Source organism: Xiphias gladius, chromosome 15 (assembly GCF_016859285.1).
Source record: "Xiphias gladius isolate SHS-SW01 ecotype Sanya breed wild chromosome 15, ASM1685928v1, whole genome shotgun sequence".
Lineage (NCBI taxonomy): Eukaryota > Metazoa > Chordata > Actinopteri > Istiophoriformes > Xiphiidae > Xiphias > Xiphias gladius.
Genome location: NC_053414.1, coordinates 898257 through 970345, shown reverse-complemented (window position 1 = coordinate 970345; position 72089 = coordinate 898257). Strand labels below are relative to the sequence as shown.

At 40.6% G+C, this 72089-nt stretch overlaps 5 gene segments (V, D, J or C); all 5 read left to right on the top strand.

Annotated features, from left to right (window-relative positions):
- Nucleotides 1-11580: 11580 nt before the first annotated feature.
- LOC120800107 lies at nucleotides 11581-30246 on the top strand (the record flags this gene model as incomplete). The annotated part of the segment is given in 2 exon segments: nucleotides 11581-11765; nucleotides 29951-30246. Coding segments are annotated over 2 exon segments (468 nt in total), but the record flags the coding sequence as incomplete, so codon positions are not given.
- A 2235-nt stretch (nucleotides 30247-32481) lies between these two features.
- Nucleotides 32482-46489, top strand: LOC120800220. The segment is given in 3 exon segments: nucleotides 32482-32678; nucleotides 32769-33082; nucleotides 46466-46489. Coding segments are annotated over 3 exon segments (456 nt in total).
- Nucleotides 46490-47898: 1409 nt separating this feature from the next.
- On the top strand, nucleotides 47899-49707 carry LOC120799711. The segment is given in 2 exon segments: nucleotides 47899-49160; nucleotides 49251-49707. Coding segments are annotated over 2 exon segments (507 nt in total).
- A 5673-nt stretch (nucleotides 49708-55380) lies between these two features.
- LOC120800219 lies at nucleotides 55381-66493 on the top strand. The segment is given in 3 exon segments: nucleotides 55381-55459; nucleotides 61832-62140; nucleotides 66291-66493. Coding segments are annotated over 3 exon segments (567 nt in total).
- Nucleotides 57896-58889, top strand: LOC120799596. The segment is given in 2 exon segments: nucleotides 57896-58301; nucleotides 58392-58889. Coding segments are annotated over 2 exon segments (507 nt in total).
- Nucleotides 66494-72089: the final 5596 nt, after the last annotated feature.

Sequence of the window (72089 nt, the reverse complement as noted above, 5' to 3'; positions counted from 1 at the left end):
AATTGTATTCATTTGTTTTCTTCTAGGAAAAATGTTGTGGAAACCTTGACCACAATAATCGAAGACAAAATACTTTTGGAACTTTGTTTGTTTCCTTTATGGGATAAAGCTTACAGCCCTTACTAATACCATCAAGACATTTCCAAGAATGGTGATAATGGCAGCCATTAAATGTGTTGCACTGTGTTGGACAGATCGTAATGCCCCAACTGCATCAATGTGGTTTAATGAGACGTTCTCCTGTGTTCCTTATGAAAACATCAGGTATAGTGTGTATGTTGAACACACTGTATTAAATCATTTCATTGTTTGGTTGGTTGTTTTTGTCCTTGTTTTTTCCTTCTGTGTTCTGGGAGTTTGTTTACTGCTATTGATTTATTTATCTTCATGTTTTATCGGATACAATACATTGTTTTTTTTGGAGGGGGGTGGTGTTGGTGTTGAGTTTTTATGTTTTTTTGTATGTGTGTTTGCTGTTCATTTGATGGGCAGCGAGTACATTTTTGGAACAAAAAGAAAAGGGAAGGGAGAACAGAGAGACATCCACTGAGAACAGTTTAGTTAATGACTAATCTACTTATTTATGTACAGACGCTGATAACTGCTGAGGAGTATCCACTAAGGAAACCTTATGTCTCCACTCAACAAGCACAGCAACGACAACAGCCTTTGTGAATGTTAATGACCTAAGGATGACTACTGAGACTAAAAGTCTTTCTGGGCTGGATCGGCTGGAGCAGATGTTGGATATTGATTGACTTTATTCCTCATTCATTGGGGATTGTTTTTGACTGACTGCACATGAATTCAATCTTCTGTATAGTGGATGGTATCATAGACTCAGCTCTTGGTTGCTGTTATTTAATCTTTGTGATACAAGTTTCTCTGTGGCTTTTTGTCAGGGGAGGAACTTTCTTGTGGTGTACCACAGGGATCAGTCCTAGGTCCTCTTATTAAGCTCCATGATGCTCTTCGATGATATTACTGAAAGACAATATCCATTTTCACTGTTTTGTTACGCAACAAACCTTAAGATGTTTGATTGAAAAGTGCTGGTGTTTCAAAAGCTTGTACAGCTGATGGAGTCAAAACCTGTTTTCCTTTTATTTGATCCCAAAATTCTTTCAGTTAGTTCAAATGAAGTGTTGTATACTGTCCATCAAACTGAAGAACTCTGCTTTTCAACTGGATAAGACCTGTGACATTGAGCTTTCATTGATTATCAGCAGACTAATGTTGTACAGTGACATCTCTGCTTTAGAAGAATGAGGTTGGTTCTTCTTGTGGTTGCAAACCCTGAAAAGGTGATCCATCCTTTAAATTTCCTTTCTGTAAGTTCCTGTCTGAAAAGATGACTGAAAAACATGTCCCGTCTCCAGCTGAAACAAACTGCTGCTACCAGTCTGTTAAAAGGAAAATACAGATCTATGAGAGACATGAAGATTCAGGGAGGAGCTGAGCTGTTACTGACCTATAGAAGAGAGAGGAACTTCCAGATTCAGCAGAGTTCAATACACAAACCAGAAACATTACCTGTGTTCAACATGCTTTCATTGCATTATTCTGGATTTTCTCTACTGGTTCTCTCCACTCCAACAGGTATGTTAGATTATGCAGCACAAGAAAAGTTTACAACATCTGAATGTGAACTGTTCACTGAGACTTTTACATCATCAAATAACAGTTATTTTTCCTTTAGGCATCAACTGTCAGGATCTGACTCCAGTCAACAATGAAGAGTTCAGTTCAGAAGGCAGCACTGTTACTCTGTCCTACACATACTCCAAAGCTGCAACTGCCAGTGATTATTTCTTCTGGTATCGACAATATTCAGGAAAACCACCAGAGTTCCTCATCTCTCACTCTGCTTGAGGAACAGTGCGAACTGCTTCAGTCCCTGGACTGAAGATTAAAGTGGAGAAAAACCAAATCAACATGAACATCTCCTCTGCTGCAGTGACTGACTCTGCTGTGAAGCCCACAGTGACAGCAAACCCACAGTCTCTGTACAAAAACACAAGCTGACACACTGACAAGCTGCTGGAAGCCTTTTTTCCACGGTGGAACGCAGCTTTTTACCTCCACTAGAGGGCGACATTATCCAGGAGGCGGTGCACTACTGCTGCACTGCGTTCAACCATTCTGTCAATAATAACTGCTGCTGTGAAGAGAACAATTCTCAGACTGAATGTTGAACATCAGCTAGTTTCTCCTGCTGATTTAAACCTTGTTGTAGAGATGGAACTTTGGCTGTGGATTATTCTCGCTGCTCTTTTCTTTGGTAAGATGGAAAGAACAAAACGTTTCCTCTGAAAACACTTCAACATGTTACTGAGCTGTAGAGTCAGTGCTTTTAATGTTTATTATACAGAAAATCAGAGCAGATCATTTCTGCCGACATTTGTAACCTTGTAAAAGCACTTTGTGTGTCTGACTCTCTGGGCAGGTAACTGTTTAAACCACTGATTGTTCTCCTTTAATCAATCATCTTCATTGATTCGTCTCTTCCTCTGCATGTTCTGTTCTTCCCCAGAGTGTAAAGGAGAAGACAGAGTGATCCAGCCAACAGGAGATGTCATTGCTGCTGAAGGAGAGACAGTTACACTCGGTTGTACATTTGAGACCAGTGACACGGGACCTAATCTGTTCTGGTACAAACAAGAAGCAAATGACTTCCCAAAGTTCATGTTGAAATGTTTCTCAAAAACAGTACAAAATGCTGAAGAGTTCCCAAAAGACAGATTTAATGCTGAACTCAACAAGACATCAGTTCCTCTGAAGATCCAGAAGCTTCAGGTGACTGACTCTGCTGTGTACTACTGTGCTCTGCAGCCCACAGTGACAGGAAACACCAGAACTCTGTACAAAAACCTTTGGAGCAAAGACAACAGAATACTCCACAACATCCACTAGAGGGAGTCACACACTGTTAAACTTCAGTGGTTTCTTATGATCCAGTCTAGATTCTATGTACTGGTGATAAAAACAACAGAAAATGAAGAATTAAAGATAAAAAACTTGTTTCATACGATATAAACTCTGATGATAATAATGTTTTGTGGCTTATTATTAATAACTGAGTGTAACAGTTAATACTCTGATATCTAATAGAGCTCAAATTCATCTGTGTAGGGAGAATATTTTTGTGAATTTCTAACATATTCACAACTGCGGAAATGAAAAACAATTTTAAATATGAATAAACAATTGAAAAATACTAATATTTGACAATTGAAATAATCATATTTAGGTCATCTTTATATGTGTACGGTCACATTAAATATTTCATAGATCAAAGCTGCTGATAGATCACATCAGCAGCTTCCTCTTGTTTTGATGGATTTAACAAGTCCTCAAGCCAAAGCGACCATATAGGTTTTTGGTCCCCTTTTGAACCATAGCAGCGTCTCATTAAAGAGTGTTCCTGCAGCGGCAGGTGTACCGCACCTTTGTCATCATGGTCACAATAATAACCACGCAGTTAAGATTGTGGACCCATCCTTACACCTAAACCTCTTCCCTATGTGGACTTTGTCACTCTTTATGCAGCGTCAGCTGACTTCCTCTTCTGCTCCCATAATAATTAGTACCACCACAAGAGGTCGCCTATCGATAAAACACAACTATAGGTCATAATAAGCTGCTGCACAGACGACTTATATGGTTGTTTTTTATGGGAGGACTGTGTCAATGGATTTTATTCTCATCTTTCTAAAAGAAGTTTCTCTGTTATTTTCTCAGGATGTGATTTCTTGTGGGGTACCACAGGGTACAATCCTGGGTCCTCTCATTTTCTATTAACATGATTCCTTTGCATCATATTATTTTTAAAAACATCAGGAAACACCAGAACTCTGTACAAAAACCTTTGGAGCAAAGACAACAGAATACTCCACAACATCCACTAGAGGGAGTCACACACTGTTAAACTTCACTGGTTTCTTATGATCCAGTCTAGATTCTATGTACTGGTGATAAAAGCAAAAAACAGAAAATCAGGTACTAAAAATAAAAGTCAGGATGAGGGAACGCTTGTTTTATACAACACAGACTCTGATGATAATGAGGTGCTGTGGGATGTTATTGATATTAACAATAAGACGTCCCAACTAATTGCAACAGCAAATCCTCTCACATCTAACAGACTTCAAATTCATATTTGTACATTAATTATATTTGTGAGGCTGCCCAACTGACGAAATGTGATAAAAGGAATGAATTGATGAAAGCAATATATTTGCGTAAATTCGAGTGGTCATCACATGTAATAGTCTAATATGTTTAATGTTATACTTTTTATTCACAGTATTATAAATTAGAAAATTCAATTCAATTCAATTTTATTTATATAGGAGCCAAATCATAACAGAGGTTATCTCAGGTCACTTTCATGTAGAACAGGTCTAGACCGGACTCCTTGTTACAGAGATCCATCACTTGGCGACATGGGTGAGAAAAACCTCCCTTTCAACATGTAGAAACCTTGAACAGAACCCAGCTCATAATGGGGGGGGGGCATAGCACAGTAGACGTATAACATTAAGACGTGTAACAATAATGAGACTAATAATAAAACTAAATAATAGATATTATTATAATTAATGATAATAGATGATAATCATAATATTTGAAGCAGGGGGCAGTAGGTGGTTTGCAATCACAGATCCAGACTCTGCAGAACCAGGGGCAGAAATACCTGCAGAGAGCGACAGGAGGAGAGAGGAGAGAGACCAGAAAGGACAAAACTACGAGAGAGAGGAGAAGACAAGTTAGTAACGAGCACCGATGCCATATGAATGCGTGCAGATGGAGAGGAAAAGGAGGAGAGGGGAGCTTGGTGCATCATGGGAAGTCACCCGTCAGTCTAGGCCTACAGCAGCATAACTAGGGGATGGTTCAAGACCAGCCTGAGCCAGCCCTGACTATAAGCTTTATAAAAAAGGAAGGTTTTAAGCCTACTCTTAAGCGTTGAGAGAACGTCTGCCTCCTGGACCAAAACTGGAAGATGGTTCCACAGTAGAGGAGCCTGATCCTAATCTGGAATTTACAGCGAGCCAATGCAGAGAAGCTAACATGGGAGAAATGTGATCTCTTTTCCTATTTCCTGTTAGTACTCGTGCTGCAGCGTTCTGGATCAGCTGGAGCATATTTAAAGATTTGTTGGGACGGCCTGATAATTAGGAATTACTAAAAAGCAGCCAAGCGGTAGCAAAAGCATGGACTAGTTTTTCAGCGTCTTTTTGAGTAAGGATGTGCCTGATTTTTGCAATGATACGTAGGTGAAAAAAGGAAGTCCTTGAAGTGTGTTTTATGTGGGAGTTAAAGGACATATCCTGATCAAAGACATCTCTCCCAGAGTCCTAACAGTGGTGCCGGAGGCCAGAGCAAAGCTCTCCAGAGTAACTTTATCATTAGAGAAGGTGTTTCTGAGGTGTTGGGGGCCAAGCAGAATAACTTCAGTTTTGTCTGAGTTTAAGAGCAGAAAGTTGCTGGTCATCCAGGTCTTTATTTCCTTAAGGCATGTTTGAAGTTTTGTTAACTGATTGGTTTCACCGGGTTTCAGTGACAAGTACATTTGGTTATCATCAGCATAGCAATTAAAGTTTATGGAGTGTTTCCTAATAATACGGCCTAAAGGAAACATATATAAGGTGAATAGAACTGGTCCAAGCACAGAACCTTGTGGAACTCCGTGACTAACCTTTGAGTATACGGAGGATTAATCGTTAAAATGCACAAACTGAAATCGATCTGATAGACAGGACCTAAACCAGCTTAGAGCGGTTCCCTTAAAGCAAATTAAATGTTCCAGTCTCTGTAATAGGATATGATGGTAAATGGTATCAAATGCAGCACTAAGGTCTAACAAGACAAGTACAGAGACAAGTTCTTTGTCCGATGCAGTAAAAAGGTCATTTGTACCTTTCACCAGTGCTGTCTCTGTGCTATGATGCACTCTAAATCCTGACTGAAAATCCTCAAATAAACTATTATCATGTAAAAAGTCACACAACTGGTTGGCGACAGCTTTCTCAAGGATCTTAGAGAGACAGGGAAGGTTAGACATGGGTCTATAGTTGGCTAAGACATCTGGATCAAGAGTAGGCTTTTTAAGTAGAGGTTTAATTACAGCTGTTTTAAAGGACTGTGGTACATAGCCTGTTCATAAAGACATATTGATTATATCTAGTAAAGACGTGCTCACTAAGGGTATAACTTCCCTAAGCAGGCTAGTTGGGATGGGTTCTAAGAGACAGGTTGATGGTTTAGATGAAGACATTGTTGAGGTTATTGGTGAAGGTTGATGGGAGAGAAACTGTCTAATTATACATCAGGTTTTGCAGCTGTTTCTAAGGCTCCTGTGTTTGAAGATAAGTTGGTGCCAGAGGTGGTGAACTTTGTCTCCAATAGTTAGAATTTTATCATTAAAGAAGCTCATGAAATCGTCACTACTGAGAGCTATAGGAATACATGGATCAATGAAGCTATGACTCTCTGTCAGCCTGGCTACAGTGCTGAAAAGAAACCTAGGGTTGTTTTTGTTTTCCTCTAATAAATTGAGTTATAGGCTGTTCTGGCATTACAGAGGGCCTTCCTATATGTTTTAAGACTATCATGCCAGGCTAAGTGGGAAGCAAGTGGTAGAACGCCATATCCTTTCAAGTTTTCGCCTAGTTTGCTTTAATATACGGGTTTGGGAGTTAAACCATGGAGCTAACCTCCTTTGTTTTATTATCTTCTTTTTTAGAGGGGCAATGGAGTCGAGTGTCATTCTCATTGAACCTGCAGCAATATCAACAAGATGGTCAATTTGGGAGGGACTAAAGTTAGCATAGGAGTCCTCTGTTATATTGAAACACGGAAGTGAATTAAGTGCTGATGGAATCAGTTCCTTAAATTTAGCTACAGCACTGTCAGACAGACATCTAGAAAAGACATTTCTGCCTCATAGTGTGTAATTTAGGCATTTAGGCTAACTAAATCATCATGACACAGCCAGGTTTCAGTGAGACTAAATATATCAATATAATGATCTGATACTAGATCATTTACGAATACGGCTTTGGATTGGAGCGATCTAATGTTTAAGAGTCCACATTTAATTCTCCTTCTTTTGTTGTACTTCTGCAGAGGTGGTCTTAATTTGTATGAGGTTTCTGTGTACAACTCCTCTTCTGTTTCTTTTTGAGTTAATTAGTTTAGGTGGTCGGGGGCAGACACAGTCTCTATGGGGGTTTGGGTGGGTGACTGCTGTAATGGAAGCACAGAGAAGCCTGTAAGACTGCAACTCTGCCTCCCGATCTCAACTCTGGGTTGTCATGGTTTTGGTCTACTAATAAACTCGGTCAGATTTCTAGATATGAGAGCTTCTCCATCCAAAGTGGGATGTATGCCGTCTCTCCTGATCAGACCGGGTCTTCCCCCAAAAGTCCGCCAGTTATCTACAAAGCCCACGTTGTTTGGTGGACACCACCTCGACAGCCAGCAGTTATACATGTCATTGCTGGTCAGATTAGGCAGGGGCCCGGAGAAAACTACGGAGTCCGACATTGTCTTTGGAAATGTAAACACCGACTCTGCATTAATTTTTGTAACCTCCGATTGGCGTGATCAGGTATCATTACCACAGACGTGAATAACAATCTTACTATATTTACATTTATCCTTAGCCAGCAGTTTTAAGTAGGATTCAACGTCGCCCGCTCTGGCCCCGGGAATACATTTGACTATGGTCGTCGATGTCGCTAACTTCACGTTTCTCAAGATAGAGCTGCCAATAACCAGAATTGGTTTCTCAGCGAGAGTGTCGCTGAGTGGGGAGTATCTGTTTGAAACGTTAACTGGTTGGTGGTGAACCACGGGCTTCTGCTTAGGGCTACGCTTCTTGTTACGGACATTCACCCAGCCGCCCTGGCTTCCCGGCTGCTCGGGAGCTGCCGGGGGGAGAGAGGGAGCTAGACTGGGTTGGCTCGTACCGGCTAATGGGGGCTGGCTAACAGCAGCAGTTAACGATTTGGTTTCCATGGTGCGGAGCCATGGTTCCAATTGACTAAGCCTCGCCTCCATCACTGCAAATAAACTACGTTTATTACACGTACCATTATCGCTAAAGGAGGCAGAGGAATAACTAAACATGTGACACACCGAGCAAGACAGAGCAGGAGAGTGAGAAACCATCGCTAACTGCTAAGCTAAAGTAACTAGTGGATGTAGAAGCGTGTAAACAACTGTACAGTAGCGAGGAAGTCGCTAGAAGAAAGAGAGAGCTAAGAGGGCTTAAGCAGAACTAATGTACGTTTAAACGTAGAGCGGGTAATTGGCTGCTGTAATGAAGAAAAATAGCAAAATTAACTGGGTAGAGGCAGAGCAGTAAAACTCGCTACCAGTCACACGGAAGCTGGCAACTGGAAACGAGACAATACGCTTACCTCAGCACGTCAGCACGTCAGAAAACAATGGATCAAGAACCGAGAAAAGTGCATGTGTATAACAATACGCAACACAATCAGGACTTCCATTTGTAAAAACTGTCACTTGTTGGTCTGTATTAAGATGGTAGCTTTTTATTACCTGAACAAATTATGTAATTGTATGAAAATCAATATTAGAGCAGTAAAACCACACCGGTTCTTGGAGATGTGAGTAAAGGCAGGAAAGCAGTTAAATCACCCTTTATCTGTTTACTTCTGTCCTACTGTCTGTGCTCACATATACAGTAATTTAATGCAGCTGAATTCCCAATGAAGCCGTTCTCATTTACATGTTTTTCTGTTTCTGTTGTCAGACGACGGAACAAGTATGAAACAGTGACGGAAAGTGGCCCATTGAGACGACATGTTAACCAGCAGTCACTTCCAAGCTGCTGCTCTGCTGCTAAAATCCTGGTTTTGTAACCAGGACGTCGTCTGACAGAATCACCAGACACTTAAGTTAAAGACAACGACTGTGCTGTGATTTCAGATAAATTTACCTGTAAAATGATCAGTCAGAGAGAAAGTTAGAAGCTCATCCGCATTGTGAGCTTTTCTCGATAAAAGTGTCAGCTGAATAAAGATGTTTTTAGGGAATCAAAGTGCGACATTGAATAGTGGAAAGAAGCAGACGAACTGTAATTCAGAGAAAAACTGAAATTGGAATCATATAGAAGTATTTCATGATAATCTGATGTGTATGGACATTAAGCCATTTTTTTCCCGCAGTAATAGTGGATTGCGTCATGTTTCACATAATGAAAACACAAGGTTATGAATTTCCAAGGACTTAAATGAACATGTAATCTATCTGCTGCCGTGCAAACCTATGGACTTGGAATCACATCCCATGGTTAAAGTTTTCACTTGTGTCAGTGAATGTGGTCCTTCAACTGAACAGAAACTGTATGGTTATTTACATTGGCAAGAAAGAGCAAGCGAAGCCTTTGGAATTATCCGCATTTATGTATAAATTTGTCCTAAAACGTGTTCAAATCTTCATCTAGGTTACAACTGTGAACAAACACAATCTATTTCAACTAGTAACACACAAATCATTGTATTGTTCTTCTCCATATCGAAAACATCCTTCAAACACTCACAGTGTAGCTTGGAAAAAGTATGTGATACCCTCGTCTAATTACATCAACTAAAGTTAATTGGAAACCTGGAGTCCAGTCAGTGAGACCAGATTGGAGGTGTGGGTTAGAGCTACTGTGACTCATAAAAAGGACTCAAACATTTTGAGTTTGTTATTCAACCAGGCCTCATAAACAAGATCTCAGAAGACGCAGGATCAAGAATTGTTGGTTTGTTCAAAGCTGGAGACGTTTAAAGAGTCACCTCAAAGAGTTTAAACATTCATCAGTCCACAGTCAGACAAACTGTCTGTAAACAGAGACACTTTAGTTCTGTGACTACTCTCCCTAGGGGTTGGCGTCCAATCAAGATGACGCCAAAGTCTCAAAGCAGAATGATCAATCAATGAGGTAAAAAAAGAGGCCCAGAGTAACAGCTAAATGCTTACAGGAATCATGAAGTGGGTTGACATCTCTGTTCGTGAGTCTTTCATACGCAGATCATGGAGCACAGTGTCCAGGGCAGGGCACCACGGGCGAAGCTGCTCTCCCACAAAAACATCACTGCACACCTGAAGTTTACCAAACAGCAGCTCGACACTGCACAACACTGCTGGGAAAATGTTTTGGGGACTGAACCAAGGTTTAATTGTTTGGGAAGAACACCCAGCACTATGCATGGTGTAAGAAAGGCTCTGCATACCAACATGAAAACATCATCCCAGCGGTGAAGTACGGGGGAGGGATCATCGTGATTGGGGGCTTTCTCTGCCTCTGGACCTGGAAGACTCACCATCGTCGAGGGTAAAATGAATTCCCAGGTTTATCAAGGCATCTTACAGGATAATGCCAGGGTGGCTGTACGCTAGTTGAAGCTCAGTAGAAGTTGGGAGACGCAGCAGGAGAATGACTCTAAACATCAAATTAGATCTACTACAGAATGAATTCAAACGGTCCAACGTTCCTCCTGAACGCTCTGCAGATCTGATCCGCAGCTACTGGAAGAGCTTGTTGAGGTTCCAGCAGTTATTAAATCCAAGGGTTCACTGACTTTTTCCACCAGAACTAAATGTTTAATGGGACACGACATGAACGATTGTAACTGTTTGTGTATTATTAACTTAAGCATGTTGCATTTGTCAATACCCGTGACTTAGATGAAGCTCAGATCACATTTTATGACCAGTAATGCAGAAAACCAGGTCATTCCAAAGGTTTCACTTACTTTTTCTTGCCACTGTGGTTAAAGTCTCTGTAACGTAGATCAATAAAAATAATGTTACGTAATGGTCAGACTGTTAATTGGAAAAGAGTGTGGTGCGGTATTTCTTTACCATTACATAGTGACCAACTATTAAGGTATATAATGATTCATAAATGATCCTTCAGACACTGTCTGTTAAAGATGGTTGAACGATGATGATTAAACAGATTTAGAGAGGAACCAAACTATGACTAATGCAGGAAGAGACAAACTGTTTCTGTGTTAATACAAAACAGACGTTCAAGCTTCTCAGGAGCTGTTCTGGATAAGAATGTCAGCTGAATACCTGAAAATCGTTGTGGAATTTGTGGTTGTTTGAAGCAATAATATGTAAAATCAAGTGATCCTTCTCAGTTTGAACTCCACATTTGACAGATCACACAATTTAATCAAGCTTCTTCATAAACTGGTTGGAATCACAGCCTCACATCTTGATTGATTTAATTATCACCTGTTGAATAAGAGTTTCTCTGTCCGCTCTGGTTGTAACTTCTGGTGGTGTACCACACAGTTGAGTCCTAGATCCTCTCATTTTCTATTTGATGTTACTGTTGGGTGAAATTTCTCATAAAACATAAACATTATATGAAATATTTGTACCTTCCATTAAGAACCTGTTATGTTGGCAGCAGGACTTTTATTTTAGCCTCTTTATGAAAAGGTGAGAGCTGGTGTTGCCAAACTTCTCTCAGCTGAGTGAATCAGAATCTGACATCCTTTTATTTCTACAGCTGAAACAACCTGCTGCTACCAGTCTGTTAACAGGAAAATAAAGATCTATGAGAGACACGAAGATTCAGGGAGGAGCTGAGCTGTTACTGACCTATAGAAGAGAGAGGAACTTCCAGATTCAGCAGAGTTCTATACACAAACCAGAAACATTACCTGTGTTCAACATGCTGTCATTGCATTATTCTGGATTTTCTCTACTGGTTCTCTCCACTCTAACAGGTATGTTAGATTATGCAACACAACAAAAGTTCATAACATCTGAATGTGAACTGTTCACTGAGACTTTTACATCATCAAATAACAGTTATTTTAACTTCAGGCATCAACTGTGAAGATCTGACTCCAGTCAACAATGAAGAGTTCAGTTCAGAAGGCAGCACTGTTACTCTGTCCTACACATACTCCAAAGAAGCAACTTACAGTGATTATTTCTTCTGGTATCGACAATATCCAGGAAAACCACCAGAGTTCCTCATCTCTCACACAGGGACAGGAAACACATTAAAGGTTCAGGTCCCTGGACTGTCTGTTAAAGTGAGTGAGGATAAAAGACAAATGGATCTGCAGATCTCCTCTGCTGCAGTGACTGACTCTGCTGTGTACTACTGTGCTCTGCAGCCCACAGTGACAGGAAACACCAGAACTCTGTACAAAAACCTTTGGAGCAAAGACAACAGAATACTCCACAACATCCACTAGAGGGAGTCACACACCGTTAAACTTCACTGGTTTCTTATGATCCAGTCTAGATTCTATGTACTGAAGAAAAAAGCAGCAGAGAAATGAAGTGTTTGCTGTATCATGAAACAATGAAACTCTGATGATAATGAGTTTTTGTGAGATGATAACTCAGTGGATGAGGCAGCATTTATAGAAACAAGAACAGAGACATTATTTAAATACCTGGTACCTACTGGGTACAGTACTGGGTAATAAAACTTTCTTCATATCGTATAAATGAAGATCAAAAAGAGAACAGTCGCCTCTTGACATTACATGACACAGATTATATTCTTACATTGTAGTTACACTCATTAACAATCATTAGTACACAGGGATTTATTTTCATGTCTTCTACTTCACTGTACGATGTGGAATGAGGAAAAGTCAAGAGAGCTGCTCTGGATGCTGAAATAACCTGTCTGAACTGAACTTTGGGAGGAAGAGAATCTCTAAAAAGGTTTATCTCTGGCCCCGCCCACTGGAGTCCACCTCAACCAATGAGATCATTTCTGTCTCCAGAGCAGAAATGTTTGAGGAACTAGAAGCTCAATCAGCTTGATGTTGAGGAGAAGGGCTGTGCAGCAGAGAGGCTGTTTAGTTTTTTCATTCTACTGCAGTGGAAGAACATTGTTCATCTGTTTGGCTTCAACAACTCCAAAGACATGTTGCTTGACCTCTTTTTGATTTTATCTCACTTCATAGGTGAGTTTAGGAACAAATGAGTGTCTCATTTAACCTGATGTATTAACCTGATATCCTGTCGCCATTTTACAAAACTTCATGGTCGGAAACGCACCATAATCTGTCTTTGTCATGAAGTTTTGTATAATCCAGTTATGATCTCAGCTACAGTTGAGTTGTTTCTGTCCACAGAGTAAAACTGTACAGTGACATTTTCCACTGTCTTCTCCTCTCAGCCTCATGGACAATGTCAGTCTCATGGCTTCATTTTCTCTACTTTTTCCAGGACTAATAGCTGGAGACACAATCTCTCCTGAAGAAGATGAAGTCAGTGGAGGAGAAGGAGAATCTGTCAAACTCAGTTGTGTCTATGAGACAACCAGTGATTATGTTTATCTTCACTGGTACAGACATCATTCTGACCTTCAGGCACCTCAGTTTATACTCTGGAAAGAAGCAAAATCAGGGAGAGATCAGGAATATATTCCTAACAATCGATACGAATCCCAAACAACAGATACATCAACTGAACTGACCATAAACAGACTAACCCTGGCAGACACAGCCCTCTACTACTGTGCTCTAGAGACACAGTGATACAAAGTGTAGAAGAGGCTGTACAAAAACCTGAACACAGATATCTGACTACTCTTCAAAGAGGAGGGAAGTGGTATTCAACCCACAGCTTCATATCAGATGGACTCTGCTAATTCCTTTTTTCTCAGAGTCACTGTGGTGACAGCTGCTAGTGAAACACTGTGGTAGGATTCACATGAGCAGCAAATCAACATCAATGAAGAACCAACTGGATGGTGCTTCAAACACGAGACACCAGGAAAAACAACAAGAAAATAAACAAATAAATAACTTCAGATTGACAACACTGAGAAATCAACTCTGGGTTTATGATCGTTTATATGTTCAGGCATGAAAATCCAGAGCAAACACGCAGCAGAACCACAGTTCATCAGCTGAAGAGTAAAAGTGGCAGAATTTAAACAAATAGCAGCTTTCACAAAAACTCCACCGTCTTTTCTGTCGACCTGACGCTGCTGTGGAAAATGACAAGTTCCAGATTTCCCCTTTTAATCAAAGTACAGTCTTTCATTTCTGATCCAAAAGAAAAAAACTCAAATATGAAAAGTCTGATTGTGTCTGAATACTCAGTCTTTTCACTTCATGTGGTATTTTTACGTTGAGAAAAAAAAACAAGGGCAGTGGCAGGTTCAGAATCATCAGCACCTTTAATATTTTAGGTAAACGTTCCAGCTGTAAAACAGGACACGTGTCAGCTCAATCGACAGCGGCGACTACACTAAAGTTGTGGGGCCACTGTCTGAAGGAAAACACGGGTTCAAGACACTAAGAGCAGGTTTTGAAATTGTGCCTCTTCGCTGCCCCCAGTGGTAGTAAACATGCGAGGGACACTGAGATGAAAACACTGGCAGCAACAAAACAGGTCTTGGCTTTTTTCTGAAACTGGACGAAGGCACAAGTCCGATCTCCTGGCACACCTGGGTGAGACCAGCTATTTTTTACTGTGTTGGAGACCAGTGGAGGAAGCACAAACCTGGTGCAGTGCAGTGCTTTGAGAAGAGGTTGGAAGAAAGACTCATTCCAGTGTTTGTATGAGCAACACAGACTCAACAGGTGACCTGTCTTCTGCAAATTCCCTGATTGAAATCAGTGAAATATTGACAACACCACTGGTAAAACCCTGTGTTTGCATGAAGAAGTCGTCTGAGCCGGGGGAAATGTAGACGCGGTTTTAGACCAAAATGAGAACCAAAGTTGTTCTGCGCCGCCCGATCAACATAAACACGACATGAGCTGCACCACTGCACCAACCTCAGAACAAGTGGATTGGTTTTCAACCAGGACGTTACCAGGAATATTCACTAATGAAGTACTGCTAATGGAAAATTACATTGGGAGTGCATTGGAGAGACTGCTGGATTGGTATACCATAATACGGCTCATAGACTAAACCAGCTTTTTTTTTAAAATCAGACTCCACAGGTATTAATTACAGCCCCAAATACATGATGGGTTCGTCCAGCAATAATGAAGGAGCCTCACAGAAAACAATGGTGACACAGTTGATCTGAAGACCTCACACTAACGAGATTTAGTGGGAAAAACTTTTTTGAAATAAAGTTCATGTAACAAGATACACTAGACAGGATAGTTTAACACGAAAACCTTGTAGAACAACATCTGTAGAAAACGTAAAACCAACTGGTCAAATGGTTCAGGAATTTTGAAGGGAGTCACACACTGTTAAACTTCAATGGTTTCTTATGACCCAGTCGAGATTCACTTTACTCTCAGGCAGGATCGTGATGAAAAGCTTTAGAAATGGAGCAACTGCTTTGGTAACCATGCCAACACACTTAAATTCTGGTTCAAATGTTATATGTTTAAAATTTTTAAGAAGACAAGCCAAAATTAAAAGTAAGGAGTCCTTTAATAAATAACAGTTGAATGCAGAGAAAAATATCTTTGATGTGATGTTTTTCAAAGGAGGTCGTCTCATTTAAGAATAAAACTAAAAATATACCTTAAGTGTATAACTAGGTAATGACTTGGAAGATATTAGTAGCAGATCTGAAGTGTTTTCAAATCACGTCTCACAAAAGGTTGATAATGAAGTCCTGTTCGATGGCATCTGTATAAAATGAGGTGTTGTTTATAGAAATGAGAGACTATCACACAGCAAATCCTCTGACAACCAAGCTAACAGCTGAGACGCTTCTACCAAGGGTGTCCCCTTTCTCTCCACTGCTGTTTTATCCTTAAGGAATAAATGATTCAAATGTCCGTTCTGTAAAAAAGGCATGATGTCCAGGTCCTCACTTAGGATCTGTAGAATATATCGGATCCATTCTGGAAGTTGAAACTTTGCTAACGCAAGCCCGGCCCGTGAAATGATTTACAGAAGAAAAAATTCACAGCTGAGCGAGTGACAGTGAACCATGAAATTACAGGATGGAGAATCTGACGTGCAAATAATCTTCCTCTCTGGAGCTCAGATTCAACCTGGTAGGTGATTTATTTTTGTAAAGTCTTCTCATGATTTGATTAGTCCCCAGATGTGACACAAATGTAATGATGTGAATAATACTGTGTGACTTAAGATTTTCAGATGTAATTAATTTGGCTGCCATGTGTCAATGAATAGTGGCAAATTATCTGATTAAAGGTCTGACCCAGTAGGGACCTTCTTATGTAGTGTCATTTGTAAATCAGTGCTGCCTCATCAGCTACTTCTTACTTGATGTAAGTGATGTCATGTTGTCGATAAAGCCACCAGAACAGAGACAAACACCCTGTTTGTCAGAGTTGTGAGAGGAATGAACAATGGATTAAGAGAGGAGCAAAACTGGGACTCAAATAGAGAAAAGACACGAGTGTTTGATCCAAAACACAGACAGATTCTCTTCATCTTTAAGATGCTAAGAGTTAATATCAAAGCCCTCAAAGGATAGATGTGTTTGGTACACACATGATCCCTGGTTATGTTTCACAACACAAAAAAATATATCATTGATTGGATTGAGGAAACACTCAAGTTAGATAAACTCAACCACAACAGCTGTTCAATTTTGAAAGTTATATTACAGCAAAGGGAAGAAAGAAAAAGACCAGGTCAAAACCTAGTATATAGCTGGACACTCCTTTATCTGTTTACTTCTCTCCTACTGTCTGTGCTCAAATATACAGTCATTTAATGCAGCTGAATTCCCAATGAAGCCGTTCTCATTTACATGTTTTTCTGTTTCTGTTGTTAGACGACAGAACAAGTATGAAACAGTGACTGAAACGTGGCCCATTAAGACGACATGTTAACCAGCAGTCACTTCCAAGCTGCTGCTCTGCTGCTAAAATCCTGGTTTCATAACCACGACGTCTTCTACGGAAAGTAGCTAAGGTTTGTCCAGAAAGTTGTTAGATTTATCGCCTGGTGCTTTTGTGAAGAAAAGTCACTAAATGGGTGAGAAAAGTCTGTAAATCTAGCGACAAAGGTGCTCAGTTGGCAACGCTGCCTGTAACCCCCCCTGATTAGTCAACAGAAACTCTTTGTGCTAATTCATTTGAAAGAAATAGAAACAAGGGGAAAGATCCAACACTCGATGGCCGACCAGTGTTGTAACTTTATCACTCACTCAGTCGGTCACGGACATTTGCGTTTATACGGCTGGCCCCACTGTTGTGGTCCAGCCTAAAACACAAAATTCTTCATACTCAAGTCCAGTTCCAAATGTTCTGTTCAGTTCATTAAATAACACAAATATCCACTTCGGGATTTCCTGGCATCCCACAAACAAAAGTCAAAACAAGTAAGTTTTTCCAAAGACAGTTCAGTTCAGTTCACTCACAAAAAAATCCACAAAACCCCAAAGTCTCAGTCAAGAAGGACAAAAAAAAAGAACAAACAGTCACCAGGCTTCCATAGATTCACACTTATGGTGGTGAGTCTTTTATACGCCGTTGTCGGGTCTCCGGAGATGTTTAGTTGTCACATCCCTGGCAGTTCCCTGGAAATGGTGAGAGGAGCGAAGATACTTTGCCAGGGTCACGGGGATAAACACCCGCATGTGGTTCGAACGCAGGCTTAACACATCGCAAATGCCTGGGGCAGACTTACCAAGTGTTTCCTGTGCACAAATGACATCTGGTTTACTGGATAAATCATCTACATCCTCTTTTAATACCTGTCCGTGATCCGACAAACTTCTAGCATTCCATTGTAGCAGGAGGACCATTATTAGTACTCTCCAACCCGTGATTGCTGCTGGCTTGGTTGAATTCCGAGATCGTTCCTCACCTCCTTCCATCTCAGCCCGCTGATATCTAGACGATGACCTGCCGCCTTCACGACTAACTGTACTCTCTCCGTTTTGGCTTTAACTTCCATTGTAGCATTTACTACTCCTGCTATGAAAGTGACTGGCACTCTTCCCTCATTTGCCTGGTCAGAATCTTGTGTGGGTTGTTTTCCTGCTCTGTTTCTTTCTTCAGTTCCTCCTCTGACTCACCATCTTCACAGCCTCTGCATATGTGACCTTTCTGTGAGCTCTTACCTGCTGTATTCCCATTTCCCTTTTCATCACTTCACATCCCCTATAAGCCACACTGTGATTGCCACCACAATTACAACATTTTGGTTGTTCCAGATTACATTGCCCATACTCATGATCTTCACCACATCTGGTACATCCTCTTCTGCTTTTACATTTCATGGCTGTATGACGGAACCTTTGACATTTGTAACAGCTCATTGGCTTTGGTACGTACTCCCTTACGCTGTAACTCAAGAAGCTTAGAGTCACTTTCTTTGGGAGGACTTGCTCCTCAAAATCCAGCACAACAAACTCACTATCTTCCCTCACTCCTTCTAGAGTTACCTGCAACCCCCAAGGACCTTTCAGAATTCCTCCAAGTTTGATTTAACTTCCTCCGTCGTGACTCCGACTGGCCCCCACCAAATCACTCCCTTACTCCACTCACTCGCTCTTTCAATACAGCTTGCACTTGCCACTTTAAACAGCTCTATTTCTCTCATGCTGTCAGCCTGCTCTCTCTTCTCCACTTGTGCCAACAATCAACAAAGTTCCATCTTTCAAAAACGTAGCCATGTGTATATCCCCAATCTGGTTTCTTGATACAGTTGTCAATTTCACCCGACTCATGGAAGAAATTCCTCTCTCCTCACCAAACTTCCTCAGCTCTCTCCTCTATTCCTCTCCCATACCCTCCACTGCTCCTGATTTTCTTTGCACTGGCCCCAGCAAAGTTATTTACTCCTCACTACCTTGGCTTACCTCCATAATGTCATTACTATGAGCTCTATCAGAATCTCCCCACTCTGGTCCATTCACAGCACAGTTGTGCCGTCCCACCACAGCTTTCGTCAGCTCATTGGGTTTCTCCATTCTTGTTAGTTCTCCTAGTTTCGGACCTCCAGCTGAAAAACATGCCTTTGTCCCATGATCATCCGTCAGACTTCTCTGACGGTTTTGTTGAGAAGTTTCAACCGTATGATTCTGCACACCAAACTCCCGCTACTAGCCGAGGCCGACATCTGAGCCTGTCGCCACACTGATTTGTGTGTCTTATCATAAAGGAAGGTAACGGGGCTGGACACTCTGAAAGCAGGTAAATCAGAGCCATATCACTGGTTGACAGGACTGGTGGGGTGTGGAGGTGGGTGAATAAAAACCCATTATCAACGTGACTCAGGCCTTGGCCAAAATCCTCACACTGATTATTATGTTGACATAATAATGCAATCTATAATTTAGTCTTATAACTGTGCCAGACAAACACAAACAGCAAAAATTACAAGACTTTCAAGTCATCATTACAACTATTGTTTCCAGAATAGCATTTTTACATGGTGCAGTCATTAATATAAACCCATCAGTGGTTATAATTTGGCTGATCGCCACAACCTACAGTCTGTTTGTGACTTTGTTTCTGGTCACAATAAGATGTAGGTGAGATATTTAACATTGACAGAGTTCCACTGATTTAACTGTTTGATCATAAAGTTACAGAGTCATCTCTTCCTTTAGGCGTCAGCTGTGAAGATCTGACTCCAGTCAACAATGAAGAGTTCAGTTCAGAAGGCAGCACTGTTACTCTGTCCTACACATACTCCAAAGCTGCTGCTGCTTACTTCTTCTGGTATCGACAATATCTAGAAAAACCACCAGAGTTCCTCATCTCTCACTCTGCTTGAGGAACAGTGGGAACTGCTTCAGTCCCTGGACTGAAGATTAAAGTGGAGAAAAACCAAATCAACATGAACATCTCCTCTGCTGCAGTGACTGACTCTGCTGTGAAGCCCACAGTGACAGCAAACCCACAGTCTCTGTACAAAAACACAAGCTGACACACTGACAAGCTGCTGGAAGCCTTTTTTCCACGGTGGAACGCAGCTTTTTACCTCCACTAGAGGGCGACATTATCCAGGAGGCGGTGCACTACTGCTGCACTGCGTTCAACCATTCTGTCAATAATAACTGCTGCTGTGAAGAGAACAATTCTCAGACTGAATGTTGAACATCAGCTAGTTTCTCCTGCTGATTTAAACCTTGTTGTAGAGATGGAACATTGGCTGTGGATTATTCTCGCTGCTCTTTTCTTTGGTAAGATGGAAAGAACAAAACGTTTCCTCTGAAAACACTTCAACATGTTACTGAGCTGTAGAGTCAGTGCTTTTAATGTTTATTATACAGAAAATCAGAGCAGATCATTTCTGCCGACATTTGTAACCTTGTAAAAGCACTTTGTGTGTCTGACTCTCTGGGCAGGTAACTGTTTAAACCACTGATTGTTCTCCTTTAATCAATCATCTTCACTGATTCGTCTCTTCCTCTGCATGTTCTGTTCTTCCCCAGAGTGTAAAGGAGAAGACAGAGTGATCCAGCCAACAGGAGATGTCATTGCTACTGAAGGAGAGACAGTTACACTCGGTTGTACATTTGAGACCAGTTACCCGGGACCCAATCTGTTCTGGTACAAACAAGAAGCAAATGACTTCCCAAAGTTCATGTTGAAATGTTTCTCAAAAACAGTACAAAATGCTGAAGAGTTCCCAAAAGACAGATTTAATGCTGAACTCAACAAGACATCATTTCCTCTGAAGATCCAGAAGCTTCAGCTGTCTGACTCTTCTGTGTACTACTGTGCTGTGCAGCCCACAGTGACAGGAAACACCAGAACTCTGTACAAAAACCTTTGGAGCAAAGACAACAGAATACTCCACAACCTCCACTAGAGGGAGACACACACTGTTAAACTTCACTGGTTTCTTATGATCCAGTCTAGATTCTATGTACTGGTGATAAAAACAACAGAAAATGAAGAATTAAAGATAAAAAATTTGTTTCATACGATATAAACTCTGATGATAATAATGTTTTGTGGCTTATTATTAATAACTGAGTATAATAGTTAATACTCTGACATCTAATAGAGCTCAAATTCATCTGTGTAGGGAGAATATTTTTGTGAATTTCTAACATATTCACAACTGCTGAAATGAAAAACAATTTTAAATATGAATAAACAATTGAAAAATACTAATATTTGACAATTGAAATAATCATATTTAGGTCATCTTTATATGTGTACGGTCACATTAAATATTTCATAGATCAAAGCTGCTGATAGATCACATCAGCAGCTTCCTCTTGTTTTGATGGATTTAACAAGTCCTCAAGCCAAAGCGACCATATAGGTTTTTGGTCCCCTTTTGAACCATAGCAGCGTCTCATTAAAGAGTGTTCCTGCAGCGGCAGGTGTACCGCACCTTTGTCATCATGGTCACAATAATAACCACGCAGTTAAGATTGTGGACCCATCCTTACACCTAAACCTCTTCCCTATGTGGACTTTGTCACTCTTTATGCAGCGTCAGCTGACTTCCTCTTCTGCTCCAATTATAATTAGTACCACCACAAGAGGTCGCCTATCGATAAAACACAACTATAGGTCATAATAAGCTGCTGCACAGACGACTTATATGGTTGTCTTTTATGGGAGGACTGTGTCAATGGATTTAATTCTCATCTTTCTAAAAGAAGTTTCTCTGTTATTTTCTCAGGATGTGATTTCTTGTGGGGTAACACAGGGTACAATCCTGGGTCCTCTCATTTTCTATTAACATGATTCCTTTGCATCATATTATTTTTAAAAACATCAGGAAACACCAGAACTCTGTACAAAAACCTTTGGAGCAAAGACAACAGAATACTCAACAACATCCCCTAGAGGGAGTCACACACTGTTAAACTTCACTGGTTTCTTATGATCCAGTCTAGATTCTTTGTGCTGGTGATTAAACAGAAGAAGTTTTTGAAACTTTTTGACTCTTCAGACAGTTGTTTCTCTACAGATTCATTCAGGTGAAGTTTCTGCAGATCCCCCCTTCCTCCAGAAAATGAAGAATTAAAGACAAAGGCTTAGAATGGGGGAAAGTTTTGTTTCATAGGACACAAACTCTAACAGACTGAGGTTTTGTGGGATATTATACATTTAATCAATGAGTCATCATAACTAAGTGTAACAGCAGATCCTCTGACTTGTAACGAACCTCAGATTCATTTTTCTAGGTTTATTTCTTTGTGATACTGCCCAACTGAACAAATATGATTAAAACAACAATTAAACTCAAACAATGAAAACAATATAGTTGAGTAAAATTCTTTTAATATCTAAACAATGTGGTTACCATACATAATAGTGTGCCGAATTTACTGTTAGACTTTCTATTTGTATCACTATTTATTGTAAATGTATGTATGTAAAGGTAAGAAAAAACCATCAGTAGTTAATTTGTGTTAAGATATTGGCTTTTTATTACCTGAATAAATTATGTAGTTTGATCAATATCAATATTAGAGCAGTAAAAACACACCATTTGTTGGAGCTGTGAGTAAAGACAGGAAAAGAGTTCCAGAGGAATAAAAGTGACAGCGTTAAAGAAAAGTAGCAAACTTTAACAATAAAAAACAGATTCACATGTTTACATGTTCAAGCTCCATGTTATGAACTTTTTTGGATAAAAGTATCAGCTGAATAAAGATGTTTCTGGGGATCAAAGTGCAACAATGAATTTTTGGAACCAGTAGAAAGACGCTGAAAATTGTAAATCGGAGAAAAATTGTAATCCTATATAGATGTTTCACAAAAAACTGTTGTGCACTGGAAATACAGCCATCGTTTCTTCCTCCATGACAGTGGATTACATTTTTTTCACACTAATGAAACACAATGTTATGGATTTCCAAGGACTTAAATGAACATGTAATCTATCTGCTGCCATGCAAACCTATTGACTTGGAATCACATCCCATGGTTAAAGTTTTCACTTTTATCAGTGAGTAAAAGATTAAGACCAATTAGCTCCCTTTTGTTGAGCTATGAGTTCATGAAGAAACAGATTTAGAGAGGAACCAAACTATGACTAATGCAGGAAGAGACAAACTGTTTCTGTGTTAATACAAAACAGACGTTCAAGCTTCTCAGGAGCTGTTCTGGATAAGAATGTCAGGTGAATACCTGAAAATCTTTGGACACACGCTATGTGGAATTTGTGGTTGTTTGAAGCAATAATATGTAAAATCAACTGATCCTTCTCAGTTTGAACTCCACAAGTGACAGATCACACAATTTGAATCAAGCTTCTTCATAAACTGGTTGGAGCTTCACAGCTTCACATCTTGATTGATTTAATTTCTCAACTTTGGTATAAGAGTTTTTCTGTCCGCTCTGTTTGTAACGTCTGGTGGTGTACCACACGGTTGAGTTGAGGTACTGATTAGGTGATCAGTACCTCAGCAACCGTAGGATGACATCAAGTGACCTACAAAAATAATGGCAAATGGCAGCTGGGGTGAAGTGCACGGCGAGAACGGTTCGAAACAGGCTCCTGGGGCAGGGCTCAAGTCGTGTAAAGCTAGAAAAAAGTCCTTCATCACTGAGAAGCAAAGAAGAGCCAAGCTGAGGTTTGCAAAAGGCCATAAGGATTGGACCATAGAGGACTGGAGTAAGGTTATCTTCTCTGATGAGTCCAATTTTCAGCTTTGCCCAACACTTGGTCGTCTAAAGGTGAGACGGAGACCTGGAGAGGCCTACAAGCCACAGTGTCTCGCACCCACTGTGAAATTTGGTGGAGGATCGGTGATGATCTGGGGGTGCTTCAGCAAGGCTGGAATCAGGCAGATGCTTCTTTGCGAAGGACGCAGGAATCAAGCCACGTACAAGGTTATCCTGGAAGAAAACTTGCCTCCTCCTGCTCTGACAATGTTCCCCAACTCTGAGGATTGTTTTTTTTCCAGCAGGACAACGCTCCATGCCACACAGCTAGGTCAATCAAGGTGTGGATGAAGGACCACCAGATCAAGACCCTGTCATGGTCAGCCCAATCTCCAAACCTGAACCCCATGAAAAACCTCTGGAATGTGATCAAGAGGAAGATGAATGGTCACAAGCCATTAAACAAAGCTGAGCTGCTTGAATTTTTGCACCAGGAGTGGCACAAAGTCACCCAACAGCAATGTGAAAGACTGGTGGAGAACATGCCAAGACGTATGAAAGCTGTGATTGAAAATCAGGGTTATTCCACCAAATATTGATTTCTGAACTCTTCCTTAGTTAAAACATTAGTATTGCGTTGTGGAAAAATGAATATGAACTTGTTTTCTTTGCATTATTTGAGGTCCCAAAGCACTGCATCTTTTTTGTTATTTTGGCCATTTGCCATTTTTTCATTTTCTGCAAATGAATGCTCTAGAGGACAATATTTTTATCTGGAATTTGGGAGAAATGTTGTCAGTAGTTTATAGAATAAAACAAAAATGTTCATTTAACTCAAACACATACCTATAAATAGTGAAATCAGAGAAAGTGATAATTTTGCAGTGGTCTCTCAATTTTTTCCAGAGCTGTATATGTTATGTACTGACCAACCAGAATGAGTTTCTTTGCTTTCTAGAAAACTACAACAGATTAGTTTTGCTCTCTGTTCAGGGAGACAGGGGTGTTTTGCTGACTTGTGTAAGTTGCTGTCTCCTTTTATTGATCAATAATAATCACATTAATATTCAAATCTGTCAGTGTCTGTGCTTTATTTGACCCTGTGTCCAGAGTGTTGACAGAATTTCCACCACATTATTGAAGGTCCCACCGAGATAGCTGCCCCTCTGCCTGCGTCCAGAGAGGTATGACCTCCCCTTCCCGGCCGGGGCAGCTTTACAAAAACCTGGTTGAGAACCCTCTAATCTTTTCTGAGACGCCTAGGACGTTTTCTCAGGTCGCAGAATGGTGTTAGGGGCTTTTCTTTTTGGTGGATTATAGGAACTAAATTGGCATGTTAATTTTTGTGGAAATTACAGCCGGTCACCGTTTCTGTTTCTAAAACTGCATATGTTTGTCTAAACGCCTGCACTGATTGGGATTGAAGATTTTTGTTTGTTTTGACTCCAAGCTTGGAGAGGGAGTTTCGCCGAAGAAATTTGCCTGGCGGAGAGATGGTCTCTTGCCCTTAAAAGTGCATCAAAAACAGGGAGATCGGAGTGGGATTTCGCCTGAAGAGGAACAGGTCTCCTGTTGCCTCCGGATCAGTTCGAAAAGCTTTTTGATAAAAGCGCTGAGTGAGTCTGGGCACTCATAGCTTCCTTGATCAGGGTGAGGCACTAGCCCTCGTTTAAAGAACAGGTTCTTTCTCTGTCCGGAGGGGCTAGTCCTCACTAACATCTCAGAATTAAATGAGTGCTTGATTAAATGAGTGTATGATTTCTCTTGGGTAAGTGATATTTTAACTGTATCCGAATTTTCGGGGAATATTTCTTTTTCACCTCTGTGTATGTGACAGACAGTCTGGGGTGGGTGTGTGTGAAGGCCTCCTTTTAAAAGCTTGTGTGCTGTTGAACTGGATGATGAGTGTGTGTGTGAAAGTGTAAAAGCCTTTGTTTCTTTGTGTCTAGAGGATTTTAGGCCCAAAAAGCAACAGCATCCCCTGAGGCCTGATGCAGAAGAGGGCATGACTCCCATCATTGAGCAACTCCTAAGGGATAAAATTATTGTTCCAGCCCCAACCCCTCCATGTAACACTACACTTCTTCCAATTAAAAAAGCTGATGGCAAATCCTGGCGACCTGTTCATGCTTTGCGTGCTGTAAATGAGGCTTTGTCTGCTCGAGCACCGGTTGTACCGAATCCAGCCACAATTTTGTCTTCTGTTCCTGGTGATGCAAAGTGATTCACTGTGATAGATTTGGCTAATGCATTTTTTAGCATTCCAGGTGAACCAGAATCACAATACTGGTTCACCCTTACCTTTAAAGGTAAAAAGTACGAGTGGACTTCGTGTCCACAAGGCTATTAGCAATCGCCAACGATTTAATCAATCGCTTTGAGGGAAATTTGGCAGGTTTTGTACTCCCTAGAGGGAGTAAAGTGACTCAGTACGTTGATGATCTTCTGGTGTGTTGTACATCTGTAGAAAATTGTATCGCCGATACAAATGCCCTATTGAAATATGTGGCTACAAAGGGGCAAAAAGCATCGCTAGAAAAACTCCAATTGGAGAAACAACAAGTAGACTACCTAGGACATGAGATCTCACAAAACAAACCAACAATTGGCGAAGACAGAATCCAAGAGGTGTTGTCAAGGCCAAAACCTGTGACAAAAAAGCAGGTGCTGTCCTTTTTAGCATGTACAGGCTACTGTAGACAGTGGATCGCTGGTTATGCTAAATTGGCTCAACCACTTTCTGACATGGGGCATGCGAATGGCCTGACTGCACGTGACTCTAACTTGGACTCCTGATGATACTGGCTCCTTTGTGAAACTGAAGGAAGCGTTGGCTTCTGCTCTGACTTTAGGCATTCCTGATATGTCAAAAGATTTTACTTTAGCAGGTGATGAAAACAATGGATTCTACAGCACTGTCTTGCTCCAGAAACACGCTGACAAGTTCGGGCCGGTAGCTTACTACTCTCAAAGACTTTCGCCTGTTGCGAGAGGTCTTCCACCTTGTTCTAGAGCAGTGGCTGCGGCTGCAGCGGCAGTGAAGGTTTCGTCTTCCTTGGTAGCTTATAGACCGCTGACTGTCTTGGTTCCACATGCTGTAGCTGCCATCCTTTCTCACGCCAAAACAACTCATTTTACCCCCGCTTCCACTCTTCATTACTACAATATCCTGAACTTGCCACACATCACCCTGCAAAGGTGTAATGGTTTGAATCCTGCCACTCTTCTTCCAACTGAGGAAGATGGGGAACCGCATGACTGTCCGGCAGTACTCACTGAAGCAGTGACTCCCAGAAAGGATCTTTCTACCACACCCCTTTCTTAGCTGGACCTGATCTGTTATGTGGATGGATCGGCTAGAGGGGTAGATGGAACCGGAGCTGTTGGCTATGCCATTGTTATGGATCATGACGTAATGAAATCTGCAAGGCTTCCAATCCACCTTTCTGCCCAGGCAGAACTGAACTTTTTGCTTTGACAAGGGTATGTATTCTTGCAACTGGAAAATCTGCTACTATCTATACTGATAGTCGTTATGCTTTTGGGGTGGTTCATGATTTTGGGGACCCTATGGAAAAACAGTGGATTCTTTACATCGTAGGGTACATCGATTCAGCATCATCACCTTGTCAACTACCTTCTTGAGGCCATCTTACTTCCATCTCAGGTGGCTCTTATTAAGAGCCAGGCACATGGTAGGGGTGTAGATGCTGTCTCTAGAGGAAATGCTTTTGCTGATTCTGTTGCTAAATCTGAAGCAATTCCGTCTGATTTCTTTGATCCGCACATGTCCCTCAAAGACATCAAGTCCATGGCAAACCCTGCGGAGAAGTCTGCATGGAGGAAACATGGTCGTTGTGACCCAGAAAGTGTTTGGAGGGGCCCAAGAGATAAACCTTGTTTACCCAAGCAACTTTTTCCCTACATGGCTGAGCTCTAACATGGGCTAGACCGTATTTCAAAGGGAGGTATGATTGATTTCATTGCTCAAAACTTGGATTCAATTTGGTTTGGCACGGTGGCGGAGAACTCCTGTAAGAGGTGTTTGGTGTATGCTCAACATAACACATGTAAGAAACTCAACACGACACGCTCAGCATTTCCTACACCTAGCAGCCCCTTTCAACATCTCAAGATCTATTTCACTGAACTCACTCCAGCTAGAGGATATAAATATTGTCTAGTTGTCGTGGATTTGTTCTCTAAGTGGGTTGAAGCCTTTCCCTGTAAACATGCAGATGCAAAATCAACTGCTAAACATTTGCTACAGAATTTCATTTCAAGGTGGGGACTCCAGAAAATTGTCATCAGATAATGGTCCCCATTTTAATAAACAATAAAACAAACTTGTTTTTGGCAGAGAGAGCAGGTATTGATTTGAAACGACATTGCACCTACCACCCAGAGAGTGGAGGTACTGTAAATGGAGCAAATGGAGCAAATGGACTGCTGAAAAACAGGCTCACAAAGATGATGGAAGAGACGCAATTAGATTGGGTCTATGGTCTCCCGTGGTGCTAATGTATATGAGGGAAGACATCATTCTACCATAGGTTTGTCATCACTTGAAGTCCTAAGAGGCAGAGTTATGGCTATAGGCCAAAATCTGAAGCAGGGAGCACATACAGGTCAGATTTTTGTCGATGAAGCCATAGTAGCTTATTGAAAGCAGTTCAACCACATTGTATCTTCTATTTCTGCTCAGGTGAAGGCGGCCCTGCCATCGCCCCTGGGGAAAGGTCAGACGACCCATCCGTTCCAGCCATTGGAGTGGATATTGGTGAAGGACCTGAGGAGGCGCCATTGGCATTCCCCGCGTTGGAGAGGCCCATACCAGGTTCTGCTCACCACACCCACAGCGGTGAAAGTCAAGGAGAGAACAACTTGGATACATGCGTCCCACTGTAAGAAGGCATTGATGTAGTGAGATGGAAATGGCCAAACTGGAGTTGGTGGTGTTGGCCGTGCTGATATGCTCACTAGCACCTATGAGGGGGTTATCAATCTCCAATGTTGCCTTGGAAGAACATACTGCAGTTAATTTAGCCTTTTATTGGAACCATGCTGTTGTTATGTGTCTTTTGAGTTGTGCTAAAGCTATGATCTGTAAGCTCATTAACACTTCATTGACTGCTGTAGCAATACAATATGGTGCTAAATGTAAGGACACTGATGATGAAAACTATCTCCAGCAGTTGAAACTCTACCTGGATCCAGATGCACAAAGTATATTGGTTGATGAAACCGGAGTATAACAGTGATGAAATATTTTTACTATGTATGTATTAAAGACATTTTCACTTTGTTATGTTTTGAATGTATACTGAAGTGTATTACTCTATGATTATATGCTAGGCCTTGATTATAGACTTTAAAATGCTAGTGCCTTAACTAAATATGATAAGCATGTTTATTTTTGATTGTTTTGAAATGGTTTGATGTATACCCTTAAACCCAGATTCAGCTCCAACATATTACATAGCTTACAACATATTACATGTAATGTAAACAGAAGAGCAAGGCCTCAGTCTCTTCATGACCAAAGATGGTAACACTGTACTGGACTAGTGTTGATTAATCAAGTTGAGTTGTTGGGCTCATGGTTTCCTATTTCCTATACATATGCATGTGAATGTATGTTTGGAAAAATTGACCATTGGATGGAAAGTATACGTTGATATGTACTGACCAACCAGAATGAGTTTCTTTGTTCTCTAGAAAACTATAACAGATTAGTTTTCCTCTCTGTTCGGGAAGACGGGTTTTTTTTTTTGGCGACTTATTACCCTATTACTGATCAATAATAATCACATTAATATTCAAATCTGTCAGTGTCTGTGCTTTGTTTGAGTCTGTGTCCAGCGTGTTGACAGAATTTCCACCACACCCTTTTACTCACCCCTGATATTATTAAACCACTCGAAATTAAATGTTACTCAGCTGACTTCTGATGCTAAATTCGTAGTCTGGAAATAATAATTCATGTGGTTCATTATCAGCTGACTTAAGTTGCAGTGATGATAGAAAATAATCTGAAAAGGTGATCTATCATTTAAATAAATCCCACTACCGTCTTGTAAATCCCACTATAAAGAAATCACCAAAACCTTGAAAAAAATGCTGCTACCAGTCTGTTAACCAGGAGGAAGTGTAACAGAGAGAAGTGAAAATACAGATCTAAGAGGAGACGGAGAGATTCAGGGAGGAGCTGAGCTGTTACTGACCTATAGAAGAGAGAGGAACTTCCAGATTCAGCAGAGTTCAATACACAAACCAGAAACATTACCTGTATTCAACATGCTGTCATTGTATTATTCTGGATTTTCTCTGCTGTTTCTCTCCACTCTAACAGGTATGTTAGATAATACAGCACAACAAAAGTTCATAACATCTGAATGTGAACTGTTCACTGAGACTTTTACATCATCAAGTAACAGTTATTTTTCCTTTAGGCATCAACTCTCAGGATCTGACTCCAGTCAACAATGAAGAGTTCAGTTCAGAAGGCAGCACCGTTACTCTGTCCTACACATACTCCAAAGAAGCAACTGCCAGTGATAATTTCTTCTGGTATCGACAATATCCAGGAAAACCACCAGAGTTCCTCATCTCTCACACAGGGACAGGAAAACCATTAAAGGATCCAGTCCCTGGACTGTCTGTTAAAGTGAGTGAGGATAAAAGACAAATGGATCTGCAGATCTCCTCTGCTGCAGTGACTGACTCTGCTGTGTACTACTGTGCTCTGCAGCCCACAGTGACAGGAAACACCAGAACTCTGTACAAAAACCTTTGGAGCAAAGACAACAGAATACTCCACAACATCCACTAGAGGGAGTCACACACTGTTAAACTTCACTGGTTTCTTATGATCCAGTCTAGATTCTATGTACCGAAGAAAAAAGCAGCAGAAATGAAGTGTTTGCTGTATCATGAAACAATGAAACTCTGATGATAAGGAGGTTTTGTGAGATGATAACTCAGTGGATGAGGCAGCATTTATAGAAACAAGAACAGAGACATTATTTAAATACCTGGTACCTACTGGGTACAGTACTGGGTAATACAACTTTCTTCATATCGTATAAATGAAGATCAAAAAGAGAACAGTCGCCTCTTGACATTACATGACACAGATTATATTCTTACATTGTAGTTTCACTCATTAACAATCATTAGAGCAGTGTGTAGGCGATAATATAATATGAGAGGGGAGCTCGGTTACAGCCACAACACAGGGATTTATTTTCATTTCTTCTACTTCACTGTACGATGTGGAATGAGGAAAAGTCAAGAGAGCTGCTCTGGATGCTGAAACTGAACTGAACTTTGGGAGGAAGAGAATCTCTAAAAAGGTTTATCTCTGGCCCCGCCCACTGGAGTCCACCTCAACCAATGAGATCATTTCTGTCTCCAGAGCAGAAATGTTTGAGGAACTAGAAGCTCAATCAGCTTGATGTTGAGGAGAAGGGCTGTGCAGCAGAGAGGCTGTTTAGTTTTTTCATTCTACTGCAGTGGAAGAACATTGTTCATCTGTTTGGCTTCAACAACTCCAAAGACATGTTGCTTTACCTCTTTTTGATTTTATCTCACTTCATAGGTGAGTTTAGGAACAAATGAGTGTCTCATTTAACCTGATGTATTAACCTGATATCCTGTCGCCATTTTAGAAAACTTCATGGTCGGAAACGCACAATAATCTGTCTTTGTCATGAAGTTTTGTATAATCCAGTTATGATCTCAGCTACAGTTGAGTTGTTTCTGTCCACAGAGTAAAACTGTACAGTGACATTTTCCACTGTCTTCTCCTCTCAGCCTCATGGACAATGTCAGTCTCATGGCTTCATTTTCTCTACTTTTTCCAGGACTAATAGCTGGAGACACAATCTCTCCTGTAAGAGATGAAGTCAGTGGAGGAGAAGGAGAATCTGTCAAACTCAGATGTGTCTATGAGACAACCAGAGATTATGTTTATCTTCACTGGTACAGACATCATTCTGACCTTCAGGCACCTCAGTTTATACTCCGGAAAGGAGCAAAATCATCGGCCAGTTATGGATATATTCCTAACAATCGATACGAATCCCAAACAACAGATACATCAACTGAACTGACCATAAACAGACTAACCCTGGCAGACACAGCCCTCTACTACTGTGCTCTAGAGACACAGTGATACAAAGTGTAGAAGAGGCTGTACAAAAACCTGAACACAGATATCTGACTACTCTTCAAAGAGGAGGGAAGTGGTATTCAACCCACAGCTTCATATCAGATGGACTCTGCTCATTCCTGTTTTCTCAGAGTCACTGTGGTGACAGCTGCTAGTGAAACACCGTGGGAGGATTCACATGAGCCGCAAATCAACATCAATGAAGAACCAACTGGATGGTGCTTCAAACACGAGACACCAGGAAAACAAATAAATGGACAATGACGTCCTCACTTAATCCTCTTCATACACTGCGGGTCATTAGGCCACGATGAGCTGCTTCCATTGTTCACTGTCCTTGGCAACATGTAGAGTTACATCCCAAATACACACTAAAGCATTAACTAATAAAACTCTGAAATCATCAGTACTTTATTTTTACAGACATTGAAATCGAAGGAAAAACTCAGCAGAATCAAACTTTAACAGCTCAAGTTTTTACCAAGTTTCAACATTGGCTGATTTAAGCTTCCACGACAACTCCGCCATCTTAGTATTTGACCAACAGATACTTAACTGGCAAATCATCCTCAAGAGAAAAAACACTCTGAAAAGAACATAAAAAGTCACATGATGATCAAATATTAACCCTCAGTTTACCTGTGATCTTTCTGATAAAAGATATTAAAGGCAGGTTCACACAACAATTAGTCAATTTGTTATTTAAAGAGAAGCGAGCGTCACCTCAAATTTCCAAATGATGACTTCATACAAGACAAGTTAAGGTAGGAAAGCAGAGCATTACAAAACTGTGTTGAGTGTAAAGTTGTCAGTAGGGGGGGTAACAGAGGGCTGTGAATGAGCCCTGTCACTGTGATCAGGCTCCTTCTAGTCCACCAACTTAGTGTTGATGAAGACTAAACAGAGACTTCACAGCCTTCGTTATACTTGCTGTAGCTCACAGCGACTCAACACTGCAGATATGACGCCTCTGCTCATCTCAGTGCTGCTGGCTGCTATGTGCCTTGGTATGAACACAACTCAGTTTCTCTGATATCGATCCAACACTGAGACGATTCTCTGACAGCACACTGATACCGTTTGTTGGTGTTTTACAGAATGCAGAGCACAAAAAGACAACGTGCTGCCACCAAAAAGAGATGTGACTGCTACTGAAGGAGAGGCAGTAACACTTGACTGTCTATATAACAGCAGTTCCGCGAGTAATTATCTCTTCTGGTACAAACAGGATGGAAACAACAGCCCCAAGTTCATCCTGAGCCGCATTAATCTGGATGAAGGGATCACAGCCGATGAGTTCAGGGAGAGATTTTCATCCACTCTGAATTCCGCCTCAAGATCAGTTCCTCTGAAGATCCAGAAGCTTCAGCTGTCTGACTCTGCTGTGTACTACTGTGCTTTGAGGCCCACAGTGACAGGAAACACCAGAACTCTGTACAAAAACCTTTGGAGCAAAGACAACAGAATACTCCCCAACATCCACTAGAGGGAGTCACACACTGTTAAACTTCACTGGTTTCTTATGATCCAGTCTAGATTCTATGTACTGGTGATAAAAACAACAGAAAATGAAGAATTAAAGATAAAAAACTTGTTTCATACGATATAAACTCTGATGATAATAATGTTTTGTGGCTTATTATAAATAACTGAGTGTAACAGTTAATACTCTGACATCTAATAGAGCTCAAATTCATCTGTGTAGGGAGAATATTTTTGTGAATTTCTAACATATTCACATCTGCGGAAATGAAAAACAATTTTAAATATGAATAAACAATTGAAAAATACTAATATTTGACAATTGAAATAATCATATTTAGGTCATCTTTATATGTGTACGGTCACATTAAATATTTCCTAGATCAAAGCTGCTGATAGATCACATCAGCAGCTTCCTCTTGTTTTGATGGATTTAACAAGTCCTCAAGCCTGAGCGACCATATAGGTTTTTGGTCCCCTTTTGAACCATAGCAGCGTCTCATTAAAGAGTGTTCCTGCAGCGGCAGGTGTACCGCACCTTTGTCATCATGGTCACAATAATAACCACGCAGTTAAGATTGTGGACCCATCCTTACACCTAAACCTCTTCCCTATGTGGACTTTGTCACTCTTTATGCAGCGTCAGCTGACTTCCTCTTCTGCTCCAATTATAATTAGTACCACCACAAGAGGTCGCCTATCTATAAAACACAACTATAGGTCATAATAAGCTGCTGCACAGACGACTTATATGGTTGTTTTTTATGGGAGGACTGTGTCAATGGATTTAATTCTCATCTTTCTAAAAGAAGTTTCTCTGTTATTTTCTCAGGATGTGATTTCTTGTGGGGTACCACAGGGTACAATCCTGGGTCCTCTCATTTTCTATTAACATGATTCCTTTGCATCATATTATTTTTTAAAAACATCAGGAAACACCAGAACTCTGTACAAAAACCTTTGGAGCAAAGACAACAGAATACTACTCAACATCCACTAGAGGGAGTCACACACTGTTAAACTTCACTGGTTTCTTATGATCCAGTCTAGATTCTTTGTGCTGGTGATTAAACAGAAGAAGCTTTTGAAACTTTTTGACTCTTCAGACAGTTGTTTCTCTACAGATTCATTCAGGTGAAGTTTCTGCAGATCCCCCCTTCCTCCAGAAAATGAAGAATTAAAGACAAAGGCTTAGAATGGGGGAAAGTTTTGTTTCATACGACACAAACTCTAACAGACTGAGGTTTTGTGGGATATTATACATTTAATCAATGAGTCATCATAACTAAGTGTAACAGCAGATCCTCTGACTTGTAACGAACCTCAGATTCATTTTTCTAGGTTTATTTCTTTGTGATACTGCCCAACTGAACAAATATGATTAAAACAACAATTAAACTCAAACAATGAAAACAATATAGTTGAGTAAAATTCTTTTAATATCTAAACAATGTGGTTACCATACATAATAGTGTGCCAAATTTACTGTTAGACTTTCTATTTGTATCACTATTTATTGTAAATGTATGTATGTAAAGGTAAGAAAAAACCATCAGTAGTTAATTTGTGTTAAGATATTGGCTTTTTATTACCTGAATAAATTATGTAGTTTGATCAATATCAATATTAGAGCAGTAAAAACACACCATTTGTTGGAGCTGTGAGTAAAGACAGGAAAAGAGTTCCAGAGGAATAAAAGTGACAGCGTTAAAGAAAAGTAGCAAACTTTAACAATAAAAAACAGATTCACATGTTTACATGTTCAAGCTCCATGTTATGAACTTTTTTGGATAAAAGTATCAGCTGAATAAAGATGTTTCTGGGGATCAAAGTGCAACAATGAACTTTTGGAACCAGTAGAGAGACGCTGAAAATTGTAAATCGGAGAAAAATTGTAATCCTATATAGATGTTTCACAATAAACTGTTGTGCACTGGAAATACAGCCATCATTTCTCCCTCCATGACAGTGGATTACAATTTTTTCACACTAATGAAACACAATGTTATGGATTTCCAAGGACTTAAATGTACATGTAATCTATCTGCTGCCATGCAAACCTATTGACTTGGAATCACATCCCATGGTTAAAGTTTTCACTTTTATCAGTGAGTAAAAGATTAAGACCAATTAGCTCCCTTTTGTTGAGCTATGAGTTCATGAAGAAACAGATTTAGAGAGGAACCAAACTATGACTAATGCAGGAAGAGACAAACTGTTTCTGTGTTAATACAAAACAGACGTTCAAGCTTCTCAGGAGCTGTTCTGGATAAGAATGTCAGCTGAATACCTGAAAATCTTTGGACACACGCTATGTGGAATTTGTGGTTGTTTGAAGCAATAATATGTAAAATCAACTGATCCTTCTCAGTTTGAACTCCACAAGTGACAGATCACACAATTTGAATCAAGCTTCTTCATAAACTGGTTGGAGCTTCACAGCTTCACATCTTGATTGATTTAATTTCTCCCCTTTGGTATAAGAGTTTCTCTGTCCGCTCTGGTTGTAACGTCTGGTGGTGTACCACAAGGTTCAGTCCTAGATCCTCTCATTTTCTATTTGATGCTACTGTTGGGTGAAATTTCTCATAAAACATAAACATTATATTAAATATTTGTACCTTCCATTAAGAACCTGTTATGTTGGCAGCAGGACTTTTAGCCTCTTTATGAAAAGGTGAGAGCTGGTGTTGCCGAACTTCTCTCAGCTGAGTGAATCAGAATCTGACATCCTTTTTACAGCTGAAACAACCTGCTGCGACCAGTCTGTTAACAGGAAAATAAAGATCTATGGAGACATGAAGATTCAGGGAGGAGCTGAGCTGTTACTGACCTATAGAAGAGAGAGGAACTTCCATATTCAGCAGAGTTCAATACACAAACCACAAACATTACCTGTATTCAACATGCTGTCACTGCATTATTCTGGAATCTCTCTACTGTTTTTCTCCACTCTAACAGGTATGTTAGATTATGCAGCACAACAAAAGTTTATTCCATCAACATCTGAATGTGAACTGTTCACTGAGACTTTTACATCATCAAATAACAGTTATTTTTCCTTCAGGCATCAACTGTGAAGATCTGACTCCAGTCAACAATGAAGAGTTCAGTTCAGAAGGCAGCACTGTTACTCTGTCCTACACATACTCCAAACTTTCACCTGGTGATTATTTCTTCTGGTATCGACAATATCCAGGAAAACCACCAGAGTTCCTCATCTCTGACTCTAGTTCAGGAACAGGAGTGAACAATCCAGTCCCTGGACTGAAGATTAAAGTGGAGAAAAACCAAATCAACATGACCATTTCCTCTGCTAAAATGACTGACTCTGCTGTGTACTACTGTGCTGTGAGGCCCACAGTGACAGGAAACACCAGAACTCTGTACAAAAACCTTTGGAGCAAAGACAACAGAATACTCCACAACATCCACTAGAGGGAGTCACACACTGTTAAACTTCACTGGTTTCTTATGATCCAGTCTAGATTCTATGTACTGGTGATAAAAACAACAGAAAATGAAGAATTAAAGATAAAAAACTTGTTTCATACGATATAAACTCTGATGATAATAATGTTTTGTGGCTTATTATTAATAACTGAGTGTAACAGTTAATACTCTGATATCTAATAGAGCTCAAATTCATCTGTGTAGGGAGAATATTTTTGTGAATTTCTAACATATTCACATCTGCGGAAATGAAAAACAATTTTAAATATGAATAAACAATTGAAAAATACTAATATTTGACAATTGAAATAATCATATTTAGGTCATCTTTATATGTGTACGGTCACATTAAATATTTCATAGATCAAAGCTGCTGATAGATCACATCAGCAGCTTCCTCTTGTTTTGATGGATTTAACAAGTCCTCAAGCCTGAGCGACCATATAGGTTTTTGGTCCCCTTTTGAACCATAGCAGCGTCTCATTAAAGAGTGTTCCTGCAGCGGCAGGTGTACCGCACCTTTGTCATCATGGTCACAATAATAACCACGCAGTTAAGATTGTGGACCCATCCTTACACCTAAACCTCTTCCCTATGTGGACTTTGTCACTCTTTATGCAGCGTCAGCTGACTTCCTCTTCTGCTCCAATTATAATTAGTACCACCACAAGAGGTCGCCTATCGATAAAACACAACTATAGGTCATAATAAGCTGCTGCACAGACGACTTATATGGTTGTTTTTTATGGGAGGACTGTGTCAATGGATTTAATTCTCATCTTTCTAAAAGAAGTTTCTCTGTTATTTTCTCAGGATGTGATTTCTTGTGGGGTACCACAGGGTACAATCCTGGGTCCTCTCATTTTCTATTAACATGATTCCTTTGCATCATATTATTTTTTAAAAACATCAGGAAACACCAGAACTCTGTACAAAAACCTTTGGAGCAAAGACAGCAGAATACTCAACAACATCCACTAGAGGGAGTCACACACACTTTAACTTCAGTGGTTTCTTATGATCCAGTCTAGAATCTTATTACTGGTAATAAAAGCAAAAAACAGAAAATCAGGTAGTAAAAATAAAAGTCAGGATGAGGGAACGCTTGTTTTATACAACACAGACTCTGATGATAATGAGGTGCTGTGGGATGTTATTGATATTAACAATAAGACGTCCCAACTAATTGCAACAGCAAATCCTCTCACATCTAACAGACTTCAAATTCATATTTGTACATTAATTATATTTGTGAGGCTGCCCAACTGACGAAATGTGATACAAGGAATTAATTGATGAAAGCTATATATTTGCGTAAATTCGAGTGGTCATCACATGTAATAGTCTAATATGTTTAATGTTATACTTTTTATTCACAGTATTATAAATTAGAAAATTCAATTCAATTCAATTTTATTTATATAGGAGCCAAATCATAACAGAGGTTATCTCAGGTCACTTTTCATGTAGAGCAGTAGAGACTCCTTGTTACAGAGACCCATCACTTGGCGACAGGGGTGAGAAAAACCTCCCTTTCAACATGTAGAAACCTTGAACAGAACCCAGTTCATAATGGGGGGGGGGGGGTCTGCCCCAACCGGCTGGGTTTAGAGAGAGAGAGAGAGAAGGGGGGGGGGGCATAGCACAGTAGACGTATAACATTAAGACGTTTAACAATAATGAGACTAATAATAAAACTAATAATTATAAGAATAAGGTGAATAATAGTACTAATAAAACTAAATAATAATAGATATTATTATAATTAATGATAATAGATGATAATCATAATATTTGAAGCAGGGGGCAGTAGGTGGTTTGCAATCACAGATCCAGACTCTGCAGAACCAGGGGCAGAAATACCTGCAGAGAGCGACAGGAGGAGAGAGGAGAGAGACCAGAAAGGACAAAACTACGAGAGAGAGGAGAAGACAAGTTAGTAACGAGCACCGATGCCATATGAATGCGTGCAGATGGAGAGGAAAAGGAGGAGAGGGGAGCTTGGTGCATCATGGGAAGTCACCCGTCAGTCTAGGCCTACAGCAGCATAACTAGGGGATGGTTCAAGACCAGCCTGAGCCAGCCCTGACTATAAGCTTTATAAAAAAGGAAGGTTTTAAGCCTACTCTTAAGCGTTGAGAGAACGTCTGCCTCCTGGACCAAAACTGGAAGATGGTTCCACAGTAGAGGAGCCTGATCCTAATCTGGAATTTACAGCGAGCCAATGCAGAGAAGCTAACATGGGAGAAATGTGATCTCTTTTCCTATTTCCTGTTAGTACTCGTGCTGCAGCGTTCTGGATCAGCTGGAGCATATTTAAAGATTTGTTGGGACGGCCTGATAATTAGGAATTACTAAAAAGCAGCCAAGCGGTAGCAAAAGCATGGACTAGTTTTTCAGCGTCTTTTTGAGTAGGGTGATGGGATGTGCCTGATTTTTGCAATGATACGTAGGTGAAAAAAGGAAGTCCTTGAAGTGTGTTTTATGTGGGAGTTAAAGGACATATCCTGATCAAAGACATCTCTCCCAGAGTCCTAACAGTGGTGCGGAGAATGAGCAAAGCTCTCCAGAGTAACTTTATCATTAGAGAAGGTGTTTCTGAGGTGTTGGGGGCCAAGCAGAATAACTTCAGTTTTGTCTGAGTTTAAGAGCAGAAAGTTGCTGGTCATCCAGGTCTTTATTTCCTTAAGGCATGTTTGAAGTTTTGTTAACTGATTGGTTTCACCGGGTTTCAGTGACAAGTACATTTGGTTATCATCAGCATAGCAATTAAAGTTTATGGAGTGTTTCCTAATACGGCCTAAAGGAAACATATATAAGGTGAATAGAACTGGTCCAAGCACAGAACCTTGTGGAACTCCGTGACTAACCTTTGAGTATACGGAGGATTAATCGTTAAAATGCACAAACTGAAATCGATCTGATAGACAGGACCTAAACCAGCTTAGAGCGGTTCCCTTAAAGCAAATTAAATGTTCCAGTCTCTGTAATAGGATATGATGGTAAATGGTATCAAATGCAGCACTAAGGTCTAACAAGACAAGTACAGAGACAAGTTCTTTGTCCGATGCAGTAAAAAGGTCATTTGTACCTTTCACCAGTGCTGTCTCTGTGCTATGATGCACTCTAAATCCTGACTGAAAATCCTCAAATAAACTATTATCATGTAAAAAGTCACACAACTGGTTGGCGACAGCTTTCTCAAGGATCTTAGAGAGACAGGGAAGGTTAGACATGGGTCTATAGTTGGCTAAGACATCTGGATCAAGAGTAGGCTTTTTAAGTAGAGGTTTAATTACAGCTGTTTTAAAGGACTGTGGTACATAGCCTGTTCATAAAGACATATTGATTATATCTAGTAAAGACGTGCTCACTAAGGGTATAACTTCCCTAAGCAGGCTAGTTGGGATGGGTTCTAAGAGACAGGTTGATGGTTTAGATGAAGACATTGTTGAGGTTATTGGTGAAGGTTGATGGGAGAAACTGTCTAATTATACATCAGGTTTTGCAGCTGTTTCTAAGGCTCCTGTGTTTGAAGATAAGTTGGTGCCAGAGGTGGTGAACTTTGTCTCCAATAGTTAGAATTTTATCATTAAAGAAGCTCATGAAATCGTCACTACTGAGAGCTATAGGAATACATGGATCAATGAAGCTATGACTCTCTGTCAGCCTGGCTACAGTGCTGAAAAGAAACCTAGGGTTGTTTTTGTTTTCCTCTAATAAATTGAGTTATAGGCTGTTCTGGCATTACAGAGGGCCTTCCTATATGTTTTAAGACTATCATGCCAGGCTAAGTGGGAAGCAAGTGGTAGAACGCCATATCCTTTCAAGTTTTCGCCTAGTTTACTTTAATATACGGGTTTGGGAGCTAAACCATGGAGCTAACCTCCTTTGTTTTATTATCTTCTTTTTTAGAGGGGCAATGGAGTCGAGTGTCATTCTCATTGAACCTGCAGCAATATCAACAAGATGGTCAATTTGGGAGGGACTAAAGTTAGCATAGGAGTCCTCTGTTATATTGAAACACGGAAGTGAATTAAGTGCTGATGGAATCAGTTCCTTAAATTTAGCTACAGCACTGTCAGACAGACATCTAGAAAAGACATTTCTGCCTCATAGTGTGTAATTTAGGCATTTAGGCTAACTAAATCATCATGACACAGCCAGGTTTCAGTGAGACTAAATATATCAATATAATGATCTGATACTAGATCATTTACTATCTGACTTTGGATTGGAGCGATCTAATGTTTAAGAGTCCACATTTAATTCTCCTTCTTTTTTTGTACTTCTGCAGAGGTGGTCTTAATTTGTATGAGGTTTCTGTGTACAACTCCTCTTCTGTTTCTTTTTGAGTTAATTAGTTTAGGTGGTCGGGGGCAGACACAGTCTCTATGGGGGTTTGGGTGGGTGACTGCTGTAATGGAAGCACAGAGAAGCCTGTAAGACTGCAACTCTGCCTCCCGATCTCAACTCTGGGTTGTCATGGTTTTGGTCTACTAATAAACTCGGTCAGATTTCTAGATATGAGAGCTTCTCCATCCAAAGTGGGATGTATGCCGTCTCTCCTGATCAGACCGGGTCTTCCCCCAAAAGTCCGCCAGTTATCTACAAAGCCCACGTTGTTTGGTGGACACCACCTCGACAGCCAGCAGTTATACATGTCATTGCTGGTCAGATTAGGCAGGGGCCCGGAGAAAACTACGGAGTCCGACATTGTCTTTGGAAATGTAAACACCGACTCTGCATTAATTTTTGTAACCTCCGATTGGCGTGATCAGGTATCATTACCACAGACGTGAATAACAATCTTACTATATTTACATTTATCCTTAGCCAGCAGTTTTAAGTAGGATTCAACGTCGCCCGCTCTGGCCCCGGGAATACATTTGACTATGGTCGTCGATGTCGCTAACTTCACGTTTCTCAAGATAGAGCTGCCAATAACCAGAATTGGTTTCTCAGCGAGAGTGTCGCTGAGTGGGGAGTATCTGTTTGAAACGTTAACTGGTTGGTGGTGAACCACGGGCTTCTGCTTAGGGCTACGCTTCTTGTTACGGACATTCACCCAGCCGCCCTGGCTTCCCGGCTGCTCGGGAGCTGCCGGGGGGAGAGAGGGAGCTAGACTGGGTTGGCTCGTACCGGCTAATGGGGGCTGGCTAACAGCAGCAGTTAACGATTTGGTTTCCATGGTGCGGAGCCATGGTTCCAATTGACTAAGCCTCGCCTCCATCACTGCAAATAAACTACGTTTATTACACGTACCATTATCGCTAAAGGAGGCAGAGGAATAACTAAACATGTGACACACCGAGCAAGACAGAGCGGGAGAGTGAGAAACCATCGCTAACTGCTAAGCTAAAGTAACTAGTGGATGTAGAAGCGTGTAAACAACTGTACAGTAGCGAGGAAGTCGCTAGAAGAAAGAGAGAGCTAAGAGGGCTTAAGCAGAACTAATGTACGTTTAAACGTAGAGCGGGTAATTGGCTGCTGTAATGAAGAAAAATAGCAAAATTAACTGGGTAGAGGCAGAGCAGTAAAACTCGCTACCAGTCACACGGAAGCTGGCAACTGGAAATGAGACAATACGCTTACCTCAGCACGTCAGCACGTCAGAAAACAATGGATCAAGAACCGAGAAAAGTGCATGTGTATAACAATACGCAACACAATCAGGACTTCCATTTGTAAAAACTGTCACTTGTTGGTCTGTATTAAGATGGTAGCTTTTTATTACCTGAACAAATTATGTAATTGTATGAAAATCAATATTAGAGCAGTAAAACCACACCGGTTCTTGGAGATGTGAGTAAAGGCAGGAAAGCAGTTAAATCACCCTTTATCTGTTTACTTCTGTCCTACTGTCTGTGCTCACATATACAGTAATTTAATGCAGCTGAATTCCCAATGAAGCCGTTCTCATTTACATGTTTTTCTGTTTCTGTTGTCAGACGACGGAACAAGTATGAAACAGTGACTGAAACGTGGCCCATTGAGACGACATGTTAACCAGCAGTCACTTCCAAGCTGCTGCTCTGCTGCTAAAATCCTGGTTTCGTAACCAGGACGTCGTCTGACAGAATCACCAGACACTTAAGTTAAAGACAACGACTGTGCTGTGATTTCAGATAAATTTACCTGTAAAATGATCAGTCAGAGAGAAAGTTAGAAGCTCATCCGCATTGTGAGCTTTTCTCGATAAAAGTGTCAGCTGAATAAAGATGTTTTTAGGGAATCAAAGTGCGACATTGAATAGTGGAAAGAAGCAGACGAACTGTAATTCAGAGAAAAACTGAAATTGGAATCATATAGAAGTATTTCATGATAATCTGATGAGTATGGACATTAAGCCATTTTTTTCCCACAGTAATAGTGGATTGCGTCATGTTTCACATAATGAAAACACAAGGTTATGAATTTCCAAGGACTTAAATGAACATGTAATCTATCTGCTGCCGTGCAAACCTATGGACTTGGAATCACATCCAATGGTTAAAGTTTTCACTTGTGTCAGTGAATGTGGTCCTTCAACTGAACAGAAACTGTATGGTTATTTACATTGGCAAGAAAGAGTAAGCGAAGCCTTTGGAATTATCCGCATTTATGTATAAATTTGTCCTAAAACGTGTTCAAATCTTCATCTAGGTTACAACTGTGAACAAACACAATCTATTTCAACTAGTAACACACAAATCATTGTATTGTTCTTCTCCATATCGAAAACATCCTTCAAACACTCACAGTGTAGCTTGGAAAAAGTATGTGATACCCTCGTCTAATTACATCAACTAAAGTTAATTGGAAACCTGGAGTCCAGTCAGTGAGACCAGATTGGAGGTGTGGGTTAGAGCTACTGTGACTCATAAAAAGGACTCAAACATTTTGAGTTTGTTATTCAACCAGGCCTCATAAACAAGATCTCAGAAGACGCAGGATCAAGAATTGTTGGTTTGTTCAAAGCTGGAGACGTTTAAAGAGTCACCTCAAAGAGTTTAAACATTCATCAGTCCACAGTCAGACAAACTGTCTGTAAACAGAGACACTTTAGTTCTGTGACTACTCTCCCTAGGGGTTGGCGTCCAATCAAGATGACTCCAAAGTCTCAAAGCAGAATGATCAATCAATGAGGTAAAAAAAGAGGCCCAGAGTAACAGCTAAATGCTTACAGGAATCATGAAGTGGGTTGACATCTCTGTTCGTGAGTCTTTCACGCAGATCATGGAGCACAGTGTCCAGGGCAGGGCACCACGGCGAAGCTGCTGCTCTCCCACAAAAACATCACTGCACACCTGAAGTTTACCAAACAGCAGCTCGACACTGCACAACACTACTGGGAAAATGTTTTGGGGACTGAACCAAGGTTTAATTGTTTGGGAAGAACACCCAGCACTATGCATGGTGTAAGAAAGACTCTGCATACCAACATGAAAACATCATCCCAGCGGTGAAGTACGGGGAGGGATCATCGTGATTGGGGGCTTTCTCTGCCTCTGGACCTGGAAGACTCACCATCGTCGAGGGTAAAATGAATTCCCAGGTTTATCAAGGCATCTTACAGGATAATGCCAGGGTGGCTGTACGCTAGTTGAACCTCAGTAGAAGTTGGGAGACGCAGCAGGAGAATGACTCTAAACATCAAATTAGATATACTACAGAATGAATTCAAACGGTCCAACGTTCCTCCTGAACGCTCTGCAGATCTGATCCACAGCTACTGGAAGAGCTTGTTGAGGTTCCAGCAGTTATTAAATCCAAGGGTTCACTGACTTTTTCCACCAGAACTAAATGTTTAATGGGACACGACATGAACGATTGTAACTGTTTGTGTATTATTATCTTAAGCATGTTGCATTTGTCAATACCCGTGACTTAGATGAAGCTCAGATCACATTTTATGACCAGTAATGCAGAAAACCAGGTCATTCCAAAGGTTTCACTTACTTTTTCTTGCCACTGTGGTTAAAGTCTCTGTAACGTAGATCAATAAAAATAATGTTACGTAATGGTCAGACTGTTAATTGGAAAAGAGTGTGGTGCGGTATTTCTTTACCATTACATAGTGACCAACTATTAAGGTATATAATGATTCATAAATGATCCTTCAGGCACTGTCTGTTAAAGATGGTTGAACGATGATGATTAAACAGATTTAGAGAGGAACCAAACTATGACTAATGCAGGAAGAGACAAACTGTTTCTGTGTTAATACAAAACAGACGTTCAAGCTTCTCAGGAGCTGTTCTGGATAAGAATGTCAGCTGAATACCTGAAAATCGTTGTGGAATTTGTGGTTGTTTGAAGCAATAATATGTAAAATCAACTGATCCTTCTCAGTTTAAACTCCACATTTGACAGATCACACAATTTAATCAAGCTTCTTCATAAACTGGTTGGAATCACAGCCTCACATCTTGATTGATTTAATTATCACCTGTTGAATAAGAGTTTCTCTGTCCGCTCTGGTTGTAACTTCTGGTGGTGTACCACACGGTTGAGTCCTAGATCCTCTCATTTTCTATTTGATGTTACTGTTGGGTGAAATTTCTCATAAAACATAAACATTATATGAAATATTTGTACCTTCCATTAAGAACCTGTTATGTTGGCAGCAGGACTTTTATTTTAGCCTCTTTATGAAAAGGTGAGAGCTGGTGTTGCCAAACTTCTCTCAGCTGAGTGAATCAGAATCTGACATCCTTTTATTTCTACAGCTGAAACAACCTGCTGCTACCAGTCTGTTAACAGGAAAATAAAGATCTATGAGAGACACGAAGATTCAGGGAGGAGCTGAGCTGTTACTGACCTATAGAAGAGAGAGGAACTTCCAGATTCAGCAGAGTTCAATACACAAACCACAAACATTACCTGTGTTCAACATGCTTTCATTGCATTATTCTGGATTTTCTCTACTGGTTCTCTCCACTCCAACAGGTATGTTAGATTATGCAGCACAAGAAAAGTTTACAACATCTGAATGTGAACTGTTCACTGAGACTTTTACATCATCAAATAACAGTTATTTTTCCTTCAGGCATCAACTGTGAAGGTCTGACTCCAGTCAACAATGAAGAGTTCAGTTCAGAAGGCAGCACTGTTACTCTGTCCTACACATACTCCAAAGCTGCTGCTGCTTACTTCTTCTGGTATCGACAATATCCAGGAAAACCACCAGAGTTCCTCATCTCTCACTCTGCTTGAGGAACAGTGGGAACTGCTTCAGTCCCTGGACTGAAGATTAAAGTGGAGAAAAACCAAATCAACATGAACATCTCCTCTGCTGCAGTGACTGACTCTGCTGTGAAGCCCACAGTGACAGCAAACCCACAGTCTCTGTACAAAAACACAAGCTGACACACTGACAAGCTGCTGGAAGCCTTTTTTCCACGGTGGAATGCAGCTTTTTACCTCCACTAGAGGGCGACATTATCCAGTAGGCGGTGCACTACTGCTGCACTGCGTTCAACCATTCTGTCAATAATAACTGCTGCTGTGAAGAGAACAATTCTCAGACTGAATGTTGAACATCAGCTAGTTTCTCCTGCTGATTTAAACCTTGTTGTAGAGATGGAACTTTGGCTGTGGATTATTCTCGCTGCTCTTTTCTTTGGTAAGATGGAAAGAACAAAACGTTTCCTCTGAAAACACTTCAACATGTTACTGAGCTGTAGAGTCAGTGCTTTTAATGTTTATTATATAGAAAATCAGAGCAGATCATTTCTGCCGACATTTGTAACCTTATAAAAGCACTTTGTGTGTCTGACTCTCTGGGCAGGTAACTGTTTAAACCACTGATTGTTCTCCTTTAATCAATCATCTTCACTGATTCGTCTCTTCCTCTGCATGTTCTGTTCTTCCCCAGAGTGTAAAGGAGAAGACAGAGTGATCCAGCCAACAGGAGATGTCATTGCTACTGAAGGAGAGACAGTTACACTCGGTTGTACATTTGAGACCAGTGGCACGGGAACTTATCTGTTCTGGTACAAACAAGAAGCAAATGACTTCCCAAAGTTCATGTTGAAATGTTTCTCAAAAACAGTACAAAATGCTGAAGAGTTCCCAAAAGACAGATTTAATGCTGAACTCAACAAGACATCAGTTCCTCTGAAGATCCAGAAGCTTCAGGTGACTGACTCTGCTGTGTACTACTGTGCTCTGCAGCCCACAGTGACAGGAAACACCAGAACTCTGTACAAAAACCTTTGGAGCAAAGACAACAGAATACTCCACAACATCCACTAGAGGGAGTCACACACTGTTAAACTTCACTGGTTTCTTATGATCCAGTCTAGATTCTATGTACTGAAGAAAAAAGCAGCAGAGAAATGAAGTGTTTGCTGTATCATGAAACAATGAAACTCTGATGATAAGGAGGTTTTGTGAGATGATAACTCAGTGGATGAGGCAGCATTTATAGAAACAAGAACAGAGACATTATTTAAATACCTGGTACCTACTGGGTACAGTACTGGGTAATAAAACTTTCTTCATATCGTATAAATGAAGATCAAAAAGAGAACAGTCGCCTCTTGACATTACATGACACAGATTATATTCTTACATTGTAGTTACACTCATTAACAATCATTAGTACACAGGGATTTATTTTCATGTCTTCTACTTCACTGTACGATGTGGAATGAGGAAAAGTCAAGAGAGCTGCTCTGGATGCTGAAATAACCTGTCTGAACTGAACTTTGGGAGGAAGAGAATCTCTAAAAAGGTTTATCTCTGGCCCCACCCACTGGAGTCCACCTCAACCAATGAGATCATTTCTGTCTCCAGAGCAGAAATGCTTGAGGAACTAGAAGCTCAATCAGCTTGATGTTGAGGAGAAGGGCTGTGCAGCAGAGAGGCTGTTTATTTTTTTCATTCTACTGCAGTGGAAGAACATTGTTCATCTGTTTGGCTTCAACAACTTCAAAGACATGTTGCTTTACCTCTTTTTGATTTTATCTCACTTCATAGGTGAGTTTAGGAACAAATGAGTGTCTCATTTAACCTGATGTATTAACCTGATATCCTGTCGCCATTTTGGAAAACTTCATGGTCGGAAACGCACAATAATCTGTCTTTGTCATGAAGTTTTGTATAATCCAGTTATGATCTCAGCTACAGTTGAGTTGTTTCTGTCCACAGAGTAAAACTGTACAGTGACATTTTCCACTGTCTTCTCCTCTCAACCTCATGGACAATGTCAGTCTCATGGCTTCATTTTCTCTACTTTTTCCAGGACTAATAGCTGGAGACACAATCTCTCCTGTAAGAGATGAAGTCAGTGGAGGAGAAGGAGAATCTGTCAAACTCGGTTGTGTCTATGAGACAACCTATACTAATGTTTATCTTCACTGGTACAGACATCATTCTAACCTTCAGGCACCTCAGTTTATACTCTGGAAAGGAGCAAAATCATATGCCAGTTATGGATATATTCCTAACAATCGATACGAATCCCAAACAACAGATACATCAACTGAACTGACCATAAACAGACTAACCCTGGCAGACACAGCCCTCTACTACTGTGCTCTAGAGACACAGTGATACAAAGTGTAGAAGAGGCTGTACAAAAACCTGAACACAGATATCTGACTACTCTTCAAAGAGGAGGGAAGTGGTATTCAACCCACAGCTTCATATCAGATGGACTCTGCTAATTCCTGTTTTCTCAGAGTCACTGTGGTGACAGCTGCTAGTGAAACACCGTGGGAGGATTCACATGAGCAGCAAATCCACATCAATGAAGAACCAACTGGATGGTGCTTCAAACACGAGACACCAGGAAAACAAATAAATGGACAATGACGTCCTCACTTAATCCTCTTCATACACTGCGGGTCATTAGGCCACGATGAGCTGCTTCCATTGTTCACTGTCCTTGGCAACATGTAGAGCTACATCCCAAATACACACTAAAGCATTAACTCATAAAACTCTGAAATCATCAGTACTTTATTTTTACAGACATTGAAATCGAAGGAAAAACTCAGCAGAATCAAACTTTAACAGCTCAAGTTTTTACCAAGTTTCAACATTGGCTGATTTAAGCTTCCACAACAACTCCGCCATCTTTGTATTTGACCAACAGATACTAAACTGGCAAATCATCCTCAAGAGAAAAAACACTCTGAAAAGAACATAAAAAGTCACATGATGATCAAATATTAACCCTCAGTTTACCTGTGATCTTTCCCATAAAAGATATTAAAGGGGCCGTAGCAGGTTCACAACAATTAGTCAATCTGCGCTATTTGTAAAAGAGGAAACGTGTCACCTCAAATTTCCAATGATGACTTCATACAAGACAAGTTAAGGTAGGAAAGCAGAGCGGTACAAAACTGTGTTGAGTGTAAAGTTGTCAGTAGGGGGGGTAACAGAGGGCTGTGAATGAGCCCTGTCACTGTGATCAGGCTCCTTCTAGTCCACCAACTTAGTGTTGATGAAGACTAAACAGAGACTTCACAGCCTTCGTTATACTTGCTGTAGCTCACAGCGACTCAACACTGCAGATATGACGCCTCTGCTCATCTCAGTGCTGCTGGCTGCTATGTGCCTTGGTATGAACACAACTCAGTTTCTCTGATATCGATCCAACACTGAGACGATTCTCTGACAGCACACTGATACCGTTTGTTGGTGTTTTACAGAATGCAGAGCACAAAAAGACAACGTGCTGCAACCAAAAAGAGATGTGACTGCTACTGAAGGAGAGGCAGTAACACTTGGCTGTCTATATAACAGCAGTTCCACAAGTAATTATCTCTTCTGGTACAAACAGGATGGAAACAACAGCCCCAAGTTCATCCTGAGCCGCTTTAAACTGGATGGAGGGATCACAGCCGATGAGTTCAGGGAGAGATTTTCATCCACTCTGAATTCTACCTCAAGATCAGTTCCTCTGAAGATCCAGAAGCTTCAGCTGTCTGACTCTGCTGTGTACTACTGTGCTCTGCAGCCCACAGTGACAGGAAACACCAGAACTCTGTACAAAAACCTTTGGAGCAAAGACAACACAATACTCCACAACATCCACTAGAGGGAGTCACACACTGTTAAACTTCACTGGTTTCTTATGATCCAGTCTAGATTCTATGTACTGGTGATAAAAACAACAGAAAATGAAAAATTAAAGATAAAAAACTTGTTTCGTACGATATAAACTCTGATGATAATAATGTTGTCTGGCTTATTATTAATAACTGAGTGTAACAGTTAATACTCTGACATCTAATAGAGCTCAAATTCACCTGTGTAGGGAGAATATTTTCTGTGAGTTTCTCTCTCCTTTATCGACAATTGCCCACATGTGAAACACTTTTAATACTGAAAACAACATATTTGATATAAAAATAATCAATATATTAAAAACACTGATAATAGTAATCATATGCAACTGGGGGTCAATATATTTTATGTTATACTTCATTCCTATGTTGACAGATCACAGTGTGAGTCCACTGTCTCTATAAACTGGTTGGCATCACAGATTTGGGTTTTGATTTCTCTTAATCCCATATGAATAAAAATAGATTTCTCCGTTGTCCTTTTAGGCTGTGATATCCTGTGGTGTACCACAGGGTTAAGTCCTAGGTCCTCTTATTTTTTGTGGACATGTTGCCTTTGGATCCTTACACACTACATCAGTTTCCTTTTTCTTTTTTTGCTGACAATGTCATGATCAATCTATGTTTGTTTAAAACTGAGTAATTATGGAAGTTGGTGGATTACATGTTATGTGCTGGTGTTTAAGACCATTCTGCAATTGCATAGCTCTAGGACTAAGGTCCTTGTGATAGAAAATGAGAAAAGTAAGTGGGTTTATCATTTAAATATCACTTTTAAAGAAGAATTCAACTTAAACCCAGATTCAGCTCGAACATATTACATAGCTTACAACATATTACATGTAATGTAAACAGAAGAGCAAGGCCTCAGTCTCTTCATGACCAAAGATGGTAACACTGTACTGGACTAGTGTTGATTAATCAAGTTGAGCTGTTGGGCTCGTGGTTTCCTATTTCCTATACATATGCATGTGAATGTATGTTTGGCAAATTGGCCATTGGATGGAATATACAGCTCTGGAAAAAATTAGGAGACAAATTTTTCTGAAATCAGCATCTCTACATGTATGACAGCCAGTGTCTGTTGAATTCCAACACAAGCACATCTCATTCTACTTAATGAGGTACTGATTAGATGATCAGTACCTCAGCAACCGTAGGATGACATCAAGTGACCTACAAAAATAATGGCAAATGGCAGCTGGGGTGAAGTGCACGGCGAGAACGGTTCGAAACAGGCTCCTGGGGCAGGGCTCAAGTCGTGTAAAGCTAGAAAAAAGTCCTTCATCACTGAGAAGCAAAGAAGAGCCAAGCTGAGGTTTGCAAAAGGCCATAAGGATTGGACCATAGAGGACTGGAGTAAGGTTATCTTCTCTGATGAGTCCAATTTTCAGCTTTGCCCAACACTTGGTCGTCTAAAGGTGAGACGGAGACCTGGAGAGGCCTACAAGCCACAGTGTCTCGCACCCAATGTGAAATTTGGTGGAGGATCGGTGATGATCTGGGGGTGCTTCAGCAAGGCTGGAATCAGGCAGATGCGTCTTTGCGAAGGACGCAGGAATCAAGCCACGTACAAGGTTATCCTGGAAGAAAACTTGCCGCCTCCTGCTCTGACAATGTTCCCCAACTCTGAGGATTGGTTTTTTTCCAGCAGGACAACGCTCCATGCCACACAGCTAGGTCAATCAAGGTGTGGATGAAGGACCACCAGATCAAGACCCTGTCATGGCCAGCCCAATCTCCAAACCTGAACCCCATGAAAAACCTCTGGAATGTGATCAAGAGGAAGATGAATGGTCACAAGCCATTAAACAAAGCTGAGCTGCTTGAATTTTTGCACCAGGAGTGGCACAAAGTCACCCAACAGCAATGTGAAAGACTGGTGGAGAACATGCCAAGACGTATGAAAGCTGTGATTTGAAAATCAGGGTTATTCCACCAAATAATGATTTCTGAACTCTTCCTTAGTTAAAACATTAGTATTGCGTTGTTGAAAAATGAATATGAACTTGTTTTCTTTGCATTATTTGAGATCTCACAAAACAAACCAACAATTGGCGAAGACAGAATCCAAGAGGTGTTGTCAAGGCCAAAGCCTGTGACAAAAAAGCAGGTGCTGTCCTTTTTAGCATGTACAGGCTACTGTAGACAGTGGATCGCTGGTTATGCTAAATTGGCTCAACCACTTTCTGACATGGGGCATGCGAATGGCCTGACTGCACGTGACTCTAGCTTGGACTCCTGATGATACTGGCTCCTTTGTGAAACTGAAGGAAGCGTTGGCTTCTGCTCTGACTTTAGGCATTCCTGATATGTCAAAAGATTTTACTTTAGCAGTAGATGAAAACAATGGATTCTACAGCACTGTCTTGCTCCAGAAACACGCTGACAAGTTCGGGCCGGTACTCTCAAAGACTTTCGCCTGTTGCGAGAGGTCTTCCACCTTGTTCTAGAGCAGTGGCTGCGGCTGCAGCGGCAGTGAAGGTTTCGTCTTCCTTGGTAGCTTATAGACCGCTGACTGTCTTGGTTCCACATGCTGTAGCTGCCATCCTTTCTCACGCCAAAACAACTCATTTTACCCCCGCTTCCACTCTTCATTACTACAATATCCTGAACTTGCCACACATCACCCTGCAAAGGTGTAATGGTTTAAATCCTGCCACTCTTCTTCCAACTGAGGAAGATGGGGAACCGCATGACTGTCTGGCAGTACTCACTGAAGCAGTGACTCCCAGAAAGGATCTTTCTACCACACCCCTTTCTTAGCTGGACCTGATCTGTTATGTGGATGGATCGGCTAGAGGGGTAGATGGAACCGGAGCTGTTGGCTATGCCATTGTTATGGATCATGACGTAATGAAATCTGCAAGGCTTCCAATCCACCTTTCTGCCCAGGCAGAACTGAACTTTTTGCTTTGACAAGGGTATGTATTCTTGCAACTGGAAAATCTGCTACTATCTATACTGATAGTCGTTATGCTTTTGGGGTGGTTCATGATTTTGGGGAACCCTATGGAAAAACAGTGGATTCTTTACATCGTAGGGTACATCGATTCAGCATCATCACCTTGTCAACTACCTTCTTGAGGCCATCTTACTTCCATCTCAGGTGGCTCTGTTTAAGAGCCAAGCACATGGTAGGGGTGTAGATGCTGTCTCTAAAGGAAATGCTTTTGCTGATTCCTTTCCTAAATCTGAAGCAATTTCATCTGATTTCTTTGATCCGCACATGTCCCTCAAAGACATCAAGTCCATGGCAAACCCTGCGGAGAAGTCTGCATGGAGGAAACATGGTCGTTGTGACCCAGAAAGTGTTTGGAGGGGCCCAAGAGATAAACCTTGTTTACCCAAGCAACTTTTTCCCTACATGGCTGAGCTCTCACATGGGCTAGACCGTATTTCAAAGGGAGGTATGATTGATTTCATTGCTCAAAACTTGGATTCAATTTGGTTTGGCACGGTGGCGGAGAACTCCTGTAAGAGGTGTTTGGTGTATGCTCAACATAACACATGTAAGAAACTCAACACGACACGCTCAGCATTTCCTACACCTAGCAGCCCCTTTCAACATCTCGAGATCTATATCACTGAACTCACTCCAGCTAGAGGATATAAATATTGTCTAGTTGTCGTGGATTTGTTCTCTAAGTGGGTTGAAGCCTTTCCCTGTAAACATGCAGATGCAAAATCAACTGCTAAACATTTGCAGAATTTCATTTCAAGGTGGGGGACTCCAGAAAAATTGTCATCAGATAATGGTCCCCATTTTAATAAACAATAAAACAAACTTGTTTTTGGCAGAGAGAGCAGGTATTGATTTGAAACGACATTGCACCTACCACCCAGAGAGTGGAGGTACTGTAAATGGAGCAAATGGAGCAAATGGACTGCTGAAAAACAGGCTCACAAAGATGATGGAAGAGACGCAATTAGATTGGGTCTATGGTCTCCCCGTGGTGCTAATGTATATGAGGGGAAGACATCATTCTACCATAGGTTTGTCATCACTTGAAGTCCTAAGAGGCAGAGTTATGGCTATAGGCCAAAATCTGAAGCAGGGAGCACATACAGGTCAGATTTTTGTCGATGAAGCCATAGTAGCTTATTGAAAGCAGTTCAACCACATTGTATCTTCTATTTCTGCTCAGGTGAAGGCGGCCCTGCCATCGCCCCTGGGGAAAGGTCAGACGACCCATCCGTTCCAGCCATTGGAGTGGATATTGGTGAAGGACCTGAGGAGGCGCCATTGGCATTCCCCGCGTTGGAGAGGCCCATACCAGGTTCTGCTCACCACACCCACAGCGGTGAAAGTCAAGGAGAGAACAACTTGGATACATGCGTCCCACTGTAAGAAGGCATTGATGTAGTGAGATGGAAATGGCCAAACTGGAGTTGGTGGTGTTGGCCGTGCTGATATGCTCACTAGCACCTATGAGGGGGTTATCAATCTCCAATGTTGCCTTGGAAGAACATACTGCAGTTAATTTAGCCTTTTATTGGAACCATGCTGTTGTTATGTGTCTTTTGAGTTGTGCTAAAGCTATGATCTGTAAGCTCATTAACACTTCATTGACTGCTGTAGCAATACAATATGGTGCTAAATGTAATGACACTGATGATGAAAACTATCTCCAGCAGTTGAAACTCTACCTGGATCCAGATGCACAAAGTATATTGGTTGATGAAACCGGAGTATAACAGTGATGAAATATTTTTACTATGTATGTATTAAAGACATTTTCACTTTGTTATGTTTTGAATGTATACTGAAGTGTATTACTCTATGATTATATGCTAGGCCTTGATTATAGACTTTAAAATGCTAGTGCCTTAACTAAATATGATAAGCATGTTTATTTTTGATTGTTTTGAAATGGTTTGATGTATACCCTTAAACCCAGATTCAGCTCCAACATATTACATAGCTTACAACATATTACATGTAATGTAAACAGAAGAGCAAGGCCTCAGTCTCTTCATGACCAAAGATGGTAACACTGTACTGGACTAGTGTTGATTAATCAAGTTGAGTTGTTGGGCTCATGGTTTCCTATTTCCTATACATATGCATGTGAATGTATGTTTGGAAAAATTGACCATTGGATGGAAAGTATACGTTGATATGTACTGACCAACCAGAATGAGTTTCTTTGTTCTCTAAAACTATAACAGATTAGTTTTCCTCTCTGTTCGGGAAGACGGGTTTTTTTTTTGGCGACTTATTACCCTATTACTGATCAATAATAATCACATTAATATTCAAATCTGTCAGTGTCTGTGCTTTGTTTGAGTCTGTGTCCAGCGTGTTGACAGAATTTCCACCACACCCTTTTACTCACCCCTGATATTATTAAACCACTCGAAATTAAATGTTACTCAGCTGACTTCTGATGCTAAATTCGTAGTCTGGAAATAATAATTCATGTGGTTCATTATCAGCTGACTTAAGTTGCAGTGATGATAGAAAATAATCTGAAAAGGTGATCTATCATTTAAATAAATCCCACTACCGTCTTGTAAATCCCACTATAAAGAAATCACCAAAACCTTGAACAAAATCCTGCTACCAGTCTGTTAACCAGGAGGAAGTGTAACAGAGAGAAGTGAAAATACAGATCTAAGAGGAGACGGAGAGATTCAGGGAGGAGCTGAGCTGTTACTGACCTATAGAAGAGAGAGGAACTTCCAGATTCAGCAGAGTTCAATACACAAACCAGAAACATTACCTGTGTTCAACATGCTGTCATTGCATTATTCTGGATTTTCTCTACTGGTTCTCTCCACTCTAACAGGTATGTTAGATAATACAGCACAACAAAAGTTCATAACATCTGAATGTGAACTGTTCACTGAGACTTTTACATCATCAAGTAACAGTTATTTTTCCTTTAGGCATCAACTCTCAGGATCTGACTCCAGTCAACAATGAAGAGTTCAGTTCAGAAGGCAGCACTGTTACTCTGTCCTACACATACTCCAAACTGTCACCTGGTGATTATTTCTTCTGGTATCGACAATATCCAGGAAAACCACCAGAGTTCCTGATCTCTCACACAGAAAAAGGAAACACATTAAAGGTTCAGGTCCCTGGACTGTCTGTTAAAGTGAGTGAGGATAAAAGACAAATGGATCTGCAGATCTCCTCTGCTGCAGTGACTGACTCTGCTGTGTACTACTGTGCTCTGCAGCCCACAGTGACAGGAAACACCAGAACTCTGTACAAAAACCTTTGGAGCAAAGACAACAGAATACTCCACAACATCCACTAGAGGGAGTCACACACTGTTAAACTTCACTGGTTTCTTATGATCCAGTCTAGATTCTATGTACTGAAGAAAAAAGCAGCAGAGAAATGAAGTGTTTGCTGTATCATGAAACAATGAAACTCTGATGATAAGGAGGTTTTGTGAGATGATAACTCAGTGGATGAGGCAGCATTTATAGAAACAAGAACAGAGACATTATTTAAATACCTGGTACCTACTGGGTACAGTACTGGGTAATAAAACTTTCTTCATATCGTATAAATGAAGATCAAAAAGAGAACAGTCGCCTCTTGACATTACATGACACAGATTATATTCCTACATTGTAGTTTCACTCATTAACAATCATTAGTGCAGTGTGTAGGCGATAATATAATATGAGAGGGGAGCTCGGTTACAGCCACAACACAGGGATTTATTTTCATGTCTTCTACTTCACTGTACGATGTGGAATGAGGAAAAGTCAAGAGAGCTGCTCTGGATGCTGAAATAACCTGTCTGAACTGAACTTTGGGAGGAAGAGAATCTCTAAAAAGGTTTATCTCTGGCCCCGCCCACTGGAGTCCACCTCAACCAATGAGATCATTTCTGTCTCCAGAGCAGAAATGTTTGAGGAACTAGAAGCTCAATCAGCTTGATGTTGAGGAGAAGGGCTGTGCAGCAGAGAGGCTGTTTAGTTTTTTCATTCTACTGCAGTGGAAGAACATTGTTCATCTGTTTGGCTTCAACAACTCCAAAGACATGTTGCTTTACCTCTTTTTGATTTTATCTCACTTCATAGGTGAGTTTAGGAACAAATGAGTGTCTCATTTAACCTGATGTATTAACCTGATATCCTGTCGCCATTTTAGAAAACTTCATGGTCGGAAACGCACAATAATCTGTCTTTGTCATGAAGTTTTGTATAATCCAGTTATGATCTCAGCTACAGTTGAGTTGTTTCTGTCCACAGAGTAAAACTGTACAGTGACATTTTCCACTGTCTTCTCCTCTCAGCCTCATGGACAATGTCAGTCTCATGGCTTCATTTTCTCTACTTTTTCCAGGACTAATAGCTGGAGACACAATCTCTCCTGAATCAAATGAAGTCAGTGGAAGAGAAGGAGAATCTGTCAGACTCAGATGTGTCTATGAGACAACCAGTAGTGATGTTTATCTTAACTGGTACAGACATCATTCTGACCTTCAGGCACCTCAGTTTATACTCTGGAAAAGAGCAAAATCAGCGAGAGATGAGGAATATATTCCTAACAATCGTCTGAATCCCAAACAACAGATACATCAACTGAACTGACCATAAACAGACTAACCCTGGCAGACACAGCCCTCTACTACTGTGCTCTAGAGACACAGTGATACAAAGTGTAGAAGAGGCTGTACAAAAACCTGAACACAGATATCTGACTACTCTTCAAAGAGGAGGGAAGTGGTATTCAACCCACAGCTTCATATCAGATGGACTCTGCTAATTCCTGTTTTCTCAGAGTCACTGTGGTGACAGCTGCTAGTGAAACACTGTGGTAGGATTCACATGAGCAGCAAATCCACATCAATGAAGAACCAACTGGATGGTGCTTCAAACACGAGACACCAGGAAAACAAATAAATGGACAATGACGTCCTCACTTAATCCTCTTCATACACTGCGGGTCATTAGGCCACGATGAGCTGCTTCCATTGTTCACTGTCCTTGGCAACATGTAGAGCTACATCCCAAATACACACTAAAGCATTAACTCATAAAACTCTGAAATCATCAGTAGTTTATATTTACAGACATTGAAATCGAAGGAAAAACTCAGCAGAATCAAACTTTAACAGCTCAAGTTTTTACCAAGTTTCAACATTGGCTGATTTAAGCTTCCACGACAACTCCGCCATCTTAGTATTTGACCAACAGATACTAAACTGGCAAATCATCCTCAAGACAAAAACACTCTGAAAAGAACATAAAAAGTCACATGATGATCAAATATTAACCCTCAGTTTACCTGTGATCTTTCTGATAAAAGATATTAAAGGGGCCGTAGCAGGTTCACAACAATTAGTCAATCTGCGCTATTTGTAAAAGAGGAAACGTGTCACCTCAAATTTCCAATGATGACTTCATACAAGACAAGTTAAGGTAGGAAAGCAGAGCGGTACAAAACTGTGTTGAGTGTAAAGTTGTCAGTAGGGGGGGTAACAGAGGGCTGTGAATGAGCCCTGTCACTGTGATCAGGCTCCTTCTAGTCCACCAACTTAGTGTTGATGAAGACTAAACAGAGACTTCACAGCCTTCGTTATACTTGCTGTAGCTCACAGCGACTCAACACTGCAGATATGACGCCTCTGCTCATCTCAGTGCTGCTGGCTGCTATGTGCCTTGGTATGAACACAACTCAGTTTCTCTGATATCGATCCAACACTGAGACGATTCTCTGACAGCACACTGATACCGTTTGTTGGTGTTTTACAGAATGCAGAGCACAAAAAGACAACGTGCTGCAACCAAAAAGAGATGTGACTGCTACTGAAGGAGAGGCAGTAACACTTGACTGTCTATATAACAGCAGTTCCGCGAGTAATTATCTCTTCTGGTACAAACAGGATGGAAACAACAGCCCCAAGTTCATCCTGAGCCGCATTAATCTGGATGAAGGGATCACAGCCGATGAGTTCAGGGAGAGATTTTCATCCACTCTGAATTCCACCTCAAGATCAGGTCCTCTGAAGATCCAGAGGCTTCAGGTGACTGACTCTGCTGTGTACTACTGTGCTCTGCAGCCCACAGTGACAGGAAACACCAGAACTCTGTACAAAAACCTTTGGAGCAAAGACAACAGAATACTCCACAACCTCCACTAGAGGGAGTCACACACTGTTAAACTTCAGTGGTTTCTTATGATCCAGTCTAGATTCTATGTACTGGTGATAAAAACAACAGAAAATGAAGAATTAAAGATAAAAAATTTGTTTCATACGATATAAACTCTGATGATAATAATGTTTTGTAGCTTATTATTAATAACTGAGTGTAACAGTTAATACTCTGACATCTAATAGAGCTCAAATTCATCTGTGTAGGGAGAATATTTTTGTGAATTTCTAACATATTCACAACTGCGTAAATGAAAAACAATTTTAAATATGAATAAACAATTGAAAAATACTAATATTTGACAATTGAAATAATCATATTTAGGTCATCTTTATATGTGTACGGTCACATTAAATATTTCCTAGATCAAAGCTGCTGATAGATCACATCAGCAGCTTCCTCTTGTTTTGATGGATTTAACAAGTCCTCAAGCCAAAGCGACAATATAGGTTTTTGGTCCCCTTTTGAACCATAGCAGCGTCTCATTAAAGAGTGTTCCTGCAGCGGCAGGTGTACCGCACCTTTGTCATCATGGTCACAATAATAACCACGCAGTTAAGATTGTGGACCCATCCTTACACCTAAACCTCTTCCCTATGTGGACTTTGTCACTCTTTATGCAGCGTCAGCTGACTTCCTCTTCTGCTCCAATTATAATTAGTACCACCACAAGAGGTCGCCTATCGATAAAACACAACTATAGGTCATAATAAGCTGCTGCACAGACGACTTATATGGTTGTTTTTTATGGGAGGATTGTGTCAATGGATTTTATTCTCATCTTTCTAAAAGAAGTTTCTCTGTTATTTTCTCAGGATGTGATTTCTTGTGGGGTACCACAGGGTACAATCCTGGGTCCTCTCATTTTCTATTAACATGATTCCTTTGCATCATATTATTTTTAAAAACATCAGGAAACACCAGAACTCTGTACAAAAACCTTTGGAGCAAAGACAACAGAATACTCAACAACATCCACTAGAGGGAGTCACACACTGTTAAACTTCACTGGTTTCTTATGATTCAGTCTAGATTCTTTGCACTTGGTGATTAAACAGAAGAAGCTTTTGAAACTTTTTGACTCTTCAGACAGTTGTTTCTCTACAGATTCATTCAGGTGAAGTTTCTGCAGATCCCCCCTTCCTCCAGAAAATGAAGAATTAAAGACAAAGGCTTAGAATGGGGGAAAGTTTTGTTTCATACGACACAAACTCTAACAGACTGAGGTTTTGTGGGATATTATACATTTAATCAATGAGTCATCATAACTAAGTGTAACAGCAGATCCTCTGACTTGTAACGAACCTCAGATTCATTTTTTTAGGTTTATTTCTTTGTGATACTGCCCAACTGAACAAATATGATTAAAACAACAATTAAACTCAAACAATGAAAACAATATAGTTGAGTAAAATTCTTTTAATATCTAAACAATGTGGTTACCATACATAATAGTGTGCCGAATTTACTGTTAGACTTTCTATTTGTATCACTATCTATTGTAAATGTATGTATGTAAAGGTAAGAAAAAACCATCAGTAGTTAATTTGTGTTAAGATATTGGCTTTTTATTACCTGAATAAATTATGTAGTTTGATCAATATCAATATTAGAGCAGTAAAAACACACCATTTGTTGGAGCTGTGAGTAAAGACAGGAAAAGAGTTCCAGAGGAATAAAAGTGACAGCGTTAAAGAAAAGTAGCAAACTTTAACAATAAAAAACAGATTCACATGTTTACATGTTCAAGCTCCATGTTATGAACTTTTTTGGATAAAAGTATCAGCTGAATAAAGATGTTTCTGGGGATCAAAGTGCAACAATGAATTTTTGGAACCAGTAGAAAGACGCTGAAAATTGTAAATCGGAGAAAAATTGTAATCCTATATAGATGTTTCACAATGAACTGTTGTGCACTGGAAATACAGCCATCATTTCTTCCTCCATGACAGTGGATTACATTTTTTTCACACTAATGAAACACAATGTTATGGATTTCCAAGGACTTAAATGTACATGTAATCTATCTGCTGCCATGCAAACCTATTGACTTGGAATCACATCCCATGGTTAAAGTTTTCACTTTTATCAGTGAGTAAAAGATTAAGACCAATTAGCTCCCTTTTGTTGAGCTATGAGTTCATGAAGAAACAGATTTAGAGAGGAACCAAACTATGACTAATGCAGGAAGAGACAAACTGTTTCTGTGTTAATACAAAACAGATGTTCAAGCTTCTCAGGAGCTGTTCTGGATAAGAATGTCAGCTGAATACCTGAAAATCGTTGTGGAATTTGTGGTTGTTTGAAGCAATAATATGTAAAATCAACTGATCCTTCTCAGTTTGAACTCCACAAGTGACAGATCACACAATTTGAATCAAGCTTCTTCATAAACTGGTTGGAGCTTCACAGCTTCACATCTTGATTGATTTAATTTCTCCCCTTTGGTATAAGAGTTTCTCTGTCCGCTCTGGTTGTAACGTCTGGTGGTGTACCACAAGGTTCAGTCCTAGATCCTCTCATTTTCTATTTGATGCTACTGTTGGGTGAAATTTCTCATAAAACATAAACATTATATTAAATATTTGTACCTTCCATTAAGAACCTGTTATGTTGGCAGCAGGACTTTTAGCCTCTTTATGAAAAGGTGAGAGCTGGTGTTGCCGAACTTCTCTCAGCTGAGTGAATCAGAATCTGACATCCTTTTTACAGCTGAAACAACCTGCTGCGACCAGTCTGTTAACAGGAAAATAAAGATCTATGAGAGACATGAAGATTCAGGGAGGAGCTGAGCTGTTACTGACCTATAGAAGAGAGAGGAACTTCCATATTCAGCAGAGTTCAATACACAAACCAGAAACATTACCTGTATTCAACATGCTGTCACTGCATTATTCTGGAATCTCTCTACTGTTTTTCTCCACTCTAACAGGTATGTTAGATTATGCAGCACAACAAAAGTTTATTCCATCAACATCTGAATGTGAACTGTTCACTGAGACTTTTACATCATCAAATAACAGTTATTTTTCCTTCAGGCATCAACTGTCAGGATCTGACTCCAGTCAACAATGAAGAGTTCAGTTCAGAAGGCAGCACTGTTACTCTGTCCTACACATACTCCAAAGAAGCAACTGCCAGTGATTATTTCTTCTGGTATCGACAATATCCAGGAAAACCACCAGAGTTCCTCATCTCTGACTCTAGTTCAGGAACAGGAGTGAACAATCCAGTCCCTGGACTGAAGAGTAAAGTGGAGAAAAACCAAATCAACATGACCATTTCCTCTGCTAAAATGACTGACTCTGCTGTGTACTACTGTGCTGTGAGGCCCACAGTGACAGGAAACACCAGAACTCTGTACAAAAACCTTTGGAGCAAAGACAACAGAATACTCCACAACATCCACTAGAGGGAGTCACACACTGTTAAACTTCACTGGTTTCTTATGATCCAGTCTAGATTCTATGTACTGGTGATAAAAACAACAGAAAATGAAGAATTAAAGATAAAAAACTTGTTTCATACGATATAAACTCTGATGATAATAATGTTTTGTGGCTTATTATTAATAACTGAGTGTAACAGTTAATACTCTGACATCTAATAGAGCTCAAATTCACCTGTGTAGGGAGAATATTTTCTGTGAGTTTCTCTCCCCTTTATCGACAATTGCCCACATGTGAAACACTTTTAATACTGAAAACAACATATTTGATATAAAAATAATCAATATATCAAAAACACTGATAACAGTAATCATATGCAACTGGGGGTCAATATATTTTATGTTATACTTCATCCCTATGTTGACAGATCACAGTGTGAGTCCACTGTCTCTATAAACTGGTTGGCTTCACAGATTTGGGTTTTGATTTCTCTTAATCGCATATGAATAAAAATAGATTTCTCCGTTGTCCTTTTAGGCTGTGATATCCTGTGGTGTACCACAGGGTTAAGTCCTAGGTCCTCTTATTTTTTATGGACATGTTGCCTTTGGATCCTTACACACTACATCAGTTTCCTTTTTCTTTTTTTGCTGACAATGTCATGATCAATCTATGTTTGTTTAAAACTGAGTAATTATGGAAGTTGGTGGATTACATGTTATGTGCTGGTGTTTAAGACCATTCTGCAATTGCATAGCTCTAGGACTAAGGTCCTTGTGATAGAAAATGAGAAAAGTAAGTGGGTTTATCATTTAAATATCACTTTTAAAGAAGAATTCAACTTAAACCCAGATTCAGCTCCAACATATTACATAGCTTACAACATATTACATGTAATGTAAACAGAAGAGCAAGGCCTCAGTCTCTTCATGACCAAAGATGGTAACACTGTACTGGACTAGTGTTGATTAATCAAGTTGAGCTGTTGGGCTCGTGGTTTCCTATTTCCTATACATATGCATGTGAATGTATGTTTGGCAAATTGGCCATTGGATGGAATATACAGCTCTGGAAAAAATTAGGAGACAAATTTTTCTGAAATCAGCATCTCTACATGTATGACAGCCAGTGTCTGTTGAATTCCAACACAAGCACATCTCATTCTACTTAATGAGGTACTGATTAGGTGATCAGTACCTCAGCAACCGTAGGATGACATCAAGTGACCTACAAAAATAATGGCAAATGGCAGCTGGGGTGAAGTGCACGGCGAGAACGGTTCGAAACAGGCTCCTGGGGCAGGGCTCAAGTCGTGTAAAGCTAGAAAAAAGTCCTTCATCACTGAGAAGCAAAGAAGAGCCAAGCTGAGGTTTGCAAAAGGCCATAAGGATTGGACCATAGAGGACTGGAGTAAGGTTATCTTCTCTGATGAGTCCAATTTTCAGCTTTGCCCAACACTTGGTCGTCTAAAGGTGAGACGGAGACCTGGAGAGGCCTACAAGCCACAGTGTCTCGCACCCAATGTGAAATTTGGTGGAGGATCGGTGATGATCTGGGGGTGCTTCAGCAAGGCTGGAATCAGGCAGATGCGTCTTTGCGAAGGACGCAGGAATCAAGCCACGTACAAGGTTATCCTGGAAGAAAACTTGCCGCCTCCTGCTCTGACAATGTTCCCCAACTCTGAGGATTGGTTTTTTTCCAGCAGGACAACGCTCCATGCCACACAGCTAGGTCAATCAAGGTGTGGATGAAGGACCACCAGATCAAGACCCTGTCATGGCCAGCCCAATCTCCAAACCTGAACCCCATGAAAAACCTCTGGAATGTGATCAAGAGGAAGATGAATGGTCACAAGCCATTAAACAAAGCTGAGCTGCTTGAATTTTTGCACCAGGAGTGGCACAAAGTCACCCAACAGCAATGTGAAAGACTGGTGGAGAACATGCCAAGACGTATGAAAGCTGTGATTTGAAAATCAGGGTTATTCCACCAAATAATGATTTCTGAACTCTTCCTTAGTTAAAACATTAGTATTGCGTTGTTGAAAAATGAATATGAACTTGTTTTCTTTGCATTATTTGAGATCTCACAAAACAAACCAACAATTGGCGAAGACAGAATCCAAGAGGTGTTGTCAAGGCCAAAACCTGTGACAAAAAAGCAGGTGCGGTCCTATTTAGCATGTACAGGCTACTGTAGACAGTGGATCGCTGGTTATGCTAAATTGGCTCAACCACTTTCTGACATGGGGCATGCGAATGGCCTGACTGCACGTGACTCTAGCTTGGACTCCTGATGATACTGGCTCCTTTGTGAAACTGAAGGAAGCGTTGGCTTCTGCTCTGACTTTAGGCATTCCTGATATGTCAAAAGATTTTACTTTAGCAGTAGATGAAAACAATGGATTCTACAGCACTGTCTTGCTCCAGAAACACGCTGACAAGTTCGGGCCGGTAGCTTACTACTCTCAAAGACTTTCGCCTGTTGCGAGAGGTCTTCCACCTTGTTCTAGAGCAGTGGCTGCGGCTGCAGCGGCAGTGAAGGTTTCGTCTTCCTTGGTAGCTTATAGACCGCTGACTGTCTTGGTTCCACATGCTGTAGCTGCCATCCTTTTGCACGCCAAAACAACTCATTTTACCCCCGCTTCCACTCTTCATTACTACAATATCCTGAACTTGCCACACATCACCCTGCAAAGGTGTAATGGTTTGAATCCTGCCACTCTTCTTCCAACTGAGGAAGATGGGGAACCGCATGACTGTCTGGCAGTACTCACTGAAGCAGTGACTCCCAGAAAGGATCTTTCTACCACACCCCTTTCTTAGCTGGACCCGATCTGTTATGTGGATGGATCGACTAGAGGGGTAGATGGAACCGGAGCTGTTGGCTATGCCATTGTTATGGATCATGACGTAATGAAATCTGCGAGGCTTCCAATCCACCTTTCTGCCCAGGCAGAACTGAACTTTTTGCTTTGACAAGGGTATGTATTCTTGCAACTGGAAAATCTGCTACTATCTATACTGATAGTCGTTATGCTTTTGGGGTGGTTCATGATTTTGGGGAACCCTATGGAAAAACAGTGGATTCTTTACATCGTAGGGTACATCGATTCAGCATCATCACCTTGTCAACTACCTTCTTGAGGCCATCTTACTTCCATCTCAGGTGGCTCTGTTTAAGAGCCAGGCACATGGTAGGGGTGTAGATGCTGTCTCTAAAGGAAATGCTTTTGCTGATTCCTTTCCTAAATCTGAAGCAATTTCATCTGATTTCTTTGATCCGCACATGTCCCTCAAAGACATCAAGTCCATGGCAAACCCTGCGGAGAAGTCTGCATGGAGGAAACATGGTCGTTGTGACCCAGAAAGTGTTTGGAGGGGCCCAAGAGATAAACCTTGTTTACCCAAGCAACTTTTTCCCTACATGGCTGAGCTCGCACATGGGCTAGACCGTATTTCAAAGGGAGGTATGATTGATTTCATTGCTCAAAACTTGGATTCAATTTGGTTTGGCACGGTGGCGGAGAACTCCTGTAAGAGGTGTTTGGTGTATGCTCAACATAACACATGTAAGAAACTCAACACGACACGCTCAGCATTTCCTACACCTAGCAGCCCCTTTCAACATCTCAAGATCTATTTCACTAAACTCACTCCAGCTAGAGGATATAAATATTGTCTAGTTGTCATGGATTTGTCCTCTAAGTGGGTTGAAGCCTTTCCCTGTAAACATGCAGATGCAAAATCAACTGCTAAACATTTGCTACAGAATTTCATTTCAAGGACATTGCACCTACCACCCAGAGAGTGGAGGTACTGTAAATGGAGCAAATGGAGCAAATGGACTGCTGAAAAACAGGCTCACAAAGATGATGGAAGAGACGCAATTAGATTGGGTCTATGGTCTCCCCGTGGTGCTAATGTATATGAGGGGAAGACATCATTCTACCATAGGTTTGTCATCACATGAAGTCCTAAGAGGCAGAGTTATGGCTATAGGCCAAAATCTGAAGCAGGGAGCACATACAGGTCAGATTTTTGTCGATGAAGCCATAGTAGCTTATTGAAAGCAGTTCAACCACATTGTATCTTCTATTTCTGCTCAGGTGAAGGCGGCCCTGCCATCGCCCCTGGGGAAAGGTCAGACGACCCATCCGTTCCAGCCATTGGACTGGATATTGGTGAAGGACCTGAGGAGGCGCCATTGGCATTCCCCGCGTTGGAGAGGCCCATACCAGGTTCTGCTCACCACACCCACAGCGGTGAAAGTCAAGGAGAGAACAACTTGGATACATGCGTCCCACTGTAAGAAGGCATTGATGTAGTGAGATGGAAATGGCCAAACTGGAGTTGGTGGTGTTGGCCGTGCTGATATGCTCACTAGCACCTATGAGGGGGTTATCAATCTCCAATGTTGCCTTGGAAAAACATACTGCAGTTAATTTAGCCTTTTATTGGAACCATGCTGTTGTTATGTGTCTTTTGAGTTGTGCTAAAGCTATGATCTGTAAGCTCATTAACACTTCATTGACTGCTGTAGCAATACAATATGGTGATAAATGTAAGGACACTGATGATGAAAACTATCTCCAGCAGTTGAAACTCTACCTGGATCCAGATGCACAAAGTATATTGGTTGATGAAACCGGAGTATAACAGTGATGAAATGTTTTTACTATGTATGTATTAAAGACATTTTCACTTTGTTATGTTTTGAATGTATACTGAAGTGTATTACTCTATGATTATATGCTAGGCCTTGATTATAGACTTTAAAATGCTAGTGCCTTAATTAAATATGATAAGCATGTTTATTTTTGATTGTTTTGAAATGGTTTGATGTATACCCTTAAACCCAGATTCAGCTCCAACATATTACATAGCTTACAACATATTACATGTAATGTAAACAGAAGAGCAAGGCCTCAGTCTCTTCATGACCAAAGATGGTAACACTGTACTGGACTAGTGTTGATTAATCAAGTTGAGTTGTTGGGCTCGTGGTTTCCTATTTCCTATACATATGCATGTGAATGTATGTTTGGAAAAATTGACCATTGGATGGAAAGTATACGTTGATATGTACTGACCAACCAGAATGAGTTTCTTTGTTCTGTAGAAAACTATAACAGATTAGTTTTCCTCTCTGTTCGGGAAGACAGGGTTGTTTTTTTTTGGCAACTTGTGTAAGTTGCTGTCTCCTATTACTGATCAATAATAATTCCATTAATATTCAAATCTGTCAGTGTCTGTGCTTTGTTTGAGTCTGTGTCCAGAGTGTTGACAGAATTTCCACCACATCCTTTTACTCACCCCTGAGATTATTAAACCACTCGAAATTAAATGTTACTCAGCTGACTTCTGATGCTAAACTCGTGGTCTGGAAATAATAATTCATGTGGTTCATTATCAGCTGACTTAAGTTGCAGTGATGATAGAAAATAATCTGAAAAGGTGATCTATCATTTAAATAAATCCCACTACCGTCTTGTAAATCCCACTATAAAGAAATCACCAAAACCTTGAACAAAATGCTGCTACCAGTCTGTTAACCAGGAGGAAGTGTAACAGAGAGAAGTGAAAATACAGATCTAAGAGGAGACGGAGAGATTCAGGGAGGAGCTGAGCTGTTACTGACCTATAGAAGAGAGAGGAACTTCCAGATTCAGCAGAGTTCAATACACAAACCAGAAACATTACCTGTGTTCAACATGCTGTCATTGCATTATTCTGGATTTTCTCTACTGTTTCTCTCCACTCTAACAGGTATGTTAGATTATGCAACACAACAAAAGTTTATTCCATCAACATCTGAATGTGAACTGTTCACTGAGACTTTTACATCATCAAGTAACAGTTATTTTTTCCTTCAGGCATCAACTGTCAGGATCTGACTCCAGTCAACAATGAAGAGTTCAGTTCAGAAGGCAGCACTGTTACTCTGTCCTACACATACTCCAAAGCTGCTGCTGATTACTTCTTCTGGTATCGACAATATCCAGGAAAACCACCAGAGTTCCTCATCTCTCACACAGAAAAAGGAAACACATTAAAGGTTCAGGTCCCTGGACTGTCTGTTAAAGTGAGTGAGGATAAAAGACAAATGGATCTGCAGATCTCCTCCTCTGCAGTGACTGACTCTGCTGTGTACTACTGTGCTTTGAGGCCCACAGTGACAGGAAACACCAGAACTCTGTACAAAAACCTTTGGAGCAAAGACAACAGAATACTCCACAACATCCACTAGAGGGAGTCACACACTGTTAAACTTCACTGGTTTCTTATGATCCAGTCTAGATTCTATGTACTGAAGAAAAAAGCAGCAGAGAAATGAAGTGTTTGCTGTATCATGAAACAATGAAACTCTGATGATAAGGAGGTTTTGTGAGATGATAACTCAGTGGATGAGGCAGCATTTATAGAAACAAGAACAGAGACATTATTTAAATACCTGGTACCTACTGGGTACAGTACTGGGTAATAAAACTTTCTTCATATCGTATAAATGAAGATCAAAAAGAGAACAGTCGCCTCTTGACATTACATGACAGATTATATTCTTACATTGTAGTTTCACTCATTCACAATCATTAGTACACAGGGATTTATTTTCATGTCTTCTACTTCACTGTACGATGTGGAATGAGGAAAAGTCAAGAGAGCTGCTCTGGATGCTGAAATAACCTGTCTGAACTGAACTTTGGGAGGAAGAGAATCTCTAAAAAGGTTTATCTCTGGCCCCGCCCACTGGAGTCCACCTCAACCAATGAGATCATTTCTGTCTCCAGAGCAGAAATGTTTGAGGAACTAGAAGCTCAATCAGCTTGATGTTGAGGAGAAGGGCTGTGCAGCAGAGAGGCTGTTTAGTTTTTTCATTCTACTGCAGTGGAAGAACATTGTTCATCTGTTTGGCTTCAACAACTCCAAAGACATGTTGCTTTACCTCTTTTTGATTTTATCTCACTTCATAGGTGAGTTTAGGAAAAAATGAGTGTCTCATTTAACCTGATGTATTAACCTGATATCCTGTCGCCATTTTACAAAACTTGATGGTCGGAAACGCACCATAATCTGTCTTTGTCATTAAGTTTTGTATAATCCAGTTACGATCTCAGCTACAGTTGAGTTGTTTCTGTCCACAGAGTAAAACTGTACAGTGACATTTTCCACTGTCTTCTCCTCTCAGCCTCATGGACAATGTCAGTCTCATGGCTTCATTTTCTCTACTTTTTCCAGGACTAATAGCTGGAGACACAATCTCTCCTGAAGAAGATGAAGTCAGTGGAGGAGAAGGAGAATCTGTCAAACTCAGTTGTGTCTATGAGACAACCAGTAGTGATGTTATTCTTTTCTGGTACAGACATCATTCTGACCTTCAGGCACCTCAGTTTATACTCTGGAAAGGAGCAAAATCAGGGAGAGATGAGGAATATATTCCTAACAATCGATACGAATCCCAAACAACAGATACATCAACTGAACTGACCATAAACAGACTAACCCTGGCAGACACAGCCCTCTACTACTGTGCTCTAGAGACACAGTGATACAAAGTGTAGAAGAGGCTGTACAAAAACCTGAACACAGATATCTGACTACTCTTCAAAGAGGAGGGAAGTGGTATTCAACCCACAGCTTCATATCAGATGGACTCTGCTAATTGCTGTTTTCTCAGAGTCACTGTGGTGACAGCTGCTAGTGAAACACTGTGGGAGGATTCACATGAGCAGCAAATCCACATCAATGAAGAACCAACTGGATGGTGCTTCAAACACGAGACACCAGGAAAAACAACAAGAAAATAAACAAATAAATAACTTCAGATTGACAACACTGAGAAATCAACTCTGGATTTATGATCGTTTATATGTTCAGGCATGAAAATCCAGAGCAAACACGCAGCAGAACCACAGTTCATCAGCTGAAGAGTAAAAGTGGCAGAATTTAAACAAATAGCAGCTTTCACAAAAACTCCACCGTCTTTTCTGTCGACCTGACGCTGCTGTCGAAAATGACAAGTTCCAGATTTCCCCTTTTAATCAAAGTACAGTCTTTCATTTCTGATCCAAAAGAAAAAAACTCAAATATGAAAAGTCTGATTGTGTCTGAATACTCAGTCTTTTCACTTCATGTGGTATTTTTACGTTGAGAAAAAAAACAAGGGGCAGTGGCAGGTTCAGAATCATCAGCACCTTTAATATTTTAGGTAAACGTTCCAGCTGTAAAACAGGACACGTGTCAGCTCAATCGACAGCGGCGACTACACTAAAGTTGTGGGGCCACTGTCTGAAGGAAAACACGGGTTCAAGACACTAAGAGCAGGTTTTGAAATTGTGCCTCTTCGCTGCCCCCAGTGGTAGTAAACATGCGAGGGACACTGAGATGAAAACACTGGCAGCAACAAAACAGGTCTTGGCTTTTTTCTGAAACTGGACGAAGGCACAAGTCCGATCTCCTGGCACACCTGGGTGAGACCAGCTATTTTTTACTGTGTTGGAGACCAGTGGAGGAAGCACAAACCTGGTGCAGTGCAGTGCTTTGAGAAGAGGTTGGAAGAAAGACTCATTCCAGTGTTTGTATGAGCAACACAGACTCAACAGGTGACCTGTCTTCTGCAAATTCCCTGATTGAAATCAGTGAAATATTGACAACACCACTGGTAAAACCCTGTGTTTGCATGAAGAAGTCGTCTGAGCCGGGGGAAATGTAGACGCGGTTTTAGACCAAAATGAGAACCAAAGTTGTTCTGCGCCGCCCGATCAACATAAACACGACATGAGCTGCACCACTGCACCAACCTCAGAACAAGTGGATTGGTTTTCAACCAGGACGTTACCAGGAATATTCACTAATGAAGTACTGCTAATGGAAAATTACATTGGGAGTGCATTGGAGAGACTGCTGGATTGGTATACCATAATAGACTAAACCAGCTTTTTTTTAAAAATCAGACTCCACAGGTATTAATTACAGCCCCAAATACATGATGGGTTCGTCCAGCAATAATGAAGGAGCCTCACAGAAAACAATGGGGACACAGTTGATCTGAAGACCTCACACTAACGAGATTTAGTGGGAAAAACTTTTTTGAAATAAAGTTCATGTAACAAGATACACTAGACAGGATAGTTTAACACGAAAACCTTGTAGAACAACATCTGTAGAAAACGTAAAACCAACTGGTCAAATGGTTCAGGAATTTTGAAGGGAGTCACACACTGTTAAACTTCAATGGTTTCTTATGATCCAGTCGAGATTCACTTTACTCTCAGGCAGGATCGTGATGAAAAGCTTTAGAAATGGAGCCACTGCTTTGGTAACCATGCCGACACACTTAAATTCTGGTTCAAATGTTATATGTTTAAAATTTTTAAGAAGACAAGCCAAAATTAAAAGTAAGGAGTCCTTTAATAAATAACAGTTGAATGCAGAGAAAAATATCTTTGATGTGATGTTTTTCAAAGGAGGTCGTCTCATTTAAGAATAAAACTAAAAATATACCTTAAGTGTGTAACTAGGTAATGACTTGGAAGATATTAGTAGCAGATCTGAAGTGTTTTCAAATCACGTCTCACAAAAGGTTGATAATGAAGTCTTGTTCGATGGCATCTGTATAAAATGAGGTGTTGTTTATAGAAATGAGAGACTATCACACAGCAAATCCTCTGACAACCAAGCTAACAGCTGAGACGCTTCTACCAAGGGTGTCCCCTTTCTCTCCACTGCTGTTTTATCCTTAAGGAATACTTGATTCAAATGTCCGTTCTGTAAAAAAGGCATGATGTCCAGGTCCTCACTTAGGATCTGTAGAATATATCGGATCCATTCTGGAAGTTGAAACTTTGCTAACGCAAGCCCGGCCCGTGAAATGATTTACAGAAGAAAAAATTCACAGCTGAGCGAGT